At 43.8% G+C, this 69,374-nt stretch overlaps 3 protein-coding genes and 2 long non-coding RNA genes across 8 annotated transcripts in view; 1 reads left to right on the top strand and 4 right to left on the bottom strand.

Annotated features, from left to right (window-relative positions):
• Positions 1 to 2,297, bottom strand: part of LOC126985663 (uncharacterized) — a 9,554-nt gene extending 7,257 nt beyond the window's left edge. Inside the window, exon 1 of the mRNA XM_050840813.1 lies at positions 2,063 to 2,297. Coding sequence (XP_050696770.1) covers positions 2,063 to 2,183 — 121 coding nt within the window. The 5' untranslated portion in view covers positions 2,184 to 2,297. The remainder of the gene's footprint in view (positions 1 to 2,062) is intronic.
• A 6,844-nt stretch (positions 2,298 to 9,141) lies between these two features.
• Positions 9,142 to 42,424, bottom strand: LOC126985659 (brefeldin A-inhibited guanine nucleotide-exchange protein 3-like). Of its 3 annotated transcripts, none has more exons than XM_050840808.1 (35): positions 42,286 to 42,424; positions 39,475 to 39,651; positions 38,940 to 39,076; positions 38,273 to 38,404; positions 36,561 to 36,726; positions 35,722 to 35,923; positions 33,212 to 33,357; positions 32,663 to 32,867; positions 32,104 to 32,236; positions 28,705 to 28,802; positions 28,202 to 28,386; positions 27,645 to 27,836; positions 27,268 to 27,515; positions 26,972 to 27,119; positions 26,530 to 26,687; positions 26,182 to 26,344; positions 25,475 to 25,510; positions 24,844 to 24,951; positions 24,047 to 24,268; positions 20,712 to 20,979; positions 20,144 to 20,305; positions 19,575 to 19,748; positions 19,076 to 19,220; positions 18,795 to 18,977; positions 18,451 to 18,630; positions 18,217 to 18,349; positions 17,929 to 18,075; positions 17,287 to 17,476; positions 16,826 to 16,934; positions 16,271 to 16,475; positions 15,379 to 15,761; positions 14,643 to 15,085; positions 12,789 to 14,266; positions 11,952 to 12,163; positions 9,142 to 11,202 (listed from the first exon to the last, which is right to left on the bottom strand). In XM_050840808.1, the coding sequence occupies exons 2-35, from the start codon at positions 39,557 to 39,559 to the stop codon at positions 10,984 to 10,986; spliced, it is 7,395 nt and encodes a 2,464-aa protein (XP_050696765.1). In that variant the 5' UTR covers positions 39,560 to 39,651; positions 42,286 to 42,424; the 3' UTR covers positions 9,142 to 10,983. The 3 variants fall into 3 exon arrangements, with proteins under 3 accessions (XP_050696765.1, XP_050696764.1, XP_050696767.1); XM_050840807.1 differs by lacking the exon at positions 42,286 to 42,424 and adding an exon at positions 40,470 to 40,602; XM_050840810.1 differs by lacking the exons at positions 25,475 to 25,510; positions 42,286 to 42,424 and adding an exon at positions 40,470 to 40,602.
• On the bottom strand, positions 20,992 to 24,042 carry LOC126985661 (uncharacterized). Of its 2 annotated transcripts, XR_007738842.1 has the most exons (7): positions 23,918 to 24,042; positions 23,716 to 23,813; positions 23,527 to 23,600; positions 23,102 to 23,321; positions 22,962 to 22,991; positions 22,321 to 22,751; positions 20,992 to 21,113 (listed from the first exon to the last, which is right to left on the bottom strand). It is a non-coding gene; the product is annotated as an uncharacterized LOC126985661 (long non-coding RNA). The 2 variants fall into 2 exon arrangements; XR_007738841.1 differs by lacking the exon at positions 23,527 to 23,600 and having other exon boundaries at positions 22,321 to 22,646; positions 22,962 to 23,076; positions 23,302 to 23,321; positions 23,642 to 23,813.
• Positions 41,764 to 47,805, bottom strand: LOC126985660 (uncharacterized). The gene is made up of 7 exons (XM_050840811.1): positions 47,663 to 47,805; positions 45,393 to 47,029; positions 44,273 to 44,409; positions 43,685 to 43,787; positions 43,344 to 43,514; positions 42,793 to 42,943; positions 41,764 to 42,550 (listed from the first exon to the last, which is right to left on the bottom strand). The coding sequence occupies exons 1-7, from the start codon at positions 47,715 to 47,717 to the stop codon at positions 42,282 to 42,284; spliced, it is 2,523 nt and encodes an 840-aa protein (XP_050696768.1). The 5' UTR covers positions 47,718 to 47,805; the 3' UTR covers positions 41,764 to 42,281.
• An 18,510-nt stretch (positions 47,806 to 66,315) lies between these two features.
• LOC126985639 (uncharacterized) overlaps positions 66,316 to 69,374 on the top strand; it is a 7,600-nt gene continuing 4,541 nt past the window's right edge. Inside the window, exons 1-2 of the long non-coding RNA XR_007738829.1 lie at positions 66,316 to 66,517; positions 69,054 to 69,320. This is a non-coding gene — a long non-coding RNA (uncharacterized LOC126985639). The remainder of the gene's footprint in view (positions 66,518 to 69,053; positions 69,321 to 69,374) is intronic.

Genomic DNA, 69,374 nt, shown 5'->3' with positions numbered 1-69,374 from the left:
CTTTCTTTCTATCTTATTCTTTTCTTTCTTTCTTTCTGTCATTTATTCATTCATTATTTCTTGTTTTCCTTCCTTCCTTCCTTTCTCTCTTTTCGTTCTTTCTCTCCTTCTTTCTTTCTGTCATTCATTCATTCATTCATTATTTCTTGTTTTCCTTCCTTCCTTCCTTTCTCTTTTCGTTCTTTCTCTCCTTCTTTCTTTCTGTCATTCATTCATTCATTATTTCTTGTTTTCCTTCCTTTCTTCCTTCATTTCTCTCTTGCTATTTCTCGTTCTGGATATAGCTAGTAGTACACCATTATTATCATTTTTTCTCCCTTCTATCTTTCTTCCAGCTATTATTATTATTTTCACTCTCCCTTATGTCGATCTATTCTTAGCTCCACCTTCTCTCCTGTTGCCGTTCACGATAACTTGACGGAGGAGAATTAAGAAAAACCAGTTGTAGACGTGATTAGAACCATATACAAGAAGCCAACGCGAACTTTGATCTTTTGTGTGTGTGTGTGTGTGTGTGTGTGTGTGTGTGTGTGTGTGTGTGTTATTAGTATCGATCCATGTGTGTGTATGTGTGTGTTTTGTTGTTCTTGTTGCTGTGTGTGTGTGTGTGTGTGTGTGTGTGTGTGTGTGTGTGTGTGTGTGTGTGTGTGTGTGTGTGTGTGTGTTCGTCTAAAAAAAGAAGGACAAAGGTACCTACGCAATAGCTAGCACCCTTCTCTCTCTCTCTCTCTCTCTCTCTCTCTCTCTCTCTCTCTCTCTCTCTCTCTCTCTCTCTCACACAAAAAAAAAGGTAAATAGCCACACGGATACACAGGTGGACACACACACACACACACACACACACACACACACACACACACACGTAACATACATACATACATACATAAGCATAATAATAATAATAATAATAATAATAATAATAATAATAATAATAATAATAAAATAATAATAATAATAATAATAATAATAATAATAATAATAATAATAATAATAATAATAATAATAATAATAAAATCAGTAACATAACTTCTGTTATCTTAATCTAACTCCCATCTCTCTCTCTCTCTCTCTCTCTTTATTTTTGGGCTATTGTCCCAGATTTCTGACACTGAGTCTTGGTCTCTCTCTCTCTCTCTCTCTCTCTCTCTCTCTCTCTCTCTCTCTCTCACGGAAGGACGTACAAGCTTATTGGATTATAGATATGAGCTATTTTTAGTTCTTCCGCTCGCCTGAGAGAGAGAGAGAGAGAGAGAGAGAGAGAGAGAGAGAGAGAGAGAGAGAGAGAGAATCAATACTCAAGTCCAGTCCACCAGCCTCCGTCACGTACACTCTCGCTCTCTCTCTCTCTCTCTCTTTGAATGTGTGTGTGTGTGTGTGTGTGTGTGTGTGTGTGTGTGTGTGCGCGCGTCACCTTGGTATGTGCACGTAGGTTGGAATGTACACACACACACACACACACACACACACACATATAACTCGTTTACCTCTATATCTTTCTCCCCCCAATCAGGTTCCTCCTCCTCCTCCTCCTCCTCCTCCTCCTCCTCTTCTCCCTCCTCCTCCTCCTCCTCGCTGACGCAACACTGATTACAATGAGGGTTAGACGAAGGTGAGGGAGGATAACAACTGTATACGCAAACAACAACAACAACAATAATAATAATAATAATAATAATAACAAGAATTACTACTACTATTACTACTATAAAATTCTTGTAGGGAGCGACGCCCACTCTCTCTCTCATCATTTATTCAGGTTATCTTTCAGGAGAGAGAGAGAGAGAGAGAGAGAGAGAGAGAGAGAGAGAGAGAGAGAGAGAGAGAGAGAGAGAGAGAGAGAGAATAATAACATGAGAATATGAGAAAGAGGAAGAAGAGAAAGAGTAAGAGGAAGAAGAAGGAGGAGGAGGAGGAGGAAGTAAAGGGTTATGGAGAAGAATTATCTAAACACACCCACACACACACACGCACACACACACATGATTAATTTCAACGCAGATGTTTAAAACGAAAAAAAAGAAAATTATATAAAGGCTATTACCTCTCTCTCTCTCTCTCTTACCTTGCATGAAGAACGAATTGCATTTTCTTAGAAGGTGCATCAGTGGTGAACAGCCAGACATGCCGTTCATCTCCTCTCCTCGGCCGTTCTCTATCGTCTCCTCGTCACTCTTCACGATCATTATAACACTAGGTCAATAAAATACTAAATAAAACGTTCCCAGTCACGCTGAACGGGTATACAAACGTCCAACCTCCTTCTCTGAGAGCTCGCTTCCGACTGGGGCCCCGCGCGCGCATGAGCCAGAATTTATAGATGGGTTGGCACCGTTTCCCGCTATCAATATTTTATCCATTTTTATCACCTTTATCAGTTTTCTAGCGTGTTCATAGTTTGTAGGTATAAGGTTTAGGGTCTTATGCTTCGTTCTGGTTATTAGGTGTAAGGGGATAATGTGTGTGGTGGGAGATATGAGGGAAAATATAAGGGTATGTGTGACGTTGGATGTTGGAACGACTCGCATACGCTATCAATATTTATCCATTTTTATCACCTTTAACAGTTATCCACCGTATTCGTAGTTAGTGGGTACGTGGATTAGGGTCTTAGGTTTCGTTCTGATTATTAGGTGTAAGGGGATAAGGCGTGTAGCGTAAAATATACAGAATAATGCAAGCGTATGTGTAAATGTGTGAAGATGACGGTTGTTGGAACGACTCGCATACGCTATCAATATTTAATCCATTTTATCACCTTTATAAGTTCCCTGGCGTGTTCATATGTGGTGGTTATGTGGATTAGGGTCTTAGGCTTCGTTGTGGTTATTTGGTACAGTTAGATAACATGTGTGGCGTAAGATATTAAGGAAAAAGTAAGAATGAGTGAGTGTGTCTATATATACGTCCTATATGACATATGCATGATTCCGCGCTGTTCCTATGCTGTCAATATTTAATCCGTCTTTTTATCCTTTTTATCACTTCCCTGGCGTGGCTAAGGGTGACTAGGGTGAGGATTAGGGTGTCAGGCTTCCTTGTGGTTATTAGGGGAAGGAGGATAAAGTGTGTAGCGTTAGATATGAAGGAAAAAGTAGAACGAGTGAGTGTGTTACCGTCCAACTGTCATGCAAGGTTACGGCACTGTCACTACGCTAAAATTATCAAATTACTCTTTTTTTATCATTTTTATCACTTCCCCGGCGGTTCTAAAGGTGACAGGTGAAGGAAAGATAGTGTCAGGCTCCATTTTGACTATCGTGGAACGGGTGGCAATGTCTGAAGGGCGGAATATGAAGGAAAATGTGAATGCCTGTGTGTATGTTCGCTGTCAAGATGGAGTGGCTTCCCAGCGCTGTCAATATTTACTAATCCGTTTTTTACCGTCTTTATCATTTCCCCAGCGGTCCTACGCGTGATAGCAAGAGGGAAAGAGGTTTAAAGTTCCATTCTGACTATCGGGGAGTGAGTAACAAAGTGTGAAGGGAGAAATATGAAGGAGAATGTGAATGCCTGTGTGTATGTTTGCTGTCAAGATGGAGTGGCTTCCCAGCGCTGTCAATATTTACTAATCCGTTTTTTACCGTCTTTATCATTTCCCCAGCGGTCCTACGCGTGATAGCAAGAGGGAAAGAGGTTTAAAGTTCCATTCTGAGTATCGGGGAGCGAGTAAAAAAGTGTGAAGGGAGAAATATGAAGGAGAATGTGAATGCCTGTGTGTATGTTTGCTGTCAAGATGGAGTGACTTCCCAGCGCAATCAATATTTACTAATCCGTTTTTTACCGTCTTTATAATTTCCCCAGCGGTCCTACGCGGGATAGCAAGAGGGAAAGAGGTTTAAAGTTCCATTCTGACTATCGGGGAGCGAGTAAAAAAGTGTGAAGGGAGAAATATGAAGGAGAATGTGAACGTGATAGATAAATAGATAGAGGTATAAAATTCCATTCTGACTATCGGAGAGCGAGTAACAAAGTCTGAAGGGAGAAATATGAAGGAGAATGTAAATGCGTGTGGAGTGACTTCCCCGCGCAATCAATATTTACTAATCCGTTTTTTACCGTCTTCATCATTTCCCCAGCGGTCCTACACGTGATAGATGAATAGAAAGAAGTATAAAGTTCCATTCTGACTATCGGAGAGCGAGTAACAAAATCTGAAGGTTAATACGAAGGAAAATGTGAATGCGTGTGTGTGTGTTTGTTGTCAAGAAGGAGTGACTTCCCCGCGCAATCAATACTTACTTATCCGTTTTTTACCGTCTTTATCATTTCCCCAGCGGTCCTACACGTGATAAATGAATAGAAAGAGGTATAAAGTTCCATTCTGAGTATCGTGGAACGAGTAACAAAGTCTGAAGAGCGAAATACGAAGGAAAATGTGTAAGCGTGTGTGTGTGTGTGTGTGTGTGGTCAGCTGCCAGGGTTCATGGATCGAGTAACTTGTACGCTATCAGTATATTGCCTAATCGGTCTATTTTATCGCCTTTTATCACTTCCATGGGGGTCTTCAAGTGACATAAGAAGGGAAAATAGCGCTAGGCTCCATAATGACTAATAGCTAATGACTGGTAATGGGCGTAGTGAGAAATAATGGGAAAAAATTAAGAAATGATGGAATGCTTGTAGTACGCTGAGCTGCCCTCCCGTCTCAAAGCTATCGATATTTAGTCGTTTTTATTGCATTTATCACTTCCCTGGTGGTTCTACAAGTGACAGATAAAGGAAAGAGAGTGTTACGCTCCATTCTGACTCATAGATATAGACTGGTATAGGGAGAAGTGCAAAATATGAAGGAAACAGTAGAAGCGTGTGTGTGTGTGTGTGTGTGTGTATGTCAGCTGTCAGGGCGGAGTGAATTCGTAAGCTCCCAGTATTAATAATTAAGCACTGATAAACACGTACCCTATGGCCTATTTGATCCTCGCCCTGAGTGTATGGATGGTGTATTTCGCTTTTGAATATACTAGAATCATTGGCTTCGTCCCTTCTTGCCTCTCGCTATATGTCTTTACGTGAAATTCCTGTTAGTTAAGCATTACTATACGCGCTATGTCCCAGCTAAGCCTCGTCCAGAGTGTATAGGTGTATCAACGCGTATTTCGCCTTTAAATACACTAAGACCACCGCCTTCTCATTGCTTTCGTAACAGGGAAACGCATATCTATACACGCTATGTCCCAGCTAAGCCTCGTTCAGAGTGTATAGAAGGTGTGTTAACGAGTATTTCGCCTTTAAATACACTAAGACCACTGCCTTCTCATTACTTTCGTAACAGGGAAACGCATATCTATACACACTATGTCCCAGCTAAGCCTCGTTCAGAGTGTATAGAAGGTGTGTTAACGCGTATTTCGCCTTTAAATACACTAAAATCGCCGCCTTCTCATTGCTTTCGTAACAGGGAAACGCATATCTATACACGCTACGTCCCAGCTAATCCTCGTTCAGAGTGTATAGAAGGTGTATTAACTCGTATTTCGCCTTCAAATACACTAAAATCGCCGCCTTCTCATTGCTTTCGTCACAGGGAAACGCATATGGCTACCCCTCTGCCCATGACTAGTAAATGAAAGTCTCGTTATTCAAGCATTTCAATACACGCTATGCCCCAGCTAAGCCTCGTTCAGAATGTATAGAAGGTGTATTCATGTGTATTGAGCCTTTAAATACACTAAAACCACTGACTGTAGTAAAGGGAATAGGTCTCGTTATTTATGCATTTCTATACACGCTATGCCCCAGCTACAGGCCTCGTTCAGAGTGTATAGAAGGTGTATTAACGTGTATTTCGCCTTTAAATACACTAAAATCGCCGCCTTATCATTGCTTTCGTCACAGAGAAACGCATATATATGGCGACCTCTTTACCCGTGACTCTATATAGTACAATCTAAAATTCAAAAGTTTCGTTATCTACGCATTTCTCTAGCCTCTATGACCCCGCTAATCCCCGGTCTGGGTGTATGGGAGGTGTAGGGGTAAGCCAGTGGCCCCAAAACCCGCCAAGGCCCCCCCCGGCGCTGGAACAAACTGGAAATAACAGGCCGCGAGGAGACTATTGAACGCAGCCCCGCAGACCGCCTCACCCCGCACCCCTGTTTCCCGGGAGTTCCTACGCCCACCTCCTTTTCACTTTTTTCCTGTTATCTCGCACTACGCTTATTGCCACTCGTTCCCCGTAAGTCAGAATGAAGCATAGCATTATTTCCCTTCATCTTACACTAGTAGAACCGCCGGGGAAGTGATAAGGATGATAAAAACGTTAATAAATATGGATAGCGTAGGGAAGTCACGTACTCCACCATAACACCCAGCACACACACACACACACACACATTCACTTTTTCCTTCATATTTCGCGCAACGCCTTTTGCCAGTCTTTTCCAGGTAGTCAGAATGGAGCCTGACACTATTTTCCCTTCATCTGTCATTGGTAGAACCGCCGGGGAAGTGATAAAGATGATAAAAACGTTAATAAATATGGATATAGCGTAGGGAAGTCACTCCACCATAGCACCCAGCACACACACACACACACACACACACACACACATTCACTTTTTCCTTCATATTTCGCACAACGCCTTTTGCCAGTCTTTTCCAGGTAGTCAGAATGGAGCCTGACACTATTTTCCCTTCATCTGTCACTTGTAGAACCGCCGGGGATCTGATAAAGGCGACAAAAAGGGTGAAGTTGTTATGTTATGGGTAGCATGATATAGGGCACACACCACCATGACAGTCAACATATATACAAACGCTTCTACATTTTCCTAATTTTTCCTTCATATTTCACACTGCACCCTCTGTCATTCGTTCCCAGATGGCCAGAATGGAGCCTTACACTATTTCCCTTCATTTGTCACCTGTAGAACCCCCGGGAGGTGATAAAGTCGATAAAAAGGCGAATTAAATAACAGGGATTTCATTTGCATAAGGCCATTGGTAAGGGTGACCACAATAGGCCTAAGGATATGTCGAAATACTTATAAATAGGCCTTTCTTAACATTTACAGTAATTGTTCCTGCGACTCTGTGTAAAGAAAGAAAGAAAGAAACAAGTAAAGAAGGAAATAAATAGAGAGAATGAAAAAATAAACGTTTGACCACATTTTGGACAGATCGAACGTTGATTTAGGACAGCGAATGGGAAAGAAACTAAGCCTAAATAACTTGCTGGATATCGACATGAGGGGAAAAATAGTTAAGTAATGGTTGAAATATAGGAAAATACAAGTTGATTTCACATATATATTTTCCCATTGAAGAAAAGAGAAAGTGTTCCGTCTCTCTCTCTCTCTCTCTCTCTCTCTCTCTTAACAACAATCTCTCAACCCCTTGCTAATATGTATGCGTGCGTGTGTGTGTGATGTTACCCATGTATGTGTGTGTGTGTGTGTGTGTGTGTGTGTGTTGCTAGGAGCCAAGCACTCAATTAAGTATTCTATTGACGTATTGATTGTGTTGCTATTTTTGTGTTGCCTGCAAGGTAGTATTTCTGGAGTCATTGTTCATGTATATATGTGTGGTCTCTCTCTCTCTCTCTCTCTCTCTCTCTGTGTGTGTGTGTGTGTGTGTGTGTGTGTGTGTGTGTGTGTGTGTTATTCATAGTCTGGGTGCGCAAGTGTGTGTGTGTGTGTGTGTGTGTGTGTGTGTTATTCATAGTCTGGGTGCGCAAGTGTGTGTGTGTAATAAATATAATTGGTCTTTTTAAGGAATTATTTTTTTTCATAATTTATCTAAGACTTCAAATACTACTACTACTACTACTACTACTACTACTACGCCCTTTGATAACATTAATACCCTGACAAAGATAAATATAATGATAGTAGTAGTAGTAGTAGTAGTAGTAGTAGTAGTAGTAGTAATAGTAGTAGTAGTAGTAGTAGTAGTAGTAGTAGTAGTAGTAGTAGTAGTAGTAATAGATAGTATACAGTATCTCTTCCTTATCTTCCTTGTTTATCTATGCAACAATAGAACTAATAATAAGAATTCCAATAATATTTTCCTTCAGAGATAAGAAACAAAGCCTTATCTTTCTCTGTTTATTGCCCTCCCTCCTGATAAACCCAACTATAAAAAAAGGTCACCCTACACACAACAGACTGGGGGCCATATTTCCAAACAAACAGATGGAATATAGAGGTGTGTGTGTGCATGTCTGTGTCTGTGTGTGTGTGTGTGTGTGTGTGTGTGTGTGTGTGTGTGTGTGTGTTATAGAAGGTTAACATGCAAGCAATCAAACCCAAGACCGATATAATCACTCATTTATTTAACCTTTTTCTTAATATATAGATCGTCCAAGGGAACCATGAATGACTAGATGATAATAATAATGAGATAATATAATATAGATGGACACAGAGACACACATACGCGGATACTGGCGATGGCATTCATAGTAAGTTCCTGAGACTCTGTGCAAGTAAACAACTAAATAACTATGGGTAAATAAATGAATAAACAAATAAATATTGAGATTGTTATGATCCTTAAGCAACATGAAGAGCTCCCTGATCATGTAGTTACTTAAATCTTTACTATTATAATCATTTTTACTTCTATACTTTACTCTTCATATGGATAAATAAATGAATAAACAAATAAATATTGAGATTATGATCCTTAAGCAACATAAAGAACTCTCTGATCATGTAGTTACTTAAATCTACTATTATAAGAGATTGTTATGATCCTTAAGAAACAAACAACTCTCTGATCATGTAGTTACTTAAATCTTTACTATTACATTCATTTTTATTTCTATCCTTTACTGTTCATAATTCTGCCCATAAGCAAAACACAAAAGCACTGTTCAGTAAAGGCAGAGTCGCAAGAACACACTATAGGCCTACATAGGATATATATTTTCAAGGCATATTAATCAGACATTCAATGATATAAATAAGATTCTTGCAGTGGCGAATTCGAGATTCAGAAGCGAAGATAGACAAAGGGAGATTAATAGACACACAGAGAGATAGATTAAAAGATAGATTAATAGATGGATTGATATTGAAAGATAAGTAAATTAGAAGGTTAAAAAGTTATGTTAAAAGAATATTAACCTAGTGATTTTAAAAGTAGTAGTACCAATAGTAGTAGTAGTAGTAGTAGTACCTGTAGTAGTAGTAGTAGTAAATTTATACATTATACACTAAATAAGATGAATTTGATAATACTCTCTCTCTCTCTCTCTCTCTCTCATGCTTTCAAAGAGAAGTAAAAGAATAGAATAATACTGAATCTCTCTCTCTCTCTCTCTCTCATCCTTTCAAAGAGAAGAAAAAGAATATAATAATACTGAATCTCTCTCTCTCTCTCTCTCTCTCTCTCTCTCTCTCTCTCTCTCTCTCTCTCTCTCTCTCTCTCTCTCTCTCTCCTGAGTAACTGACTAGCTATTGTAAGACATATATTAACATTTGTTTGCGTAATAAATTTAACTTAGCAAATATATAGGCTATGTATGCGCACACACACACACACACACACACACACACACACACACAATCTTAAATTATTACATGTTTTTTAATTTATTTTTTTATCAACATTATCTGGATTTTTTTCTCTCTCTAATGTTGTTTTTCTTTTGTTTTTGTTTTTATAAGTGAAATAATTTTGTCAGTGGATTTATTTATCTATTTATTTATTTATTTTTATGATTCAGTCACTTATGAATTTATGGAGGGTTAGATTAAGTGCCGATTCTTCCATCTATACTTTTTTTATTACATAATATTAACTTTTTCTTTCATTCTTTTCTATAAGCAAAATAATTTAGTTCTAGCATTTATTTCTTTATGATTCAGTCTCTTGTGAATTTATAGAGGGATAGATTAAGCGACGATTCTTTCATCTATATTTTTTTTTCATGACATAATATTAACTTTTTTCTTTTATTCTTTTTAACAAGCAAAATAATTTTTGTCCAAGGATTTTTTTTGCTTAAGATTCAGTCACTTATGAATTTATAGAGGGATAGATTTAGCGACGTTTCTTCCATCTATATATTTTCTTTTTTCTTTCATTCTTTTTTATAAACGAAATAATTTTGCTTGAGGATTTTTTTTGCTTAAGATTCAGTCACTTACGAATTTATAAGGGGATAGATTTAGCGATGTTTCTTCCATCTATATATATATTTTTCTGATCATTATCATTATCATTATTATTATTATTATTATTATTATTATACACATGAACACACACACACACACATACACACTCATATGTATTTTTTTTCTTCCTCTTAATATTGTAATTTCAAACATTTTCTTAATATATCTTTTTTTGTGCAGTAACATCCACTCTCTTCCAGTGCCACCTTGCAATGAAAACTATAATAATAATGATAGTAATAATAATAATAATAATAATAATAATAATAATAATAATAATAATAATAATAATAATAATAATAATAATAATAATAATAATGAACAGAATGGTTAATTTAAGAAGGGATGCAATGAGGGAAGGAAGGAAGGAAGGAAGGAAGGAAGGAAGGAAGGAAGGGAATGGAGGGAAAGAAAGAAGAGAAAGAAAGAAAGGAAAAGAATGAAAGAAAAGATAGAAAGAAAAAAAGGGAGGGAAAGAGAAGGAAAAAAAGGGAGAATGAAGAGAGGAAGAAAGAAATGAGAGAGAAGGAAGAAGAGGAGAATGAAAGAAAGAGAAAAAAGGAGAAAGGGATGAAGGGAAAGAAAGAAAAGAGAAGAGAGGAAAGAGAGAAGGAAGGAAAAAAAGATGGAACAAGGAATGGAACAGAAGAAGGAAGGAAGGACAGAAGAGAGGGAGAAAGGAAGAAAGGAGGGAGGGAGAGAGAGGAAGAAGGATGAGAAAAGGAAGAAGAAATAAAATAAAAACAAATAAATGAGAAAAATAAAATAACTAACTACATAAATAAATACGGAAAAAGTTAGTAGTAGTAGTAGTAGCAGTAGTAGTAGTAGTAGTAGTAGTAGTAGTCCACACCCTTACCCCTCATTCCGCCGGACTAAAGCCGTACAGGGTCGCAACACGGGTCAGCAGCTCCGCCACCACTTGCCTGAGGTGCGGGTCATGCGCATGGGCCGTCAGGGAACGCATGGTGGGGAACAGGAGGGGGAGGAGGGGCCGCAGCTCTCCGTCGCTCAGCTGGCTTATGAGGTCGAACACGGTCACCACCATCTCCGTCCAGACCTTGAGATGCGCCTCGCTGTCCTGGGGGTGAGAAGGGCTGAGGGTGAGGTGAGGTGGGGTGTAGGGATGGAAAGGAAGAGGAGGAGAAGAGAAGGCTAAGGAGGAGGAGGAGGGAGAGAAAATGAGAGATAGGGAAGAGGAAGAAAAAGAAAAGAGAGAAAAAGAAAGAAAGGGAAGGAGAGAGAAGGCAGAAAAGAGGTGGAAAGGAAGAGGAGGAGGAGGAGAGAAGATTGAGGAGGAGGAGGAGGGAGAGAAAATGAGAGAGATAGGGAAGGGATGAGAGATAGAAGAGGAAGAAAAAGAAAAGAAAGAGAAAAAGAAAGAAAGGGAAAGAGAGAGAAGGCTGAAAAGGGGTGGAAAGGAAGAGGAGGAAAAGAGAAGATTGAGGAGGAGGAGGAGGAGGGAGAGAGAATGAGAGATAGGGAAGGGATGAGGGAGAGAAGAGGAAGAAAAGAATGAGAAAAGAAAGAAAGAAAAAGAAAGGAAGGAGAGGAGAGAAAAGAAAGAAAAAAAGAAAGGAAGGAAAGGAAGAGAATGAAAGACAGAGAGAAAGGAAAGAAGGAAAGAAAAGAAAGGAGAAAGGGAAGGAAACAGAAGGAAAAAATTAAGGGAAAGAAAGAGAAGAGAAAAGAGGAAAGAGAGAAGGAAGTAAAAATGATGTAGCAAGGAGGAGGGGAGTAAAGAAAATGGAAAACAGAGAAAAATTATGAAAAACAAGAAAACAAGTACAAAACCTGCCCTAAAACTCAACTTCTCTTCCGCTCTCTCACCTTCATCAGACTAGTGGACCGCTGCTCTTCAATCTCGGGAGGCACAGGGTCAGCGGGGCGAGGGGGGCGACGCTCCAGGAAGGGGTTGGCACGCTGGTGGCCCCCCCGGTATAGAGATGGGAGGGAGTGCTGGTTTTTGCGCCTCCGATAGTCCGTGACCAGAGTGGCGATATCCCTCTCTGTGGCGACCTTGTATACGCTCTGCTGGGTGCCTGGGGGTGGGGGAGAGGTTAGTGGTTAGTGGTTAGGTTAGTGGTGAGTGGTTAGTGTTAGCAGTTAGTGGTTAGCAGTAGGGAAGTTGTTGGTTTGGTTTGGTTAGGTTAGGTTAGGTTAGGTTAGTGAGTAGTGTTAGTAGTTAGTGGTTGTGGTTAGTGGTAGGAAAGTTGTTGCTTAGGTTAGGTTAGGTTAGTGGTTAGTGAGAAGTGTTAGTAGTGTTAGTAGTTAGTGGTAGGGAAGTTGTAAGTTAGGTTAGGTTTCATTTGGTTTAGTTAAAGAGGGAAATTGGTAGGTTAAGTTAGTGTTAGTGTTAGTGGTGGTTAGGTTATGTTAGTGGTGAGTGGTTAGTGAGTAGTGTTAGTAGTTAGAGGTAGTGGTTAGTGGTAGGGAAGTTGTTAGTTAGGTTATTGGTAGGGAAGTTGTTAGTTAGGTTATTGGTAGGGAAGTTAGTGGTAATGTTAGTGGTGGTGCTATGGATGTAAGGTTAGTGTTAGTATTTGGTTAGTCATTCAGTCAGTCAATCAATTAGTCACTCAGTCAGACATTCAGGGCAAACTACAGCTATTACTACTACTACCACTACTACTACTACTACTACTACAACAACACACACATAAATACCTGCCAAGCTAGCCACCCCAGAGTCATTGCCGTCCGCATATTCCGGCACCTCAGAATCATCAGAATCAGAACTGTACTCTCTCGCCAGGTCGGAAAAGGAAAACGGCTTAACACCTCTCTCATCAACCTCCACCTCCTCCTCTTCCTCCTCCTGCTCATCCATGTGTCTGTCATCCACTTCCAAGGCTTCACTAGGGCGGATATGCGTGGATGAGTCTTTGCATCCATCGACTCCTCTTCTTCTGCTTCCTTCGTTCTCTGTGATCTCGTTTTCATCCTCCTCGTCATCCCTCATCCGCCGGCCTTTTGCAAGATGAGCGGTTGACTCCTCGAGCGTCCGGGCCCACTCATCCAAGGCCTGGCGGTGAGCGGTTGGGAACTCATCCGGCTGTACAGTTAGGAAGAATATCGGTTTGTCATCCATGCGGTCCATCGCTGAATAGTGGCCGTCCCGATCGATCACAAGGTCCAAATAGACATCGCATAGCTGGGTGAATGATGCTCGTAATTGCTGGATATACTGGGTGGTGTTTTTTGCTAGTAGGGACGTCGGACGCGGCACTTGGTTCTGGCCCTCCGTGGCAGTATGACCCTCCGTCTGACCCTCTCGGCAGTCCGTATTTCGCTTCGTTTCGGTTGCTGTCGAGTTTCGGTTCTGGTTGTGATATGCGTTGGCACTCTTCTGGTCCTCTACAGTGGTGCCATTCTTGCCCTGGGTCTTGTGGCACTCCGTAGTTTTCGTGGTTTTGGTTGCAGTGGAGTTTCGATTCTGGTTGTTCTTGAGTGCCTGGTTGTCTGTCTGGTTGCCTTGGCGTTCTCTCTCCCTCTTGGATTCGGTTGCTTTGGGGTTTTCTGGTTGACTGTGGTTGACTAAGTGGTTGTCTGGTCTGGTATGGGACTCAATATGGCCCTGGTTGGCACTCAAGTTACTATGGCACTGTGCAGTTGTTGTGTTTTGTGCCTGTCCAAGTTTCTGCAGTTCCTCTTCCTTCTTCTTCTTTGCCTCCTCCTCCTCCTCTTCCTCCTCCTCTTCCTCACCATGCAACACAGTGTTCTTGACCCTCACATCCCTCTCCAATACCTCCTTCACCTCCGTCAGGCCCAACCCGTTCTTAACCTGCGAGAGGGTCAGGTCAAATAGGGTCACCATACGTAGGGTCCAGCTCGCACCGGCCTGCCTGTACAGGTTGGCGGCCCGCTCAGCCTGCGCGACCTTCTGTATGAGGAATTTCAACCCTGGTCTTCTGTCAAACTCGATGGCGGCTGTGTAGGAGAGGTGGAGAGCCGCCAGTAAGATGTGGATGTGTTCTGGATCCATGTGGCGGAGCATACCAGGTACCTGCCCCTCGCTCTCCGCCACACGTCCGTCCCCGCTGTCACCGAAGCCGCCACTGGTGTTGTTGGTGTTGTTGGTGGTGTTGTTTGAGCTGCTCCGCCGAGATGAGAAGTCGCCGCCCTGGAGTAAGACATTGGCCAGGCTGTGTGGGGGACGGAGATGGATGAGCGAAGAAGAAGAAGAAGAAGAAGAAGATAAGAAATGGAAGAAGGAGATAAGAGGGAAGATGAAGAAGAAACAATAGAAAAAGAATAATGAGAAGAAGGAGAAGAAAAAGAGGTAGAAAATGGAGAAGAAAAAGGAAACAGAAAAAGAAGAAGAGGAGGAATACAAAGGAGAAGAAGATGAAGAGGAAAATAAGAAAGAAGAAAAAGAAAAACAACAAGAAGACCAATAACAGGAAGAAGAAAAAAAAGATGATTAAGAAGAAGAAGGAGAAGAAGGTGAGAAGAGGAGGAGAGAAAAGGTGGAAGGAAGGGAGAGGGAAACACAACATACACTCTCTCTCTCTCTCTCACCTGGGTATGATATGTGGCGAGCCTCTGACCAGCAAAGTTCCGAGGGTCTGCAGGAGGATCTGATGTGACAGGAGGCCGACAACTAACGTCCGAAATGGCACTCTAAGCGGCTCCCCCTCGCCCCCCATCTCCCCAGGGGCTCCACCGATCCTCTGGGGGGGCGGCGGGTGACTCTGGGGACTGTGGTAGTGATGGCGGTCCTCAGGGTAGAGCAGAAAGATGAACGAGCGGTCTTCAGCATCCGGGTTGCTTTCGGTTGCGTTCGAGATGGTGCGCTGTGTGTCGAGGAGGAAAACTTGGTGGGAGAGTTGGCGGAGTCGGTCGCTGTCCTTCCCGGTGCAGTCGCGGCGGGCGGCGACCTTGACCTGACCTATGTCCCCGTAGAAGTTGGGTGAGTCAGGTTGGAAGAGGGTCATCAGCTGGTATAGAGGGTAGAGTGCGACCTGGTGGAGAGGGAGAGAGGGTTAGGTTAGGTTAGGTCAATGTGTGTGTGTGTGTGTGTGTGTGTTTTTCTCTCTTACATACACACACACACACACACCTATTTACCTCTGTCTCTCTCACACACACACACACACACACACCTATTTCCCTCTGTCTCTCTCTCTCTCTCTCACACACACACACACACACACTAATGCCCACCTCCCAATCTCTTCTCTCTCTTTCTTCCTCCTCTTCCACACACACACACACACACTCTTCTCTACACCCCCACACACCCTTACACACCCACCTGGGATGCGCGATGTAGGGCACACACCACCACATCCCAGTATCTTGGAGGCAGCCTGTCCCCGCAGCTCGTGACAACATGACGCAGACACGCACACCCCAGCCTCGACGTCGCCTCGCTGGGATGCGCGACACACTCCACCAGGACCAATAGGCACTCCTGGAGCATGAGGAGTGCCCCGCGGCTCTCCCCCAGCATCCCCTTGTCTGCCAGTTTGGTTATGTAGTCAACCACGAGGTCAGAGGTCAGCCCTGTGTACTGCTTGAAGGATGCGCTGAACTCCCACTGGCTTGAGGAGGACAGTTGAGTGGTGGAACGCCTCAACCAACTTTGCATTAGCGGTAGAAGAAGGTGGTTGACACAGTACATGCCGAACGTGGGACCTGAGGTGGATGAAAGGTGGGTGAGCGATGACTTTCCTAACACCCTATTCTTTCCCTTCTCCTTCTCCCTTTTCCCTCCCTTCCCTTCTCTCCGTCTCTCCGAAGAACATACACACAAACTCACACACACCAGCACCTCTCCCTTTGTTCCTTCTCTCTCTCTCCCACCCACATACACACACACACACATACACACAGTCTCTCTCTTCCTTCCCATCCCTTCCCTTCCCCTTCCTTCCCTTTACCTAACCCTCCCTTCCTTCCTCTCTCCTTCCCTTCCCTTCTAACCCTTCTTTCCTTTCTTAATTCCTCCCTTTCCTTCCCTTCCCTTCCCTCCCTCTCTCCTTCCCTTCCCTTTACCTAACCCTTCCTTTGTTCCTCCCTCTCTCCTTCCCTTCTCTTCCTTTCTCACTCACCAGGGCAGTCCTAACCTAACCTTACCTAACCCTCTCCAACTCTCCCCCTTCCCCCCTCTCTCCTCCCCTTCCCTTCCCTTCTTCCCCACCAACCAGGGCAGTCCGGCAGGCTTCTGAAGAGGGAGAAGAGGGTGTCGAGGGCCTGGGGTTGGTAACGATGAGGGCAGGTCATGGTGGCACCCGCGAGACCCTCCAGCAGGAGATACCAGACCTGCAGGATGCCGCTAGTGTGGTCCAGGGCGGCCAAAGACACCCCCGACACATAGTCCAGTGAAGGCCACAGCGCCTTGTAGGATACCTGAAGGAGGGGGTGAAGGAGGAGCTGAAGGATGTGGGTGTGAAAAAAAAAAATAATAATAATAATAACCAAATCAAATGAAAATGATAATGGGTGCATGGACGGACCGCCGGATGACATAATAAACAGATAAAACAATGAAAATCGATGAACAAGTGAATGACGGATGAACAAACGGATGTCTGTGAAAAAAAATAATAAAACCAAACCAAAATGGACGAACCGGCGGATGACATAATAAACAAATAAAACAATGAATATGGATAAACAAGTGGGTGACGGATGAACGAATTGATGATTGAATGGATGACGGATGAACCAACAGATAACTCCCTCCCTCCCTCACCCACCTTCTCCGTCTCCGTTCCAGCGATCTCATCCACCAGTGACCAGAGGAGCGTCTCATCCACGCCGGGGAGGTGTGGGTCAACCAGCTGGGGGGGGGTGTTGACCGTGATCCTGGTGGGGAGAGAGAGAGAGAGGGGTAAACACACACACACACACACACACACACACACACTCTTCTCTCCATATCCGTTCCTGTAAATCACAACTATGTAAATACACACACACACACACACACACACACACACACACACACTCCTCTCCATTTCCGTTCCTGTAAATCACAACTATGTAAATACACACACACACACACACGCACACACTCCTCTCCATTTCCGTTCCTGTAAATCACAACTAGATAAATATATATACACACACACACACACACACACACACCTTTAATCAGCCCGCTATACCCCTCATAACCCTCCCCTCCCTCCCCCCGTACCCCCATACCAAGCCTCACCTATGGGCCGCGTGGAAGACAGGGCAGGCGGGCATCTCGTACATGGAGGCGAGGATGGCGGCGCAGCGGTGGAGGTAGCGGAGGGCGTCCAGGCAGAGGTCCTCCCCGCCCCCCACCAGCTCCTCCCAGCCCACCACCTTCTCCCCGCGCCCCCCATCCTCCGTGTCGTCCTCCTCCTCTCGGTCGCTGTCTGTGGGTGAGGGTGTGTGTTTGGGGTGCGCTCATGACAGGTTTTATTATCATTTTTTTTTTTACATGAAAGGCAGTGACTCAAGGGGAACAAAAAGAGAAGATGGCGCCACTATAAACACTTGCCTGCGCCATGACGGGCTGGGGCCAACTACCATCTAGGCCCCTCAAGAAAAGCATACCAGTCCTACAGGCGTACACGTAAAAAAAAAAAAAAATAAATAAATAAATAAATAAATAAATAAAATAAAATATATATAAAAAAAAGCCCGCTACTCACCACTCCCACAAAAGTAGATTAGCCAAAAGTGAGGTCAATTTCGGGTGGAGAGGCGTCCTGATAGTTTGGTAGGATATGTGCGAGTGTAATAATAACAATAATAATCACCCAAAATAAAACGTACAGAAACAAGCGGATGACGGATGAATGCATGGATGGGCCGGCACGCTCACCTGTCCCTCGGAGGTGTTTGAGCAGGCACAGGATGCAGTCCAGCGCCGCGTTGGCAAACACCAAAACGTTGTCGGTGGTGAGGAAGGCTTCAAAGACGTCCCGGACCACGCGGAGGTGCCCCAACCCCTCCCTGGCACTCGCTGGCACTGAGGGCGGAAGAGGCGGAGTGAGAGAACAAACACCAGTTCATTCACACTGATCTTGTTTTGTTTATTCCACTTTTCTTTCCTTTCATTCCACTCTTCCTTCCACCTCCCACAGGCCCTCCCACACCTCCCCCCCTTTACCTGGTCCAGAGGGGTGTCGGGCCTTGAGGGGGGAGGGAGCCCGCACGCAGCGCAGGGCCCCAAAGAGTGGTCGCCAGCCTGACCTGATCTCTGGTGTGCAGCTCTCCACAAACTCACAGATGCTGCTGATGATCTGCGAGAGAGAGAGGGAGACGTTAAGGAAGGGAGGAAGAGAGGTGCATGGGGAAGGGAGAAGAAGAGAGTATAAGTAAGAGAGAAAGATGCAAGCAGTACCTGTTCCTGCACATCTGTGTCGCACAGCTCCAGGCACAGAAGGTTCTCAAAGGGCTTGAAGAGTGCCTCGTTGAAGTGGAAGTGTGGCAGCTCACTCTGGGTGTTGAGCAGCGCGTTGACGATGTCGTGGATGGAGCTGACGGCCTTCTTGCTGACCGAGGCGTCCTTGTGGCAGGCGGCCTGGAGGGAAGGGGGGAGAAGGTTAGTATGAGAGACATTGCTACAATAGCTCAGTGGTAAAGCTTTGCCATGCAGGTTCTGCAGCCTGGCAGGCTGCCTGACACACACACACACACACACACACACACACACACACACACACACACACACACACACACACTCACCTCCATGAAGTGTGGCCCTGCCACGGCCCAGGCCCTCATGACATGAAGGAGTGGCCGCCCTGACCCCACGGCCCTTAGCATCACCTCCGCCAGCCGGTGCAGCAGCAGGACGTCCCAGCCGCCACGCCCGCCACCAACACCACCACCGCCACCACCACCACTGCTGCCAACGCCACGAACACCCTGAGGAGTGGAGAAGGTGGGAGATTTATTTATTGTTATTTCTATTTATTATTATTTTTATTTTATATTTGACAATCATTATACACACACACACACACCTTCCTGGCCCAGTTGATTAGACTGCGCTGGGGTGTCTGAGGTGCCATGCGCATGAAGAGCTGAGCCTGGGATGCCGCACAGAGCTCAGTCAGGAAACTCACCAGCGAGGACATGTTGAGCTTGGTGGAGGCATCATCGAAGAGCCTGGTGGTGAGGGGGAGGATGAACTTACCTAACCTTTTTTAAACTTACCTAACCTTTTTTAAACTTACCTAACCTTTTTTAAACTTACCTAACCTTTTTTTAAACTTATCTAACCTCTAACCTTTCTTTAAACTTACCTAACCTTTTTTTAAACTTATCTAACCTCTAACCTTTCTTTAAACTTACCTAACCTTTTTTTAAACTTACCTAACCTTTTTTTAATATATCTATCATATTGGCACTTACAACATGACTTAGAGGAAGATGGTGAGAATCTCTTTATCTCTCCCTCTCCTATTCCCTTTCTTTCTCTCCCTCCCTACCCCCATCAAACCCACACTCCCATCCACCCACCTGTCCACCAGCTGGGTCAGGGCACAGATGGCCTTCCCCGTGTCCTGGGTGGAGAGGAAGCCGCAGGAGTTGGATGATGTGTCACGCTGGCTCTCCCGTATCAGCTCCTCCACACTGGTGCTGGGAGGAGGCGACAGGGGGCAGGCCGACACCATGTAGCGGCTGTAGTCATCGCTGGAAGGGAGAGAAGAGAAGGTTAGCTGGGAGAAGGGAAGGGAGGGAGAGAGGCAATGAAAGAGAGAGGGAGAGGGAGAAAAAAAAATGAGGAAATGAAAAAAATATTGAGGGAAAGACATTGAAAGAAAAGAGGGATGGAGAGAGAGGAAAAAAATAATACAGCCTTAGAGAGACAGAAGAAAGAATGAAAACAATAACAGAAAACACCAATAGAAACAGAAAAATAAGGAATAATTTGAGAGAAAACAAGAAACAAAAACAGAAAGAAGAAATGAAAAGATGAAATGAAAATATGTATGTAAAAAGAACTAGCAGGCTTTTAATGTTTTCCCTTAATTCTCCCTTGAGTTACCTGTCTCTGTAAACAACAACAACAACAACAGTGAACCAACCTGAACATGTCATCGGTGGAGTCAACCTTCGCCCCGAGCTGCAAGGAGGAGGATGGCGACGAGGAGGTGTGGGGCGGCGGGGCAAGGCGCGTTGGGAAGGACTGGTACCCGCTGTTATGGGTGAAGAAGGTGTGCTCCAGCTCTGCCAGGTACACACAACACCTGGGGGATGCCTCATTAGTGGGGAGACAGGTGTGAGGGGGTAGAGAGAGGGAGGAGAGAGAGAAGGAAAGGAGGAAGAAAGGATATATAGAAGAAGGGAAAGGAGAGAAAAGAAAGAGAACAAGAAAGGGAGATAAGCGAGAGAGAGAGAGAGAGAGAGAGGAAGAGAAAGAGAGAGGGAAGAAGAGGGAATAAGGAAATGAGAGAAAAGAAAGAGAGAGAGGAAATGGGAAGGGGAGAGAGAATGGGAAGGGAAGTAAAGGAGGAAGAGGAGATAAAAGGTAGGAAAGAAGAGAGAATGAGAGAAAGGGACACACACACACACACACACACACATATATCACATTCCTACACACACACACACACACACATACCCCCCCACACGCACATACGCACACAAGCCTACCTAAATATGTGCGTCCAGCAGTCAGGCGAATGAGACCCCAATTCCAGACCCGACGACATCATTACATGGAGCGACAGAAGATGGGCTGTGTGGAGGCGCTGGGTCTTCCTGGAGGAGGAGGAGGAAGAGGAGGAGGAGGAGGAGGAAGAGGGGGAGCGGAGGCGGTGGCGGGGGGTGCCTCGGAGGGGGGTGGAGGGGTTTCGCTCCTCGTCGGGAAGGCATGCAGAGGAGAGGAGGGAGAAGACGACCCCGCAGCGATTTTGTAGGCCTAGGAGGAGGAGGAGGAGAAGATAGACAAAAAAACATTAAAACAAGAAAATATCATAAAAAATATATATGTAATAGTTACCCCAATCTAACCTAACCTACCCTAGCCTAACCAAAACCTTACCTACCCAGAACCTAACCTAACCATCACCCTACCCCTGAACCTTCCCTAACCTAACCTAACCACCACCCTAACCTAACCTAACCACCACCCTACCCTGAACCTTCCCTAACCTAACCTAACCACCACTCTACCCCTGAACCTTCCCTAACCTTTCCTAACCTAACCTAACCACCACTCTACCCCTGAACCTTACCGAACCTTTCCTAACCTAACCTAACCACCACTCTACCCCTGAACCTTACCGAACCTTTCCTAACCTAGCCTAACCACCACCCTACCCTGAACCTTCCCTAACCTAACCTAACCACCACCCTACCCCTGAATCTTACCTAACCTAACCTAACCACCACCCTACCCTGAACCTTACCTAACCTAACCTAACCACCACCCTACCCTGAACCTTACCTAACCTAACCTAACCACCACTCTACCCTGAACCTTCCCTAACCTAACCTAACCACCACCCTCCCCTGAACCTTCCCTAACCTAACCACCACCCTACCCTGAACCTTCCCTAACCTAACCAAACCACCACTATACCCCTGAACCTTACCTAACCTAACCTAACCACCATCCTACCCTGAACCTTCCCTAACCTAACCTAACCACCACCCTACCCTGAACCTTCCCTAACCTAACCTAACCACCACCCTACCCTGAACCTTCCCTAACCTAACCTAACCACCACCCTACCCCTGAACCTTCCCTAACCTAACCTAACCACCACCCTACCTCTGAATCTTACCTAACCTAACCTAACCACCACCCTACCCCTGAAGCTTACCGAACCTTTCCTAACCACCACCCTACCTCTGAATCTTACCTAACCTAACCTAACCACCACCCTACCTCTGAATCTTACCTAACCTAACCTAACCACCACCCTACCTCTGAATCTTACCTAACCTAACCTAACCACCACCCTACTTCTGAATCTTACCTAACCTAACCTAACCACCACCCTACCTCTGAATCTTACCTAACCTAACCTAACCACCACCCTACCTCTGAATCTTACCTAACCTAACCTAACCACCACCCTACCTCTGAATCTTACCTAACCTAACCTAACCACCACCCTACCTCTGAATCTTACCTAACCTAACCTAACCACCACCCTACCCCTGAATCTTACCTAACCTAACCTAACCACCACCCTACCCCTGAAGCTTACCGAACCTTTCCTAACCACCACCCTACCTCTGAATCTTACCTAACCTAGCCTAACCACCACCCTACCTCTGAATCTTACCTAACCTAACCTAACCACCACCCTACCCTGAACCTTCCCTAACCTAACCTAACCACCACTCTACCCCTGAAGCTTACCTAACCTTTCCTAACCTAACCTAACCTACCCAAAACAATATCTAACCTTACCAGCACCATACCTGTACCTACCTCTGACCTTACAAAACTTATCATGAACCTAACCTAACCTTACCTAACCTACCCTAACCTATCCAAAACATTACCTAACCTTACCAGCACCATACCTGTACCTACCTCTGACCTTACAAAACTTATCATGAACCTAACCTAACCTTACCTAACCTACCCTAACCTATCCAAAACAATACCTAACCTTACCAGCACCATACCTGTACCTACCTCTGACCTTACAAAACTTATCATGAACCTAACCTAACCTTACTTAACCTACCCTAACCTATCCAAAACAATACCTAACCTTACCAGCACCATACCTGTACCTACCTCTGACCTTACAAAACTTATCATGAACCTAACCTAACCTTACTTAACCTACCCTAACCTATCCAAAACAATACCTAACCTTACCAGCACCATACCTGTACCTACCTCTGACCTTACAAAACTTATCATGAACCTAACCTAACTTAACCTAACCTTACCTAACCTACCCTAACCTATCCAAAACATTACCTAACCTTACCAGCACCATACCTGTACCTACCTCTGACCTTACAAAACTTATCATGAACCTAACCTAACCTTACCTAACCTAACCTAACCTAACCTAACCTATCCAAAACAATACCTAACCTTACCAGCACCATACCTGTACCTACCTCTGACCTTACAAAACTTATCATGAACCTAACCTTACCTAACCTACCCTAACCTAACCTAACCTATCCAAAACAATACCTAACCTTACCAGCACCATACCTGTACCTACCTCTGACCTTACAAAACTTATCATGAACCTAACCTAACTTAACCTAACCTTACCTAACCTATCCAAAACAATACCTAACCTTACCAGCACCATGCCTGTACCTACCTCTGACCTTACAAAACTTATCATGAACCTAACCTAACCTTACCTAACCTAACCTAACCTAACCTAACCTATCCAAAACAATACCTAACCTTACCAGCACCATACCTGTACCTACCTCTGACCTTACAAAACTTATCATGAACCTAACCTTACCTAACCTACCCTAACCTAACCTAACCTATCCAAAACAATACCTAACCTTACCAGCACCATACCTGTACCTACCTCTGACCTTACAAAACTAATCATGAACCTAACCTAACTTAACCTAACCTACCCTAACCTAACCTAACCTATCCAAAACAATACCTAACCTTACCAGCACCATGCCTGTACCTACCTCTGACCTTACAAAACTTATCATGAACCTAACCTAACTTAACCTAACCTACCCTAACCTAACCTAACCTATCCAAAACATTACCTAACCTTACCAGCACCATACCTGTACCTACCTCTGACCTTACAAAACTAATCATGAACCTAACCTAACCTTACCTAACCTAACATAACCTATCCAAAACAATACTAACCTTACCAGCACCATACCCGGTCATACCTCTAACGTTACAAAACTTATCATGAACATAACCTAACCTTACCTAACCCTAACCTAACGTAACCTAACTTAACCCTAACCTTAACTAACCTAGCCTACCCTCCCCTCCCCTGACCTACCCAGCACATTTGCCAGCCGCGCCGCAGACTGCAGGGCGTTGAGGCACTGTGCCAGCGTCTCCTGTGCCTTCCGGGCCTCCTCCCTGGCACCCTCCGCCCCCAGCAGCAGCCTGAAGGGACCCCGCAGTGACAGGCCACCCCCGGCACCACCCAGGACAGCCCCCAGCACCCCGATCACAGTCTCCCAGCAACAGGTGACGATGCGACGACACAGCTTCAGCCCTGGGGGAGGAGAGAGGGTGAGAAGGGGAGAGAAGAGGGACAGGGAAGAAGGAAAAAAAGGGGGAGAGATGAAAGGTGTGAGAGGGGAGAGAGACAAGAGAAGGGAGAGGAAAGAGAGACGAAGGACTAAATGAAAGAAAAGAGGAAAGAGGAAGAAAGAGAAAGAATAAAAGGAGAGAAGAGAAGGAAAGGAGAAAGGCTATAAAAAAGAAGAAGAGGAAAGAGAGGAAGAGAAAGCATAAAACAGGAAAAGGAAAGAAAGGAAAGGAGAAAGACAATATGAAAGAAGAAAAAGAGGAAGAAAGAAAAAGAATAAAAGGAGAGAAGGAAAGGAGACAAAGGCTAGGTATAAAAAGATGAAGAGCAAAGAGAGAAAGAGAAAGCACAAAACAGGAAAAGGAAAGAAAGGAGGAAGAAAGACAATAAAAAAGAAGAAAAAGAAGAAGAAAGCCGAGAAAATAAAGAATAACAAAAAACACATATATAAACACAACATTACTACTACTACTACTACTACTAATAATAATAATATCATTCCCCCTCCTCCTCCTCCTCCTCCTCCACCACCTACGTACCAGCCAGCACCTCCGGCGTGGGCGTGACATTGGCAGCCGCCCTCTCCAGCCTCCTGTGGTCTGATAGCAGCTGACTCCTCTGCTCGGTGCTGCCCAGGCCATCCAAGTCTATGGGAGGAGGGGGGATTAATTGAAAGCAAGAAAACATTTATATAAGAAAGAAAACTTATAGAATTCCCTCACAAAACCAAATTAAAATCAACGGAAATTTTTTTGAAAGAAGAAAAAATCGTCACTCTACATACACACAAAAATATATAAAAAGAATGGAGATTTCCAAACACAGATAGATAGGTAGACAGATAGCCAGATAAATAGATAGATAGATAGATAAATAGATATATAATTTATTGACTCCCACAAATACACAACCAAACACACACACACACACACAAGAGCTTGATTTGACGCTCTGAGAAAAAAAAAAAAAAAAAAAAAAAAAAAAATTAGGAAAGAAGAACAAGAAGAAGGACCTTACGAACACACACACACACACACACACACACACACACACACACACACACACACACACACACACACACACACACACACACACACCACCACCACCACCACCACAACCCAACCCAAGCACAAAAGACAAACATAAAAACACAGTATACATATTTTTTACCCCTGTCAAACGCTTGTCTCCGTCCAAACTCCAACTCTGAATAAAAGAGAAAAAAAGAAAAAGAAAAACCCATCTTGTCACCACTGTAAGCTCAGAATATTAATAAATTATTAGTACCATGCAAAAATAAGTAAATATCTGTTAGTTAATGCTAGGTTAGTGAGCAGAGCCTTATGCAACGTGGGTAAGTATGCCCAGAAATGTTTGAGATTATAAGCTTGAGAAACACTTGGCTCCCTTGCACACAGCCTGGGCAAGGCACACATCCACCTCCACATTTCTCTTCAGACAGCACAGGTGAAAGCTGCCAGCCACCCATGTGAAGGTGTCAGGAGGCATGAGGAGGACAGGAACTTAGGAAGGTGGAATGAGAGTGAGGGAAAACCTCAAACATCACGTTGAAATCAACCACAATACTGCTCGGGCCACGCCTCCTATACACAGAAGCAGGCTTGCAGGTGACCCAAGGGGAGTCCGCACTGGATTTTGCTCAAGAGCGGGCAACTGCACACTCATGGCGATGTCCACACCTTGTGAAAGATTACACAGAAACTATCAGTCATAGGTTTGCCTGTGTTCACACTTATGCATGGATGTGGGCCTTGCCCACACTGTGTGAAAGGGGTCTTGCGAATAGGGGCCTTACAAATACTGTAGTATTTTAGACTAGTGACAGATTAATGAGTTAGTATTATGCATGTTAGTACCTGTGAGTAGGTTGATGAGGGCACAGTTGTGGGGTGAGTGAGGTGAGTATCCAGCCCTCTGGAGGAAGCTGTCCTTCACCACCTGTTTGTGCACCTCACCCAGCCAGGCGGCAGAAAGGTACACCAGCACACCACTGCCATGCACCAACTCCACAAACTGATCCTAAGGGTGTTAGTAGTTTAGTAAGAGGTGTCAGAAGTGTTATAGTGGTGTTAGTAAGGGTCTTCCTCCTCCTCCTCCTCCTCCTCCTCCTCCTCCTCCATAACTAGACAAAGAAAGAGAATGAAAGAAAAGAAAGACAACTTATTACCTCCTCCTCCTCTTCACCTGTCCCCTCATTACCTTACCTGTGTGAGAGGGAGCGGCAGGGCAGGGTCACAGTACTGGCCTCCTTTGATCAGCTGTAGGTTCAGGGACAGGGCAGTGTAGGTCGTCAGGTAGATTCCATCGGCGTTAATAATCACCTGTGGCTGACACCCCTCCTGAGTGGTGGCCGTGAACACCCCTGCGGAGGAGGAGGGAATGGATAAGAGGTTAGGAGGAAAGGGAGTGAGGGAAAGAAGGAAGGAGGAAGGGAAAGGAAAGGGAGAGAGAAAGAGGAAGATGCAAGGGGAAGGAAAGGAAGGAATGGGAGGAGAGAAGGAAGGGATAGAGAGAAGAAAAGAAAGAAAAGGCAAAAAAATATGAAAAACAAAGGAAGGAAGAAAGGAAAGGAAAAAAGCAAAGAGAAACAAAGAATGAAAAAAAAGAAATACAGAAACACACACACACACACACACACACACACACCTTCGCAGTACTTTGACGAGAACTCCAGGATGGCTTGGTCGACCTCCACTGTGCTGCGTATCGCCAGCAGGGACGGCAGGAGGGCGCAGAGGGTGGAGGTGAAGTGGCGGGCGTTCTCGCACTCCCGCGCTGCCTCCTCATCCACTATCTGATGGGTGAGGAAGGGGTGAGGATGGGTGAGTGAGTGAGTGAGTATTTAGTTAAACATGTTGAGTAAAAGTAGATACATATATAGAGACAGAACACTACAAAACTTGGATTATTCATACAACACACACACACACACACACACACACCAGGCGCAGGTTGGAGGTGGACTGCAGTGTTTCGTTCAGCCTGTGCAGCCTCAATGCCTCTCTCTCCTCCCTCTGCTGCTCGGCCTCCTCGCTGGCGGACTCAAACTGTTCCTCCTCAGATTCTCCATCCTCAGGCCCCTCCGTGTCCCCTGAGGCATCTGTGTCTTCCTCCTCCTCTTCTTCCCTCTTCTTCCTCCTCCTCCTCTTCTTCCTTCTCTGCTTGCTCTTCATCTGCTCGGTATTTCCATCTTGAAGTTTAGAGAAAATTATATTATTATTATTATTATTATTATTATTATTATTATTATTATTATTATTATTCCTCTTCTTCCTTCTTCTTTTTTCTTACTCTTCCTCCTCCTCCTCCTTAAACTTACCTTCTTCACTATCTCCAATTCCTCCATCTTCCTCCTCCTCCTCCTCCTTCTCCTCCTCCTCCTCCTCCTCCTCCTCCTCTTCCTTCTGCGAGAGGTCATCCAGGGAGGGGGAGGGGGGGTCATGGGGGGTCCGGGGTCCCTCCTGCGCCTCGTACTTCGGCAGTTTCGTCTTGTTCTCGTAAGTAAGTGGACCTGCGAAAGTAGTAGCAGTGGTAGTAGTAGTAGTAGTAGTAGTAGTAGTAGTAGTAGTAGTATTTTTTTGCGATCAGATAAAACGAGTCATTTCATTATGAGTCATGGGATTGGCTCTGTTTTATATCATCATAGTAGTAGTAGTAGTAGTAGTAGTAGTAGCAGAAAAGTTAAAAATATTTTCATAATCAAGAACAACACAAGCTCGGGCAGGTCATATAACGTCATCAACAACAGAAGTAAGGAGTGGCCAAACGAGACATCAATTTAAAGCCTTCAGGTGGAGAGGTGTCTTGATACAGTATTTTTTTCCTTAGCCATATAAAAAGTATAAAAAAGGACTAATATATCCCCCTTATCCTCACCAGAGTAGTCGCCATCCTCCAGCCTGGCGTATAGGGCATTGGTGAGGCCCACATGATGTTTTGAGAGGGAGCCGCCCAAGGTGAGCTGCTCCAGGGACGCGAGGAGGGCCGAGACAGCCCCCACCAGCACCCTCTGTACACCTGGCTCACTGCACCGCGCACATTCCCCCAGGCTGTCCATTACACTGTAGGGGGATGGGTAGGGTGATATGGGGTGCTGGGGGGTGTAGGAAGGGTGTGTGTGTGTGTGTGTGTGTGTGTGTGTGTGAGAAATAAAGTGTGTTTGTGTGTTTGTAGGTGAGAAAAAGTGTTTGTGTTTGTGTGTGTGTGTGTGTGCAGCAGAAGAAAGGTATATATGAAAAAAATAGTAAACACACACACACACACACACACACACACAGACACATCATTTTCATCTTTTTTATACACACACACAACCACATACATACATACAAACACACACACACACACACACACACACACACACACACACACACACTCACAGCCTGAAGAGGGCCATGTCGTTCTGGTGTGGGTTCCGTGGGTCTGGGTACAAGATGGGGCCCGCCAGCTGCACTAACTTCATCGGATTGCCAAGGAGCTGTAAGGGAAGATAAGAGAGGATTTTTTTTTTTTTTTTTAACAACAAAGGAACAAAGGAGTGATCTCTCTTTTTGTATATAAGATTAATAGGAAGGTGTTCATACCATAAGGTGCTGGCTATCATGTGTTTGTAGATACCCTAAACTTAACCTAACATAACCTAACAAAACCAAAACATTTGCTATAGGTCTTGACTCAGAAAATTCATATACGCTGCCTTACTAATGAGACTTTCTATGCTACAAAGTGAGGTAGTTCTTTGTTGATTTATACCATGAGGTGCTGGCTATCATGTGTTTGAAGATACCCTAAACTTAACCTAACATAACCAAAACAGTTACTATAGGTCTTGACTCAGAAAATTCATGTATGCTTCTTTACTAATGAGACTTTCTATACAACAAAGTGAGGTCATTCTTTGTTGATTGATACCATGAGGTGCTGGCTATCATGTGTTTGAGGATACCCTAAACTTCACCTAACATAACCTAATGAAACACGTTACTATAGATCTTGACTAAGAAAATTCATGTATGCTTCTTTACTAATAAGACTTTCTATACAACAAAGTGAGGTCATTCTTTGTTGATTTATACCATAAGGTGCTGGCTATCATGTTTTTGTAGATACCCTAAACTTAACCTAACATAACCTATCAAAACCAAAACAGTTACTACGGGTCATGACTAAGAAAATTCATGTATGCTTCCTTACCATGGCGCCCATAGAAGGGCAAGCATTGCCCCCCTGGAAAATAAAAAAATTGAAAAAATTACATGGAAAATACAAAATGAATAAAAGAACATAAACATTTCTCACCAGTTCATTCAGTTAGAGTAGATTACTACTCTCGGAACACAAACTGAGCTACTCTGTCAGATGAAAAAGTGCCACCATTTTGCATCTAAGCTCTTTCCTGGGAGCAAAATTTTTTCCAACGGGGAGGGGGACACCCCCTCCCCTCAGACCCCTCCCCCAGGACAGCAATCTCAGGAGTCAGGACAACATTGCCCCCCCCTGCATTTTTTTCTGCGGACGCCCATGTTCCTTACTAATGAGACTTTCTATACAACAAAGTGAGGTCATTCCTTGTTGATTTATACCATGAGGTGCTGGCTATCATGTGTTTGTAGATACCCTAAACTTAACCTAACAAAACCAAAACAGATAGAATAGGTCTTGACTCAGAAAATACATATATGCTTCCTTACTAATGAGACTTTCTATACAACAAAGTGAGGTCATTCCTTGTTGATTTATGCCATGAGGTGCTGGCTATCATGTGTTTGTAGATACCCTAAATTTAACCTAACAAAACCAAAACAGTTACTAAAGGTCTTGACTCAGAAAATTCATATATGCTTCGTTACTAATGAAACTTTCTATGCAATAAAGTGACGTCATTCTTTGTTGATTTAGACCATAAGGTGCTGGCTATCATGTGTTTGAAGATACCCTAAACTTAACCTAACCTAACCTAACAAAACCAAAACAGATACAATAGGTCTTGACTCAGAAAATTCATATATGCTTCCTTACTAATGAAACTTTCTATACAACAAAGTGAGGTCATTCTTTGTTGATTTATACCATGAAGTGCTGGCTATCATGTGTTTGTAGATACCCTAAACTTAACCTAACATAACCTAACAAAACCAAAACAGTTACTATAGGTCTTGACTCAGAAAATTCATATATGCTTCCTTACTAATGAGACTTTCTATGCTACAAAGTGAGGTCATTCTTTGTTGATTTATACCATGAGGTGCTGGCTATCATGTGTTTGGAGATACAATAAACTTAACCTAACAAAACCCCAAACAGTTACTATAGGTCTTGATTCAGAAAATTCATATATGCTTCCTTACTAATGAGACTTTCTATACAACAAAGTGAGGTAATTCTTTGTTGATTTATACCACAAGGTGCTGGCTATCATGTGTTTGAGGATACTCTTAACTTAACCTAACCTAACCTAACAAAACCCCAAACAGTTACTATAGGTCTTGACTCAGAAAATTCATATATGCTTCCTTACTAATGAGACTCAGTCTGTGTATAGAGGCGGTTGGAAAACAATAACAATGGACTTAGAAAATCCAAGCCACCTAACTCTATAATTAAAGAGGCTTGCCCCCCTGGCCTCTCCCCAAGGTAAAACGTACACGAAAATGCATTATAATGATAATTCTTTCACGTGCTAAATTACTAAGAATATTGGTTTGGAGTGGTTATTCTTAAGTTTTGCCATGCTTCCTTACTAATGAGACTTTCTATGCAACAAAGTGAGGTCATTCTGTGTTGATTTATACTATGAGGTGCTGGCTATCAATATGCTTCCTTACTAATGAGACTTTCTATAAAACAAAGTGAGGCCATTCTTTGTTGATTTATACCATGAGGTGCTGGCTATCATGTGTTTGAAGATACCCTAAACTTAACCTACCATAACCTATCCAAACCAAAACAGTTACTAGGTATAGGTCTTGACTCAGAAAATTCATATATGCTTCCTTACTAATGAGACTTAATATACAACAAAGTGAGGTCATTCTTTGTTGATTTATACCATGAGGTGCTGGCTATCATGTGTTTGAAGATACCCTAAACTTAACCTGACAAAACCCCAAAAAGTTACTATAGGTCTTGACTCAGAAAATTCATATATGCTTCCTTACTAATGAGACTTTCTATACAACAAAGTGAGGTCATTCTTTGTTGATTTATACCATGAGGTGCTGGCTATCATGTGTCTGAAGATACCCTAAACTTAACCTAACATAACCTATTGAAACCCCAAACAGTTACTATAGGTCTTGACTCAGAAAATTCATATATGCTTCCTTACTAATGAGACTTTCTATACAACAAAGTGAGGCCATTCTTTGTTAATTTATACCATGAGGTACTGGCTATCATGTGTTTGAAGATACCCTAAACTTAACCTAACATAACCTATCCAAACCAAAACGGTTACTATAGGTCTTGACTCGGAAAATTCATATATGCTTCCTTACTAATGAGACTTAATATACAACAAAGTGAGGCCATTCTTTGTTAATTTACACCATGAGGTGCTGGCTATCATGTGTTTGAAGATACCCTAAACTTAACCTAACAAAACCCCAAACAGTTACTATAGGTCTTGACTCAGAAAATTCATATATGCTTCCTTACTAATGAGACTTAATATACAACAAAGTGAGGTCATTCTTTATTGATTTATACCATGAGGTGCTGGCTATCATGTGTCTGAAGATACCCTAAACTTAACCTAACAAAACACTATAGGAACTTACCTCAGTGATGGCCTTGAGGGCGTCCTGTCGGCACTGCGGTGGAGGGTAGAGCAGCATGCGGTGTAGAAGGCTCTCCAACACAGGACGCATCTCCCCGACACCTCCCATCGTCACCACCAGCCCACACACCACGCTGGGGGGTAAGATGATGGTGGTGGTGATACTGTTTGTCTTGGTGGTTATGGTGGTGGTGATAGTGGTGGTGGTGATGGTAGTGGTAGAATTATAACATGAACATACATACATACATACACATACATACTTATATCAGTGGTTATGTAGGTGGCTTTTTTTTAATATGCATACATACATACATACACAGTTAGTTGTTTTTATGTACGTTGATACACTACGCCCCTGTCCACCCAGCAGTGAATGGGTACCAGGTATTAATCAGGGGTTGTGTCCCATCTCCTGGGATCTGTTCCCTTCTCCTATGATTCCTTCCCTTTCCGTCTCTCTCCGGCATATGACCACAGATGTTGCGCCGCCTAAACGAAACTTTCCAACTTTCTACACACACACACACACACACACACACACACACTCTCTCACACACCTATAAATGGCCCTGGCTTGCTGGTTATTAAAGAGAGGGCCGGGGTGAGCCATGCACCCTGACCCACGCCCCATCTGGCCCTCCGCGCGGCCGGATGCCCTGGCCAGCCGCTGGGAGACGGGAGTGCCCAGCAGTGCCACCAGGGCCGGACACAGCCTCTGCCACAGCGCCCCGGTGAGAAGGGTGCTGCAGTAACCCGGAGGACCTGGGGAAGAGGACACAGATGTTAAGGTGTACAAGACAGATGCAGGAGAGAGAATAAACAGAGGAATGAAAGATGAGAAGATGAAGCAAAGGAAGGAGAAGGAAATATGGAAAATGAAAGTGAAAGGAAGTGTAGGAAGAGAACGCAAACGAGAGTGAAGAGGAATTAAGGATGAAAAATAAAGGTGAAATGAAGTGTAGGAAGATGAAACAAAGGAGAGAAACAAAGGAAAGGAATGCAAAACTGTGCACAACTTAAGGTGGACAAATACAGATATGGAGACGGGACCACACGAGCGTAAGCCCAGGCCCTGTAAAACTCCAACTAGGTTAATACACACTCACCTGCAGAGGAGGCTAAGGAGGTGGCTTCCGATGGCTTATGCAGGTGTATGAGGGTCTGGGGCTGGGAGAGGCAGGTCAGCAGGGTCTTGGTGCACTCCAGCAGGTAAAGAGCAGGGATCTCAGGGCCCTTCTTGTCATCCTCATGCCTGGCGGAAGGGGAAAGTAAAGGGCTGAGGAGGGAAAAGGGGAAGGAAGGAGGGGTGAGAGGAGGAAGAGGGAGGAAGGAGGAGGAGGAAAAGGAAGGGGGAGGTGAGGGAGGAGGAAGAGAAGAGGAAGATAAAATAAAAGGAAGAATGAGGAGGAGGAGGAAGGGAAGGGAAAATAAACAGAAAAGAAATGGGAGGAGGAGGAGGAGGAGGTTAGGGAGGAGGGAGAAAAGAGGAAGATAAAACAAAAGGAAGGAGGAGGGAGGAGGAAGGGAAGGGAAAATAAACAGAAAAGAAAAAGGAGGAGGAGGAGGAGGAGGTGAAGGAGAAAAGGAAGAAAAAGGAGGAGAAAAGGTAGAAGAAGGAGGAGGAGGAGGAAGAAGGGAAGGGAAAATAAAAACAGAAAAGAAAAGGAAGGAGGAGGAGGAGAAAAGGAAGAAAAAGGAGGAGAAAAGGTAGAAGGAGGAGGTGAAGGAGGAGAAAAGGAAGAAGAAGAAGGAGGAGGAGGAGGAGGAAACATGGAAACGCAGGCAACAGAAAGCCTATTGGCTCATTACGAGGTTGCCCGCTTTGGTGATTTAATCTGCTCGACAGCCTGGGGCCTGGGGAGCAGATGAAAGCACCTCGACATTGAGGAGTAGATGAAAGCACCTCGATATTGAGGAGCAGATGAAAGCAACTCAATATTCAGTTTACTCCCGACGCAGCGAAGTGACGGTTGATTCTATATTTGAAGGAGTTGATAGTATTCGCATTTACTACTTCTGAAGGAAGATTGTTCCAGTGACGGATGACTCGGTTTGAAAAGAAACTCCTTCTGATGTCTGTGTTACATCGACTAGACTGAATGGGTAAACCGTTATTTCTAGTTCTTAGGTTGGTTTGCAATTCAAAGAAATTGGAGTAATCGACGTTATTGAATTTTTTCAGATACTTGAAGACTTGAATCATATCCCCTCGTAGGCGTCTTTTCTCTAATGTAAAGAGATTGAGTCGCTTGAGTCGTTCCTCGTACGGTTGAGCCCTTAAGGTTGGTATCATTTTCGTGGCGCGTCGCTGAATCCTTTCCAGTAAATCAATGTCCTTTCTGTAATTAGGAGACCAGAACTGTACTGCATACTCGAGGTGCGGTCTTACCATGGAATTATACAAGGATAGCATCACGTCTGGCGTTTTACACTCGAAGTTCCTCGCTATGAACCCGAGCATAGTGTTGGCTTTGTTGTAGGCTTTTTTACAGTGATTCGCGTGTTTCAGGTCACTGCTGATAGTGACTCCAAGATCCTTTTCCTCCTGCATCGCTTGCAGAGGTTTTCCATTCATGATGTATGTGTGGTTATTATTTCTGGACCCAATGTGCATGACTTTGCATTTGTCAACATTAAAGGACATTTGCCATTTTTCCGACCATTCGATAATGTGATTGAGGTCTTTCTGAATGATTTCACAGTCGGTCTTTGTGAGGGCCTTTCCCCCCACCTTAGTGTCATCAGCAAATTTCGATATTGTGGATTTCAGTCCTGATTCGAGGTCGTTGATATATATGATGAAGAGAATGGGTCCCAGCACTGACCCTTGAGGCACTCCACTAGTGACTGGAAGCCAATCGGAAGGCTGTCCGTTGAGTAGTACTCGTTGTTTTCTGTCGGTGAGCCAATCTCTTATCCACGCGATCAGATTGGCTCCAATGCCCGCCGAGTGCAGTTTCTTAAGGAGTCGCTCGTGCGGTACCTTGTCGAAAGCTTTCTGAAAGTCCAGGTATATAACATCACTGGGGATGTGGGCATCCCAGTTCTTATATATACCTTGGAAGAAGTCTAGTAAATTTATTAGGCAGGAGCGCTTGTTTCTGAAGCCATGCTGGGTGTCGGAGATTACATTATTGTCTTCTAGAAACTTAACAAGATTGTCTCTAATAATCTTTTCGAGTATTTTTCCTGCCACTGATGTCAAACTTATGGGCCTGTAGTTTAATGCAACGCTTTTGTCTCCTTTTTTGAAAATTGGTGTTACGTTCGCCATCTTCCAGTCTTCCGGGACCTTTTTCAATTGAACAGACTGGTTGAATATGTTAGTGAGTGGCTGAAGTATTTGTTGTTTAAGCTCTTTTAATAACCGCGGGGACAAACCGTCAGGTCCTGTTGACTTGTTCGTGTCGAGTTTATCCAAATACTCTTTCACTTCTTGGTCGCATATTGAGAAGGAAGGGAAAAACAAAACCAGAAAATAATAGCAAAAATAAAATACCATAAATAAAGAGGAAAAATTAAAGTCTGATGGTTGGGAGAAAAAATATATGAAAGCAAGAAGAGAATGGGAAGACTGAATTCTCTCTCTCTCTCTCTCTCTCTCTCTCTCTCTCACCTTTTTGCCTCCATCAACTTGTCAGCGATGAAATTAATGACAGGAACAGACTCATCAAATGCCGGGGCTATAAATTCACACTCCTCCTCTTCCTCTTCCTCCTCCTCCTCCTTCTTCCTCTTCTCCTCCTCCTCCTCCTCTTCCTTCTTCTTAACTGGCGATCTGTTGTGGTATAGCTTCTCCTGCTCTTCACTCTCCTCCTCTGTAATAATAGTAGTAACAGTAGTAGTAGTAGTAGTAATAGTAGTAGTAGTAGTAGTAGTAGTAGTAGTAGTAGTAGTAGAAGTAGTTTTTTTTATCAGATTTAACAGGTTATTTCATTATGAGTCATGGGATTGGCTCTGTTTTTTATCATCACTGTAGTAGTAGTAGTAGTAGTAGTAGGGGTGAAAGAATGAGGTTACTGGTCAACTCTTGCATAGGGAAGTTGGACAGCATGAGGGAGATAGGAAACACAAACACACACATAAACACAGCCTAACCCAATAGATAATACATAACAGATAACAACAGGTAAAAGAAAGACAGAGAGACAGAAATAGATGAAATAAAAGAGAGAGAAACAGAAACACACACAAAAAAAGACATACAAAAATAAATAAATAAATAGACAGAGGAAAACACGGAAAGAAATAGAAAAACAGACGGCCAGGAACAAACACAAACACAACTTAAAAATCAACACAGAGATATACAAAAAAATAGGGAGACAAACACACACACACAACACAAACTTACCTTACCCCATACAACACACACACACACACACACACACACACACACACACACACAACACTATCCCCCCTACCCCCACCCCCCCATCCCCCCTTAACACTCACTCAGCTGCCGGACGAGCCTAGCGATGGCCTGGGACGCTGCGGCCTGGGCTGCTGTACGGAGGGCCGCGCCGCCCCTCCCGTAGGCCAGGCCGCACACGCCCACCACCTGCGTCACCAGCTGCCCCGAGAGGCTCACCCCGGCCACGCAGCTCATGTTCAGGACCACCTATGGGGTTGGGCGGGGCAGGGGCAAAGGGGAAGGGTTAGTGATGATGATGATGTTTTTCTTATTGTTTGTGTTTTCTTATGTTTTTTTTTTTTTTATTTCCTCCTTCTCCCCCTCCTCCTTATATCTTTATTCCTCTAGGTAATTTCTATCCTCCTCCTCCTCCTCCTTCTTCTCTTCCTCTCTCTCTCTCTCTCTCTCTCTCTCTCTCTCTCTCTCTCTCTCTCTCTCTCTCTCTCTCTGTCACCAATTTTAAAAGATTTTGTACTTCATGATAAAGATTTATCTCCTCATAATTTACTTACAACAATATCGACTTCTTTTCCACACTACCTAAGAGGTAGAAGTCAGCGTGGTGGATGGAAGTGGAATGGCTGGGCCGAGGAACAGGGAGGGCCAGAGGAGGAGTCAGTGAGGTCGTGACCCGACAACACTGTTGAACACTGTTGTCACGTTTTCTCCACCGTTTTATAATAACCTAAATATATAAGTAACAGTACACTGTGTAGCTCATTGCAGTTTGAATTAAAATAATATTAGTGTGTGTTTATATCTTTTGAAAAGTTTTTTTTTTTAAATGACGCACATTAATTAAAGCCAAATACGTTCACTTGACATATGAGCATTTTTCACGGCCCTCCCTCTCACGGGCCAAATTAGCTGGCGCGCACTATAATATCTGTTTTTCTCTACCTCCTCTCTCCTCCTCCTCCTCCTTCTTCTCTTTCTCTTCCTCCTCCTCTAAAGTCTTACTAATATCTGTTTTTCTCTACCTCTCTCCTCCTCCTCCTCCTCCTTCTTCTCTTTCTCTTCCTCCTCCTCTAAAGTCTTACTAATATCTGTTTTTCTCTACCTCTCTCCTCCTCCTCCTCCTCCTTCTTCTCTTTCTCTTCCTCCTCCTCTAAAGTCTTACTAATATCTGTTTTTCTCTACCTCTCTCCTCCTCCTCCTCCTTCTAATCTTTCTCTTCCTCCTCCTCTAAAGTCTTACTAATATCTGTTTTTCTCTACCTCTCTCCTCCTCCTCCTCCTCCTTCTTCTCTTTCTCTTCCTCCTCCTCTAAAGTCTTACTAATATACGTTTTTCTCTACCTCTCTCCTCCTCCTCCTCCTCCTTCTCTTTCTCTCCTCCTCTCAAGTCTTACTAATATCTGTTTTTCTCTACCTCCTCTCTCCTCCTCCTCCTCCTTCTTCTCTTTCTCTTCCTCCTCCTCTAAAGTCTTACTAATATCTGTTTTTCTCTACCTCCTCTCTCCTCCTCCTCCTCCTTCTTCTCTTTCTCTTCCTCCTCCTCTAAAGTCTTACTAATATACGTTTTTCTCTACCTCTCTCCTCCTCCTCCTCCTCCTTCTTCTCTTTCTCTTCCTCCTCCTCTAAAGTCTTACTAATATACGTTTTTCTCTACCTCCTTTCTAACCTCTTCCTCCTCCTCCTCCTCCTCCTTCTTCTCTTTCTCTTCCTCTTTTCCAATTTCTCTTCCTCCTCCCCTAGTCTTAATAATATCTGTTTTTCTCTACCCCTTTTCTAACCTCTTCCTCCTCCACACACCTTGAGTAAGTCCACCTGCGTGTCCTCAGGCTGCAGGTGGAGGGAGTGGAGCGTTGCCAACACCTGAGCGGCCAACCAGGTGCTCTCGTCATCCTCCTCATACCCGCTGTGGAACTGGGTGTCGCGGAGCATCTGGGGGAGGCAGGGGTAGCGGTAGTAGTAGTAGTAGTAGTAGTAATAGTAGTAGTAGTAGTAGCGGGTACTCTTCAGTCAGATAAAACAGGTTATTTCATTATAAGTCATGGGATTGGCTCTGTTTTATATCATCATGGTAGTAGTCATAGTAGTAGTAGTAGTAGTGGTAGTAGTAGTGGTAGTAGTAGTTGTAGTAGTAGTAGTAGTAGTAGTAGGAGGAGGAGGAGGAGGAGGAGGAGGAGTAAAGATGAAAGAATGAAGTTACTTGTCAATTCTTGCATTGGGAAGTTGGACAGTATAAAGGAGAGAGAAATAAGGAAGGAATAGTCAAAGAAGAAGAAGAAGAAGAAAAAAAAGAAGAAGAAATATACACTAAACAGAATTCAAAGTATGAGGTAAAAAAAAAAAAAAAAGGTAATGCTGAATAAATATAGGAATAGGGAACAGAAGAATCACAGGCCACAAGAAGAAGCAGAGGAAGCACACACATACACACACACACACACACACACACACACACACACACACACACCTTAAAGTACCCCGAGACAGCAAGGGACACCAGCTTGGACTGCCGACTTTCGAGTGCTCCCTGCAGTGCCGAGAGACAGAGAGCACGGAGCTGGTAAGGGGGGGACCGCAGCAAGCCAGCCTGGGACTCCAACACATCTGGGTAGTAGTAGTAGTAGTAGTGGTAGTAGTAGTAGTGGTGGTAGTAGTAGTAATGGTAGTAGTTTTTTTTCTTTGATCAGATTAAACGAGTTATTTCATTATAAGTCATGGGATTGGCTCTGTTTTAAATCATCATGGTAGTAGTAGTAGTTGGAGGAGGAGGAGAAAGATAGAGGAAAGGAGGAGGAGGAGCACTGTAATAGTTGCAGTAGCAGTAGTAAGGTATGAAAGAAGGGAAATAAAAGAAAACAGGAAGGAGAAAAAAAAAAGGAGAAAGAAAACAAGAAATAGTAGTAGTAATAGTAGTATATACCACAAGAAAAAAAAAATAAGGGAGCACTACTCTAAAATCCACACAATCTTCACCTGCATAGAAAACGTAACATCGACCGCACCTTTTGCCTGCGTACAAGCGACCCTAAGGTGCTGGTGCTTGCTGGGCGATGCCTCTCGGAACAGTGCCTCCAGAACCTCCTCCATGGTGCCGCAAGGGTGCCAGGACAGTGCCGTCAACACCTCACACCACCACCACCACCACCCTCACTGCCTCACCATCCTGGCCCTTCACTATCCTGGAAGAGAGAGAAAATGGTGTGTTTGTAGGGTTGACTAGAGTATTTTTTTTTATTTATTTAGTTAATTAGTTTCCTTATTCCTCTTTTTATTTAATTTTTTTCCTTTCTTTTATTCTTTTTTTTGTATCTTTAATTTTCATTTTTAATTTTTATGTGTGTGTGTGTGTGTGTGTGTGTGTGTGTGTGTAGTAGTAGAAGTAGTAGTAGTAGTAGTAGTAGTCATAGTAGTAGTAGTCATAGTAGTAGTAGTAGTAGTAGTAGTAGTAGGAGTAGTAGTAGCAGCAGTAGAAAGAGGAGGAGTAATGGTAGTAGTAGTAGTAGTAGTAGTAGTAGTAGTAGTAGTAGTAGTAGTAGTAGGAGTAGTAGTAGCAGCAGTAGAAAGAGGAGGAGTAATGGTGGTGGTGGTAGTAGTAGTAGTAGTAGTAGTAGTAGTAGTAGTAGTAGTAGTAGTAGTAGTAGTAGTAGTAGTAGGAGTAGTAGTAGCAGCAGTAGAAAGAGGAGGAGTAATGGTGGTAGTAGTAGTAGTAGTAGTAGATGATGTTATCTGGTCCACATATATTAATATACCAACACATATACGAACACACAACACACCACAAGCCCCTAAACCCCCAAAATACCCCAAAATACGCAAAATAATCCCCTACCACCATATTGCACGAGGAAACACTACACCGTAACCTTGTATCACAGCAGCCACACCTCTTAAGTAGTCACCCTATCTACTAACATACTCCTAATGTCCCCGATTCTTACTATATATGCATCAGCGGGGTTAAAATAAGGGAGTAATGGGTGAAAATAGTGCTTCTGACCTCGCTACGGCAGGGAGGTAACAGCTGGCGGTAAGTCACGTCAATGTTGATCTGAGTGAATTTGGTCTCGGTCTGGGCTGTCAGGATGGGCCTTGGGATGGGCTCTCTTCTTTTTTGACCTGTAGCGCTTTGATTGATTGATTGATAGTTTATTGTTGCAGGTAAACAACAAGGGAGAAGGGAGGAACATGCCATCCCAACCCCCAGGCAGGACAGAGTGTGATTATACAACTATTAGTACACGTGTAGGGAGCACCATGAAACTAAAATGATACAATGGTAGGAAGGAAAGCACAACAAGGGAGGGGGCGGTAACTCCCCCTGGACAATAAGACACTAAAACGTGGGGACAGAGAACATTGCCCAAGCACTAGATGGGAATGAATACAGAGATAGAGTACACACTGCAACTATAGGTCGGTATTACAAGACATTTCGCCGCCCAAGAACACATATTTGACAAGGCTTTCGTAGGAGTTGTGGGCATTTCCAGGAGTAGTTTTATGACCCTGGTGGTAGACTGACCCTCCTCCTGTACCGTGAACCTGAAGAAACACTCATAAGAATCTGACTGACCCCTTCTTTGACCTCTAGAAATTGATGATGTGAGAGGCGAATTTGTCTTGTAATACCGACCTATGTCACGGAATGCCCTCTCATTCCTAAGTTTAAACCACGGGACTGCCTTGACCTGAATCCAAATACGAGTGCTTTTGTAATGTACTCGAATACACAAGTACAAATACACGGACGAGAATGACAGGTGTAGGTGTAGGCTAGATAGGCCTCTTGCAGTCTCCCTGTGTTCTTATGTACTTCTTGCTGATATGACCATTCTGATTTTTCTTGATTGATTGATTGATAGTTTATTGTTGCCTTGTCATCTCACACCAAACACTCGGTTGTACTCGAATGTACTCGTAACAGTATCGTGTACTTGGAGTTAATTACACTCACCGAGGACCTTTTAACCCTAGTACAAGAACAAGTATACAAATATTTTATAGTATATGAATTTGTGTACTTAGGTGCGAGTATAAATAGGAGTACATGTGCGTACTTAGACCCAAACCTGTAATTTCTCTTCCTCCTCCTCCTACTATATATATTTTTTTTATACTACTTCTTGACATTGAGAAGAAAAGTGTGAATAAGCATGAGAGAGGATCAAGAGGAGGAGGAGAAGAAGGTTAAAAGAGAATTAATAAGAACAAGAACAGCAAGATGAAGAAGAAAAGAACAAGAGAAAGAAGAACAAGAAGATTAAGAAGAGGAATAAATAACAAGCAAAAAATGACCACACAAATATTTTATTTATTCTAGAAAAATAAATAAATGTTAAGATCCACTAACAAGACAGCATTATTAGTCATTATTATTATTATTCAAGGCAACCTGACCTTTGTAACGTAGTTTGACAAGATTGAGGTATCATTATCATCATCATTTATTTTCTTTTATATTTTTCTCTTTTTTTTGTTGAAACATTCAAAGGGAGAGGAAGGAAGGAAGGAAGGAAGGGAGGATGGAAGGAAAGAAAAAAGACAGAAAAGAAAGAATAATAAAGGAAGAAAGGAAGGAAGGAAAAGAGAAAAGAAAAAAAACAGGATGAAAAAAGCAGAAACATGGAGAAGGAAAGAATGAAGGAAAATAAAGAAATAGAGAAAGAAAAAAAGGAAGGAATGGGAAATAGAAGAAAAAACAAAAACAAAACAATGAAAAAACAAAGTACAAACACAAGGAAACAGAATAACACACACACACACACACACACACACACATACCCTCCCCACCCCACCCCCACACACACACTCACTGGTTTCCTCTCAGTCTGGCCAGAGCAAATCCCAACATGAGTGCGGCTGCCATCAGTGTAGCCACCCCAGCGACAGGCATCATCCACCTTGCACCAGGCCTTCCCTCCTCCTCCTCCTCCTCCTCCTCTGCAGTGGTGTGTGGCTGTGTGGTGTTGGCGATGGTGGTGGTGGTGGAGTATGATCGGTGGTGTTGTGTGAGGGGTAGGGTTGGCCGTCGAGGGAAGCAACAGCCGGAGTGGTCCTTGTCCTCATCGAAATTGACATCTGTGAGGGAGAAGAAGGGAGTGAGTTATGAATGAGTGTGTATTTACCTAGTTGTGTGTGGGTGGGGTTAAGTAGTGTTCTTTGAGCTGAGAATTTATCTAATCTATTTAAATAACAATGATGAAGATGATGAAGCCACAGATAAGGATGATGAAGAAGCACTGCAGCCTCCTTCATTGTAAATATAAAAATAAAATAAAAATAAATATCAGTGACTCACAACTGACTCTCCACTGACTCACCAAAGAGGACCTCCTTATCGCTGTGGTAGTACCGTGACTCATCCTTGACCTTATTCATGGACAGCAGCTGCAGGCCGGCTACCGTCTGTGTGCCAAAGTGCAGGTCCTGGTGGTGACTGTAACAGGCCGGGTCGATCTTCTTAGGACCAGGCTGGTGTAGGGGAGAGGAGGGAAGGCTGGTGTTACTGTCCTGGTGGTGGTGGTGGTGGTGGTGATGATGATATAGAAAGATAGAGGATGGGAAAGGAAGAAGAGAAGGAGAAGGAGGAGGAGCTGGGAGGAAGGAAGGAAGGGAAATAGAAAGAAGGAAAGGAGACAAAGAAAGAGAAAGAAAGAAGGGAAGAAAGGAAAGAGGAGGAGGAGAAGAAGAAGTAGAAAAAAAGAAGAATGAGGAGGAGGAAATGACAACAACAATAATATTAATGACAAAAAAGAAGAACAAAAAAACACAAACACAAGAAAACAAACTATAAAAAAATCTTACCCCCAAACAACCTCCGTTCCCCACCCACCCAAACACACCCCAACCCCCCTCTTGCACCCCTACATACCTTCCCCTTGCTCCGTGGCGCCTTGGAGAGCTTGGCGATGGTGAGGTGCGGGTGCAGATCTCTTGTGTCAGGCATGCACACTCCCCTCTCCTCGAACACCCTTCGCACACACTCTGCCATGTCTAGGAGACGCTCGTGCTGGTCGTCCTCTTCAACGCAGGCGAACACGACCTGGCGGGAGTTTTGTTTATCATTACTGTTATTATTATCATTATTATTATGGTATTTCTTTTCTATATCTCATTTTTCTTTCATTATTTTTTTCTCTCCAGTCTCCACACACATGACAACAACAACTACTACTACTACTACTACTACTAATACCTCCTGCTGATCCTGACCTGGTTGGAGAAGCTTTTGACCCCCGAGAAGGTCAGCTGCAGGGGCCAGGCACTGATGCCGTCCCCTAACCGCTTGGCACTCTCCTCAAGGGCGGCGCTGGCACTGTGGGGCAAAGGGGGGCATTAAGGTCGGCTCGGCAGTTCATATTAATTAATCTATGGACATTTTTTTTATTTTAATGATAAGAGAATTGGCTTGAAGAAGAAGAAGAAGAAGATATAGAATGGAAGCAGCCCTAAGAAGAAGAAGAAGAAGAAGAGGAAGAAAAAGATCAGTCACATATGAGGAGGAGGAGGAGCAAGGAAGAGAAGGAGGAGGAGGCAGAGGAAGAGGAGGAGGAAAACAGAGAGGAGTAAGGAGTAAGAGGAGAAAAAGGAGGAAAACAAAGAAGAAAGAGAAAGAAAGAAAAAACAAAACAAAAATAAAAAAAACAAGAGGAAATCAAGAGAAAAGAGGAAATCAAAAGGAAGAGCGAGAGAAAAAAAGGACGTCAAGAGGAAGTCAAGAGGAAAACAGAAAAATAAAGAGGAAACCAACAAAAACAAGAGGAAATCAAGAGGAATCAACACCAACAACCCCAGACTCACATTGCCAGGGCCTCATCGCCATCCAGGTGCGCCACAAGGAGGGTAATGTGTGACGTGGCGACATCGACAAGTGTCCTGAACATTGCCTCGTCCCACACCACCAAGTCCTCCTGCACCCTCAGTAGCCCTCGGTGGATCTGCGGAAGGGGGCGGAGGAGGGGTCAGTGAGCCTCTCTAGGGTAGAATGTTATGTTGAGTGTCATGTTATGTGATGTTATGTGTGATGTGATGTAGTTCTTTGGGGGTATGTAGGTATGTTATGTTGAGTGTCATGTTATGTTATGTGTGATGTGATGTAGTTCTTTGGGGGTATATATGTACGTTATGTTGAGTGTCATGTTGAGTTATGTGATGTAGTTCTTTGAGGGTATATATGTATGTTATGTTGAGTGTCATGTTGAGTTATGTGATGTTATGTTATGTGTGATGTGATGTAGTTCTTTGGGGGTATGTATGTTATGTTGAGTGTCATGTTATGTGATGTTATGTTTTGTGTGATGTGATGTAGTTCTTTGGGGGTATATATGTATGTTATGTTGAGTGTCATGTTATGTGATGTTATGTTATGTGTGATGTGATGTAGTTCTTTGGGGTATATATGTATGTTATGTTGAGTGTCATGTTATGTGATGTTATGTTTTGTGTGATGTGATGTAGTTCTTTGGGGTATATATGTATGTTATGTTGAGTGTCATGTTGAGTTATGTGACGTTATGTTATGTGTGATGTGATGTAGTTCTTTGGGGTATATATGTATGCTTGGACTTGAATGCACTTGAAGAATATATGTGAAGTAGCAGAAGGAGGAGGAGGAGGAGGAGGATGAGGAGGAACAAGAATAGGAATAATAAGAAAAACAGGAAGAACACGAAATAGGAGAAAAAAAGGAAGATACAAGAAGCAGAATTAATAGAAAAAGAACAGGAAACAAAATAACAAGAAAAAGAAGAAAATGATAATATAAAACAAGTAACAAATATAACATAAATAACAACAATAATAATAATAACAATAAGAGAAACAAATATAAACATGTGAAATAAGCAAATAAAAAATAATAATAACAATACAATTACTACTATCAACAATAACACACACACACACACACACACACACTCACTGTCGGGTTCGAGATCTGAATTCCCACAAAATAATTCGGTCGAACATTCCTCTTCTCACTTGAGTGCTTCCTCTTCCTCTTCTGACTCGACCTCTTCTTCTCCTTCTGGCTCCTCCTCTCCTCCTCCTCCTCCTTCCCCCCCTGAACACCCCCTAACCCCCCTGTGGCAAAGTCCGTACTACCGAGAGGTGAAAATGAGCCTATGGGGTGTTTGTGGTCTAGTCTCGGTGTGTTGTGAGTTCGGACTGATTGAAGGGTGTTAGAATACATTGGTAGGGTGGTGGAAGATGTATGTGGGTTTTGATCCCCTTCTGGACTGGTGTGGACTGGTTTGGCTGGTGTCGAATCCATTAGTGGTTGTGGGTTTTGATTCCCTTGTAGACTGCTTTTTGTGTCAGTGGTTCTGTCTTTTATAGGTGGGAGTGTGTTATGTGTTTTTGTTTCACTCGTAGTTTCTTGTTTTATGGGCGAAAATCCCGTGTCTGTTCTTTCGTTTATAGTTTCTTCCTGTTTAAGTGGGTATGTGTTGTCAGTACTCATTTCATCTATAGTTTCCTCCTGTTTAAGTGTAAATCTTTTGTCTCTTCTTTCGCTCGTAGTTTCTTCTTCCTTCTCCGAAACTGCTTGGTCTGTTCTCATTTCGTTTATACTTTCCTCTTCCTTTACAGACAAATATGGTTCATCTGTTCTTTCATTCATAGTTTCATCTTCCTTACGTGGAAATCCTCTGTCTGTTCTTTCGCTCATAGTTTCTTCCTTTATGGGTGAAAATGCTTTGTTAGTGCTTCCAGTTTCTTCCTGCTCCGCTTGAAAGTCGCTCATGACCCCTTCCTCTTTATCAGCCTGGGTCTTCTTATAGCCCTGGGTCTTCTTCGCTGGGGGGCTCACTGTGGCATCCTGTTCCCTGGGTCTCTTGGGGTTCCGATCTTCTGCTTGGGTGTTCATTCTCAGAGCAAACTGCCCTGAGGGTGAGTCTTCTTGAGGTTGAGGTCTTGGAGTGTGAGGGAAAGATGAGGAAGGGATGGTTTGAGGTTGAGATACGAGGGAGGTTGAGAAAAGGAGTGTGTGAGGTTTAGAGAGGTTGAATTGGAGTTGGGAAGTATAAGGGAAGGATGAGGAAGGGATGGTTCGAGGTTGAGATATGAGGGAGGTTGAGAAAAGGAGTGTGTGAGGTTTAGAGAGGTTGAGTTGGAGTCGGGAAGTATAAGGGAAGGATGAGGAAGGGATGGTTTGAGGTTGAGATACGAGGGAGGTTGAGAAAAGGAGTGTGTGAGGTTTAGAGAGGTTGAATTGGAGTTGGGAAGTATAAGGGAAGGATGAGGAAGGGATGGTTTGAGGTTCAGATACGAGGGAGGTTGAGAAAAGGAGTGTGTGAGGTTTAGAGAGGTTGAGTGGGAGTCGGGAAGTATAGGGGAGGGATGAGGGAGAAGAGGAAGGAGACGTATGAGTTTGAGATATGAGGGAGGATGAAAATATGAGCGTGTGGGTTGTATATTGTGTGGTAGAGACAGTGTGAGGTAGAGAGAGCTTGGTTTGACGTCTAGAAATGTGAGACAAGGCTGAGGGCAAAGATCGGGCGCCTCTGTGTCTCTGGCTCGTCAATACCCTGATGCGTGTGTCTGCCCGTGCTGCTATATCTGGAACAAAGAAAAAAAGATATATTACTACTACCACCAATAATAATAATAATAACAGTAGTAGTAGTAGTTGTGTTTTATTTTGAGGTATATTAAACATTGATATATAGAAGATACATCACAGCCAAGTTTTTTATTTTGACAGCAGGAATACTCACTCAGATAGGCCTATGTCAAATCCCCCCCCCACACCTAGGCTGCGTTACAAGATTCTCATACATAACAGCAGAGAAAGCATGAAAATAGAAGGGGAAAAGGGAGAAAGAAATGTCGAGGTGCCGGATGTACGATAAATGACTGTTAAGTACGATCATCGGTTCAGGGAGTCGGGTGTCATTCTAGAGTTTCCATAACATTGAAAGAACACCGAGTCAGCACACACCACAACCCTTTGAACACACTTAAAAGGCAACTAAATAAGCCCAACACGCCATTAACGCCATGAAATAGTTAAAGGAGGAGAGGAATAGAACCGGGAGCTTGGTCTATATAGGGACGGCAAGAACCCTTCCCCGGGAACCCACACAACTGCACCTCTTTTCCGCCATAATGGAGGCTTGATTTAACATTATTACCACCTCAGCATAAAGGTATTGGTCTCATAAAGAACAGGTAAGCCGGGCATCACCTCACCTTTAATTAGGGGCACGTGGAGGATGTATTTATACCGCGGACTCAACCCAAGCATCCCCCCCGGCTGGTCCCCGGGGTGCCGGATGTACGCGGGAAAAAGAAAATATAAAATGAGAAATAATGTAAAGATCAAGTGTATTAGTAGAAAATAAAGTTGATGATTGATTGATTGATAGTTTATTGTTGCAAATAAAACAACAAAGGAAGAGATAAAGTGTAAAAGGACCAAAACAGACAAAGACTGAATTAACGACCATTGGGTACAACAATAGAGAAGATTTACATAGATTTACATAGAAAATCAGACCACACAGACCCCATGGTCCAGACTAGGTGGTCTGTCCCCTAAGTGATTTTACATTAATCAGATGGCTCCAAAACGTTGCTTTTCTACTCTAGTTAATATTAAGTTCAAGGAAGTGACGGTCGATCTTGTTTTTAAAGGAGTCAGTCGTGTTACACTGGACCACTGATGGTGGGAGCTTATTCCATTCTCGCACTACAACGTTGGTGAAGAAAAATTTGGTGCAGTCTGAATTTACTTGTCTACATTTGAGTTTTGTGCCATTGTTCCTCGTTCGCAAAGTGTCATCGATCATAAACAATTTTGTTCTGTCTACATTCGTGAAACCATTAAGTATTTTAAAACATTCGATCAGTTTTCCTCAGAGTCGACGTACGTTTCTCAAGAGAGAACATGTTAAGGGTGGAAAGCCTTTCTTCGTAGGATTTGTTGCGCAAGGAAGGGATCATTTTTGTTGCTCGACGATGAACACCTTCTAGTTTAGCAATGTCCTTTGCATGGTGGGGAGACCAAAACTGTACCGCATATTCCAAGTGGGGTCTGACTAAACTATTGTAGAGCGGAAGTATTACATCTTTATTCTTGAATAAAAAGTTTATTTTAATGAAGCCCAACATTCTGTTCGCTTTATTTGCTGCATCGATGCATTGATGTGAGAATTTGAGGTTTGATGCGATTTTAGTCCTTAACGCATTGAACACTTGTGAGTTTAACGCCGCCCATTTCGTAATCGAACTTCTTATTTTTTTTTCCAACTTGAAGGACCTGGCACTTGTCTACGTTAAAGGGCATCTCCCATTTATCCGACCAAGCTGAAATTTTGTGCAAATCCTCTTGGAGGCTTTGCCTGTCTTCGTCAGTGAGAACCGAGTTACCAATCTTTGTGTCGTCTGCAAATTTACTAATGCAAAATAACACCACGCAACGGGAGGATGCTAGTGGCACCGCCCATGATGGCTTCACCGTCGTGAATGGAGGAGCCAAACCAGCCAGACAAGCGATTTATCCTGTTCATTGCTTAAACAGGTTTGCCATTCTGGAGGAGGAGGACGAGCAGGAGAGCACCTTCCTGGTGGGTGACTCCATGATTCGCCAGCAAGTCGTTGAGTTCTGCGGCAGAGTTCCTCGTCGAAGACGGAACTATATGCTATCCTGGTGCTGGGATCGACGATATAACTGCTGCTCTTAAGGAGATCTCCCCCCAGGCTACTAATGATTCACTGTTTGTTATTCACACAGGTACGAACGACGTCACCACGACCCGGTCTGAGGAACTCCTGGACAAGTACCGTAGGCTCATCCAGCAGTATAAGTCTAAATCCCCTAACATTTTGATTTCAGGAGTTCTACCACGGACTTGGGCGGAGAGCGACTTTTTCAGTAAGGCCTTCAGCCAAAACAACCGCTTACAGACTCTTTGTAGGGAGCTTGACGTGGAGTTCTTCAACGCATGGGACAACTTCTATGGACAAAGTGAGCTCTTCCACGGGGACAGATTGCACCTGTCTCCCATCGGGGCATCCAGATTCGGATGGCTCCTCAACGACGCAGTACGTGTCATCCGAACAAAAAACGAGTCACAGCCACGTCCCTCCACCCCGCCCGTGTAAATAGACGCCGTGCATCGCAACAAACCCGTAACCGTGATCCCGCAAGTACCACCACCTCTATTACCAAGCCTCTAGATAACTTAAAAATCCTTAGTTTCAATGCGCGTAGCCTAAGAAACAAATTTGATGAACTGAGATGTCTTGCTCTGACAGAAAATTTTAACATAATTGCTATAACCGAAACATTTATCGGCACCACAAATATTGATTTAAGTTCCGAATACAACATAGATGGCTACAGACTCTTCAACAAAGATCGTGTAAACCGTAGAGGCGGAGGCGTCGCCCTTTATGTCAAAAGCTATTTGCAACCCACTGACAAAACACCGGGAAGCAGTAACGTTGAACATTTGTGCGTGCGAGTAAACATTACAAAAGTCAATTTAAATATATCTGTCACCTACAGACCTCCCGGGCAATCACTCGATGACGACCTTGAAATGTACAGCGTCTTAAGGCAGTCACTTAATAACAACGACTCACTGATATTAGGAGACTTTAACCTCCCCCATATCGACTGGGCGACACTGTCAGGTAAAGAAGGCGATTCACATAGAATGATCGAATTTCTAGAAGAAAATTATCTAAGCCAAAGGGTTTCTGAGCCAACTCGACAAAATAATATACTCGACCTTGTTATAACGACCCAAGATAACCTAGTCAGTAATGTCACGGTAGGAGAACACCTCGGTTCTTGCGATCATAAATTAGTGCGCGTCGACATTAGAGCTCAATCATCAGTGACTGAAAATAAAGTAAAGGTGTCCAATTTCAAAAGAGCTAACTTCGTAGAAATCCGACAAAAACTAACAGAAATACAACTATCAGATGACGGCAACGTAGAGGAAGCCTGGCTAAGCTTTAAAAATCACTTACTCAGCAGAACACATTCGTCCCCTTGTGCGAGAAGCGAATTAACACTAATAAAAGCCCACCGTGGTTTAATAGCGAAATCAAGCAATCAGTCAATGAGAGAAAATTGTTTTACAGGTTAAAAAAAGAACAAAGCACGCCCGAAAACATTAGACTTTATAACGATGCCAGACGACGAGTAAAAAGATTAATATGTCAGGCAAAGTGTAGATACGAAGAAAATATTGCAGCCAACTGTAAAAATAATCCGAAATCTTCCTTCAGTTACATAAACAACAGAAAGGCGATCAAAAGTGGTATTGGACCTTTAACAAACAGCGACGGTGCACTAGTGACTGACAGCCAACACATTGCAAACCTCTTAAACAATTACTTTTCCTTGGTGTTTAATACTAACAGTCTTCCTCTCCCTACCAACAACACCAGTACTATTGTAAATCTCGAGCATGCATTGCCTAATTTTGAAATAACAGCCGATGAAGTCCTTAAAGCTCTCCATTCACTTAAAACAAATAAAAGTCCCGGACCCGACAAAGTATATCCTATACTGCTTAAAGAAACAAAGAGCGAAATACTCTCCTCCCTTACTATCGTATTCAATATGTCCTTGCGACAAGGCATCGTCCCTTCGGATTGGAAAAAGGCTAACGTGACACCGATTTTTAAGAAAGGAGACAAAAAAATACCAGGTAACTACCGACCCATTAGTCTAACTTCCATACCTGGGCACTTCCGCACCTCGGTCCGGACCTCCGCTCCTCCGCACCTGCGGACCGCCAAACGAGGTGCGGAAGCCCGGAAGTGCGGAACGTTTTCAAAAGTGCGGAAGTAACAGGTGCGGACAGGCGAAATTTTGGGTCCAGACTTCCGCACCTGAGATTTTCAAAAATAAAAAAACGAAGACGACAAACAGTCCGCGGCATTACTTTCGCGCGTTTTGGCGGGCTATGTGCTACCAGCTGATCACTGTGTCAATTTTCTTTTTCTTTTCAGAATCTTTTGACATTTAGTGATTCACTGCGATTGTTTAGTGTTTAGTGTTTACAAATAAACATGGACAGATACGTGAAAAGAGGTGATAGCGACAGGAGCAGGAGTGTGTCAGGGGATAGTAGCGTCAATAGCGTGAGCTACAGAACCAGCTCACGCCTCCAGAACCCCTACGCCGCTGGCGACGTCAGACATTTCCTTGTCTGACGTGGAGCTGGACCCCTTCCAGTGTAATGCCAGAATTTAATTAAGAATGGGAAAATGTAAATTAGGGAGGAATAAGCCGTTACCGCATAGAACATTCCAGACTCGCGCTTGAGAGGCCCACCCCATTTGAAGGTAAATATATATTTCTCTCTCTCTCTCTCTCTCTCTCTCTCTCTCTCTCTCTCTCTCTCTATATATATATATATATATATATATATATATATATATATATATATATATATATATATATATATATATATATATATATATATATATGAAGCTTGATGTATTATTGCCTTGTACTATTTTGTTTTATTTTTGAGGTGCGGACTAGTTTTTTCAGGCGCGCTTTAATAGTTTTGCGTACAGTAGCGGAGGTGCGGAGGTCCGGTAGCGGACCGAGCGAAATTTTTTTAGGCGCGGAAGTACAGGTGCGGACTACCTGCGTCCGAAGTGCGGAGGAGCGGTAGCGGACTACCCCAAATCCAGTAACGCGCCCAGCTCTGCTAACTTCAATTGTAGGTAAGCTACTCGAGAGCATAATTAGAGACAAATTTGTGAGTTACCTCGAAAGCCACTCAATAATTGGGGATTCACAACATGGCTTCCGTAACAAAAGATGCTGCCTGTCAAACCTACTGACCTTTTATAACGATCTCTTCTCAGTTTATGACGTAACCAAATCAGTGGACGTAGTCTATCTTGATTTCCAGAAAGCGTTTGATAAAGTCCCACATCATAAATTACTTTATAAATTAAAGCAAATAGGCATTGACGGTCAAGTAAACCAATGGATCGCGAATTGGTTGAGCAACAGACAACAAAGAGTTGTAATTGACGGATTTAACTCAGAGTGGGCGCCGGTCACTAGTGGCGTCCCTCAGGGCTCGGTTCTTGGCCCAGTGCTCTTCATTATTTACATCAACGACGTGGATGTTGGACTCAATAATCGCATTAGTAAATTTGCAGACGTCACAAAGATTGGTAACTCGGTTCTCACTGACGAAGACAGGCAAAGCCTCCAAGAGGATTTGCACAAAATTTCAGCTTGGTCGGATAAATGGGGGATGCCCTTTAACGTAGACAAGAGCCAGGTCCTTCAAGTTGGAACAAAAAATAAGTAGTTCGATTACGAAATGCGCGGCGTTAAACTCACAAGCATTCAATGCGTTAAGGATCTGGGGATTAAAATCGCGTCAAACCTCAAATTCTCACATTAATGCATCGATGCAGCAAATAAAGCGAACAGAATGTTGGGCTTCATTAAAATAATCTTTTTATTCAAGAATAAAGATGTAAAACTGTAGCAGTCACCGCTCAAATTCCGTGTTCCTTCCCCTCAGTGACAAGAAAATGGGGTGCTGCAAAGAGAGACTAAGATTCTCAGTGTTTTCATGTAATGTCCATCGTCACTGTGTCTGCCAGTCTGTCTTGTCGCGTCTTCATCGTTAACTTTCCTTGTATTCGTTTACCTTTGACTGTCCGTCCACGTTCTCTTGTTGTCCACCGTTACACATTGTTCCACACATACACCAACACTTAAATGTTAACCTACACAAACAACATTCACACAAACGCATACACAAACAAACACCTATCCTATGTGTTGTCCTTGTCGTGATGAGCTGTGTAAGTTTTGTCTAATAAAGTAACCCTGGCGGATATGATTTTCTCTATCCGTGAACCGATTAGCACTTAGAACACTCGCTACCACCAACAATTGGTGACCCTGGAGTGTTGCTATGGTTCAAGGTGGCTTATAGCCGGTGCCGTTTTAAGGGCACTCTCTCCTAGAGTGGAGGACCTGGGCAGGGTAACTTGTCCATTCGTCCGCCCTCTCCTGGGGCAAAAATCCTCACCTCCATTCGGGGTTCGTGGGGCTGAGCACTCAGGTCGGGAGAAACATTACGCCATAGGCGTAGTTGCCACCTTCAGGGTTTTCCCCCGCCCTTCCCCAGGCACCCTCTGTGCCTTCCCCAGGCACCCTCTGTGCGCCTCTTCCAGGCACCCTCTGTGCGCCTCTTCCAGGCACCCTCTGTGCGCCTCTTCCAGGCACCCTCTGTGCGCCTCTTCCAGGCTCAGTGTTGCAAGTAATGGTACAATTGTACCAAAATGATACATTTTGACAATGCTCGTACATTCTTACGCCGCTCAGCAAAATTGGTACAAAATAGAATTGTCAGACAAAATTTGATACTTTTTACCGTTTTGGGAACAAATTTGATACTTTTTGGCTGTCCTAGGACAGCATTTTTTTTTTACAAGCTTACAGCTAAAATATATATATATATATATATATATATATATATATATATATATATATATATATATATATATATATATATATATATATATATATATGTATATATAGTGATTAACTTGCAGGCTGTGATGTTGTATATTTCATAGCAGTGATATTATGATATGTCTACATAGATGTACTGCATCATACTGTGTCATACATAGTCAAAGAGCAGGTGTTCCTACAAATGTTCCTAATTTAAACTTAAGAGTTACAGGGAAGAAACCTCACTGGTATCTCTTTGTTTTAAGTCTATATTCACTAATGTCACAATCACACACCCATTAGCGGGTAAATAGATAGTAACGAAGATAATAGCAGTGTCCATCAACCTATATGAGAGTCATAGTGTGTGTGTGAGAGAGAGAGAGAGAGAGAGAGAGAATTTTTTTTTTCTCTCTCTCTCTCTCTCTCTCTCTCTCTCTCTCTCTCTCTCTCTCAGACACAACTGCCAGACGGCTATGATGATTCCATACGTCGCTTTCAGCCGCAATTAAAGAAAATAATTCATACAGTGACGTAACGCAATAAGTAATTTGATTTAATAGATAGATGATAAATTTGATACATTTTGGTTCCAAATGGTACATTTTGAAGATCACGTGGATACATTTTGATTTTTCCTACTTGCAACACTGGGCTCCCTCTGTGCGCCTCTTCTAGGCTCCCTGTGTGCGCCTCCTCCAGGCATCTTCAGCGCCCTTCAGGCATCTTTTGTGCCCCATGGTGCTTCTCCCGGCGCTCACCCACCCACCCCCACCCCTCCTCCTCCCTGCTTTTCTGCTGGTCCGGCGACTGAGACACGCACACCGTGTGACACACTACACAGACTCAGTGAACACTCAAACACAGTGCGACACATTACTGAGACACAGTGCCACACACTCAGTGTACACGCCACACACAGACTCGGTGTACACGCCATACAGACTCAGTGTATACGCCGCCACACACCATACAGACTCAGAGAGACACGCAAACACAGTGTGACACCCCATTGGGATTACTAGCTGCCCCCTGGATTAACCACCGCCTCCAGGATCTACCACCGCCGTCTTGGATTATCCTACACTTGTGGATCCTTGTGTATAATGCAGTGTGTCCAGCAACATTTCAGTGCTGCACGTCCCCAGCAACAGTTAGTGTCACAGTGTTACCCACTAAGCGTACAGTGTTGTGTTACAGTGCCTTTTTGAACACTGGTTCACTCCCCGATCCACAGAGGCCCCTGGCACGTGCCAGCGCCTAAAGTACACGCAGTTCGTTTTACTCTCACGGACTGCCGCGGCTCCTGGCACATGCTAGCGCCCCTAACTTCTCAACTCCTCGCTGCTCAACCCCTCGCTGCTCAACACTCCAGCTCGACTCACCGTAGCTGTTGTCACTGCAATACTCGCCCCAGCTCGACTCACCGTAGCTGAACTACTCAACGCAACTCTACTCAGCGCAACTTACCGCGCACCTCAACGCAACTACTCAGCGCAACTTACCGCGCATCTCGACACAACTCTACACAACGCTACTCATCGCAACGCATCACCGTCTGCCACAGCGCCCCAGCACCAGGGAAGATTTCGTTCCTCCTTCCTCGTCACTGGGGGGGAGTAATCTGTAGCAGTCACCGCTCAAATTCCGTGTTCCTTCCCCTCAGTGACAAGAAAATGGGGTGCTGCAAAGAGAGACTAAGATTCTCAGTGTTTTCATGTAATGTCCATCGTCACTGTGTCTGCCAGTCTGTCTTGTCGCGTCTTCATCGTTAACTTTCCTTGTATTCGTTTACCTTTGACTGTCCGTCCACGTTCTCTTGTTGTCCACCGTTACACATTGTTCCACACATACACCAACACTTAAATGTTAACCTACACAAACAACATTCACACAAACGCATACACAAACAAACACCTATCCTATGTGTTGTCCTTGTCGTGATGAGCTGTGTAAGTTTTGTCTAATAAAGTAACCCTGGCGGATATGACTTTATCTATCCGTGAACCGATTAGCACTTAGAACACTCGCTACCACCAACAAAACTTCCGCTCTACAATAGTTTAGTCAGACCCCACTTGGAATATGCGGTACAGTTTTGGTCTCCCCACCATGCAAAGGACATTGCTAAATTAGATGTTCAGCGTCGAGCAACAAAAATGATACCTTCTTTGCGCAACAAATCTTAACATGTTCTCTCTTGAGAAACGTCGCCTCCGAGGAAAACTGATCGAATGTTTTAAAATACTTAATGGTTTCACGAATGTAGACAGATCAACATTGTTTATGATCGATGACACTTTGCGTACGAGGAACAATGACGTAAAACTCAAATGTAGACAAGTAAATTCAGACTGTACCAAATTTTTCTTCACCAACATTGTAGTGCGAGAATGGAATAAGCTCCCACCGTCAGTTGTCCAGTGTAACACGATTGACTCCTTTAAAAACAAGCTCGACCGTCACTTCCTTGAACTTAATATTAACTAGAGTTGAAAAGCAATGTTTTTGAGCCTTCTGATTAATGTAAAATCACTTAGGTTTAAGGACAGACCACCTAGTCTGGACCATGGGGTCTGTGTGGTCTGATTTTCTATGTATCTCTCTCTCTCTCTCTCTCTCTATTATTATACTTTTTTTCTTTCCTTCTTTCTTTCTTCCTAAATACTGATACATTCATTGACTGACCTCTTTTTTTCTTTCCTTCTCTCTCCCTTTCTTAATTCCTAAATACTGATTGATGCACTGACTGACTTTCTTTCTCTCTATATATATTTATTTCTTCTTTTTCTTGTGTCCCCAGGAAGGTCATGGCAGATGGGAGTCATGAGGGGTCAGGTCAGGGCACGACCGCCACTCTACCCTTCAATTGTGGGACATGCGGGAAGCCCTTCAGGTCATCGGGTCAGCTCCGGAAGCACCAGCACACACACGGCGGGCGGCGCTACGAATGTGGTGTGTGTGCCAAGCCCTTCACCGAGAAGTACAACCTCAAGACGCACATGTTGACGCACACACAGGAACACCCACATGTGTGTACCCTGTGCCTCAAGGCCTTCAGGTGTGTGTGTGTGTGTGTGTGTGTGTGTGTGTGTGTGTTTACCTAGTCATGATATACAGGGTGTGTGTATTTACCTAGTTGTGATTTACAGGAACGGAGCTATGCTCGTGCTGTCCTGTCTTTCCAACTACACTCGGCCCTCGATTTAATGGATTAAAAGGGGGGATGGGTGGTTCTTTGCTTGAAAAAGTCCGTTGCTTGAAAATACGGTTTTGACATTTCTAAAGCCGGTGTCACACCAGACAAATCTACCCAGTCTCCCTTCTAGCTCGGAACAATTTTTTTTTTATGATCTGGGCGGCCAGGCTCATGTATGCGAGCGGCCCTGGCCGCGCACCGGGCTTGAGCAGCTGACGGGCAGCTGATGATGGTGGTGGTAATGATGAGTGTCGGCGGCGTGACCCCCGCATCGGCGCCGCCCGGGTGGTGCTTTCGTTGGGGCCCGTGTGTGTGTGGCTGTGGCTGAGAAGCCCAAACCCATAATAAACACAGCCACACACGCGCGGGCCCCGATGGGGATGCCGTTTGGGTTCCGCCGATGTGGGGGGCCTCACCGCCGATGCTCATCATCGCCATCAGCAGCCCGTCAGCTGTTCGGGGCCGGGCCTGGCACACGGCCGGGCTGTCTGCATGCGTGCGCTTGGCCACCCGGATAGATGACCAAGCGCAAGATGTCGATGGTTTTCAATTTTCCCCATAAAGGCGGACACACACTATACGATGCGTCCTGTCCGGCGGCCGAAAAGTGGGCGGAGCTAGAGGCCATGAGGCAGTGTGTGTGGGTGTAATTTGTGCGGCGCGGCCTCACGACATGGCCCGATGGCCTTCTCTTTAAGGTTTTGACGTTTCTTAAGCTGGTGTCACACCGGACAAATCTATGTCCGTTGAGATTTTGTGGTCTGTTAAAACCGAAATCCGTTAAATCGGGGTCCGATAAATCGAGGGTCGAGTGTGCTTCCGTCTAATTTGGCCTTAAATGCACTTATTGACTTACCCTGCACCACTTCCCTCTCCAGCCCATTCCAGACCCCCACACATCTCTGCGGGAAGCTGTTCTTCCTGATGTCTCTTCTGCGAAGTTCTTTTCTCAACAGTTTTCCATTTCCTCTCAAGTTTCTCTCTTCTCTTATCAAAAGGTCATCTCTATCTAATAGGCGGCGCACCTAACATCACCAAATGTGGGGTACAAACTTGGCGGAGGGACTGTTTTTTGGGCGCCATTAACCCATTCGTGGTTACCTATGTTACAATGTGTGTACTCCCCCTGATCACGAAAAATGGAAAACAAAATTTTTGGCCTAATGAACCCAAAAATATCTCCACATAAAGAAAATAACATGTAAATTTCCTCCTTACCTTTTTAAATGCCCCGCCGGCATTTAACTGGCACCTGTGGCGCAGCGCTGCCAGACGTAATCTCACCACTGAGATATTATTTTCAACTCTTCCTCTAACAATTGTTTTTCTTTTGCACAACACTACATTCTTATGATATTGTATCACTTTAAGAACGCAACTAGTTTCAAAATAGTAATTATGAACGGGAAACATAAAAAGGAAATGTGGCATAAAAATTGTTTCCTTTTGTACAACACTACATTCTTATGATAGTGTATGACTAGGCTATAAGAACACAATTTGTCTCAACATAGGCTAGTAATTCTGAATAGGAAACATAACAAGGAAATGTGGCATAACACGTTACCAACAGGCCCACCCGGTAAATCGGCATTCATCACTTACCGGAGCTGTTTTTACCTCGTGAAATTTTATGCTAGTGTGATGCAGAATTTGGTTTGGGATGAAAAACACTGCAGAGGGAATAATGCCGTCTCAAATCTCCAATATTCTTGCTGTGAGTTTAATGTCGTCAGCCACAACTTCCCACGCCCATTGCTTAAAATGTTCAGAATATAACTAGGCTACATAATCGAGTATATTTTATTTCAAGAATAAATATACAAGTAACGCATTCATTCGTAAAAAAACGCATCTAATTGAGGGATCACCACGCTAATTATTTGTTTTAAGGCTAGTAAACAAACGACACGTGAAAGCTGAAATACAGCATCAAAGGTCGCACGTGATTGGCTATCCAGCCCAACCAATCGTTGCTAGGGTGCGAGTTATACCGTTGATGAATCCATTGATGAATCCGGGCAGCAGGATCGGCGGGAAGGCGTCTGTCTGGCTGGAGTGAGACCACGGGCGGGTGGGGGAGTCACTCTTGGACGAGACGCATTGCTTTCATCTTCGCTTGATGAACTCCGAAGTCATGCCACCTTCGTTTTGCCACCACGTGATGGGTATAAACAACTATAGGTGGAAGGAGGTGGAGAAGATAGTTGAGTAGGTGATGGTCCAGAGCATATGTCTGAGGAGTAGTCAGCTGCTGCTGTGTCTGCTGGATAATATTCAGATCCACTTGCTGATTGGCTTTCTTCACTTTCTTGAAAAATATAATCTTCATCTTCATCACTATCATCTATTGTAGATTCACTGTCAGTATCACCCTCCTCTTCATTGAAATGAAGCTGAATTTGCTCATCAGTGAAAGCGCCTAGTCGATATCTACGTGCCATACTGTATAAGCATGCTCTGAACCAATAAAACTGCCGCGCATAAAGTCATCACTTGAGAAAAGATGCCTGACACTTCAATAAACGTAATTATAAACCGCTAGAGGCATTTCATTCACGTGGAAAAAAATAATAGTAAAACGTCATATGACGTGGTTGACCAGAGGGAGTAACAACATTAACACGTCAGGTGACGTGGTTGACCACGAACGGGTTAAAGGTAATGGGCTAAAGAGTAGCTTAGACGGATATTTTGTTTTTATTTATTAATGATCCACGAGACATCCTAGAGTTAAATCAAAGTATGTGCTTATCTTTGTATTCATTCATACACACACTGGTAACATTTCTGTGGTGTCTGATTCACTTATTAGAGTGAAATTCTATTGTGATAAACAGTCACAAATTCGTGTCACTAGTAAAAATGAAACTAGTAATTTAAGTTTTGCCACCATGAAATATACACAAATAGATAAATATGAAAGCTCACGAAGCCACAATAAGTGACATCACCTGCTTTGTGCAGTAAAATTATGCTATTTTAGGTGTCTGATACCCGCAATATGGCAGGCTGCTGCTGCCTCGGCCACAGATTATTGCCAGATTGTCGTACACAGTCGCTTATATTTCCCGACTTCCTGCCCAAAAACTGTCTTCTGGGCTCCAAAAATGAAACTAATTTATAGTTATCATTTAAAGAGTTAGATCCTGATGTTTCTTGGCAATAGTTAGGCGTCAGAAACCGGTAAATACTATGCTCTGAATACGACAATCTGGCAACGGTGGCTATACATATTTTCATATTATTGTTCTGTTGTTTATTCAATGTTGTGTTCAAGAAAAAGAATACTCATAATTTTAGTTAGTTTTTGGTTAAAAGGATTCTTTACGAAATACAAGTATAACATTACCTTCTTTTACTTAGGAAACGTCCTGAATCCTGGATCGGCTATGGTATTGTTAGGTGCGCCTATTTCTCTAGACCATTCATCACCCTATACACCGCTATTAAATCTCCTCTTTCTCTTCTACTTTCCAGTGTAGGGAGGTTCAGCCTCAGCAATCTTTCTTCATAAGGCAGGTCGCTCAGACTAGGTGCCATTTTTGTTGCCGCTCTCTGTATCCTCTCCAGTTTTCTAACGTGTTTCTTAAGTGATGGCGACCAAGCCACTGATGCATATTCTAGTCTAGGGCGTATCAAGGTCAATTAATTTCCTTACCATGTCCTCATCAAGGTATGTGAACGCTGCTCTGATGTTCCTCAGCAGGTTGTATTGTCTCAGTTGATATTTTATTCACATGTCTTTCTGGAGACAAATTTTCTGTGATCATCGCTCCAAGGTCTTTTTCTTCTTGTCTAACTTATCCTTACCCAACTTATAATGTCCCTCTACTCTCATTCCACTCTTTCCAAATTCAATAACACTGCACTTTTTGGTATTAAATTCCATTTCCCACTTCCTGCTCCACTCCCACAGTGTCCAGGTCTCTCTGGAGCAGCAAGCAGTCCTCCTCTTTTTCCACTCTTCTCATTATCTTAGCATCATCGGCAAACAGACTCATATAGCTATCCACTCCTATCATATCATTAACATATACTGCAAACATAATTGGGGTCAACATAGAGCCTTGCAGACATTTTTCCAACTTGATTTCCTGTCTCTAATAGTTATTCTCATCATCCTGTTCTTCAGAAAATCTTCCATCCACTTTAGAAGTCCTCCTCCTAATTTACCCACTGTGTGTGCCTGACTCGGTACATAAGGGAAGCTGTAGGCACACTGCAATGAGAACTAGGAAGATTAAATTGTTGAAGGAGAGGCTGCAGTAGGCTTTACAATGGGAGTTACAATCTATCACTATAAACTTACTGACTAACAAAAGGACTGAGTTGGTATATAAGAAAAGTTATTAAGGCACACTGAAATGAGTGCAAGGAAGATTGAATTGTTGAAGGAGAGGCTGCATCAGGCTTCACATTGGCAATCTTTCACTACAAACTTATTGACTGACCAAAGGATTGACTCGGTACAAAAGGAAAGCTGTTAAGGCACACTCCAATTAGTACAAGATAGATTAACCCAGTAGCAGCAGGGATCGTGTTTCTTAACCCTTTCCTTGCTAAGCGCTCGCAACGAGACTATCCCCCCCAGGTGCGCTCGGGCACCCCAGCGGGGGAAGGGGATCTCTTTTAACCGCTGTATCTCAAAAACTATTCATCACAGCTACAAAACAAAAACACCATTGGAAAGAGGAAGCCAAGATCTATAAGATTCGGTTATGTAAGCCTCTCCTGCAAATGTACAGGCACGTTCAGGGGGTGTTTTTTGCTGCAAGTGCGACTGGTGCTCGCAGCGAGCTTTTAGCACCACCAGCAAGTGACGCTAGTGCTCGCTCTTTTAACCTCTGTATCTCAAAAACTATTCATCACAGTTAAAAAACAAAAACACCATTGGAAAGAGGAGGCCAAGATCTATAAGATTTGGTAATGTAATCCTCTCCTGCGAATGTACAGGCACATTCAGGGGGTGTTGCCTGTGAAGACGTACATTTATACATGCGCGACGGTCAGCTGTAAGGCAACTACTGAGTAGATCTCTTGATGATGGGGTTCTGGCAGGGCAGTATTGCCAACTGCAAAATTTACAACTATTTGGTCAAAATATCAGTCATGTGATAGGTGAAGCTATGCAAAAATGCCGCTATATTGGACAAGAACATCCACCAGTTGCTCGTCCGTAGATTTTCCGCGCTAGGCTGATATGATTTTCCACCAAATTTACTGGAAAACCCACTGAATTGGCAATGCTGTGGGGTGAGAAATAGTGTTGGAACACTCTCATACGCGGCAAATTTGAGTGCGACTGGAGCTCACAGCGAGCGTTTAGCACCACCGGCAAGTTACGCTAGTGCTCGCTGCGAGCGTTTAGCAACGAAAGGGTTAATGGTCCCTCTAAGCGAGAAAAATGAGAAAAAATCATCACTCACACAAACCATTTCATAATATATATCAAAGCATTTGTGATCAGTTTATGTATCATCTATTTTTTGGGGTTTATATCATGGCACAAATTTGGCCCGTCGCTGCTACACGGTAACGCCACGAATTGGCCCGTCGCTGCTACACGGTAAAGCCACAAAATTGGCCCGTCGCTGCTACACGGTAAAGCCACAAATTTGGCCCGTCGCTGCTACCGGGTTAAGTTTCGTATACAAAGAGAACTGTTAAGACACTACAATGGGTGCAAGGTAGATTAAATTATAAGGAAGGTGAGGATATATGGGAAGCGAGGAGGGTGCTGAAGCCCTTCAAAGACCCTTCCCATGTCCTCACTAACCGTTTCCCTTTTGTCTCATCAACACCGGAGAGCAGTTCAGCATGCTCTCTAAAGACAGTTCCTCTCTCTTTTTACACCACACTACATTCACACGACACACACACCTTTTCCCAAAATTCAAACTTCAAAATGGCGAAAAATTACAGAGCCTCGGAGTCCCCGCCTGGGGGGGGACCATAAATTCCTCGAACCTCCTCCTTATCAATTTCTGCAACATTCGCGGTCTTCGTTCTAATTTTCATTCTGTGGAACACCATCTCTCCTCCTCTAAACCTCACCTTCTCTTCCTCACCGAAACACAGGTTTCTGAGGCTACTGACAGCAAGCTCTACTCTGTTCCCTCCTACTATCTCTATCCTAAATTTCAATCCAAAGCTGGATGTTGCGCCTACGTGCGCAACGACATTACTTGCTCTCGTGCCCACGACCTTGACTCTTCAGAATTTTCTACCATCTGGCTAAGACTTCACTGTCATTCTATTACTAAATACATCTGTGCTGTTTATCTCTCACTTAACTCTACTAACTATGTAAAATTCTTTGACTACTTGAACTCTAAAGTGGAGCACATCTTGACTCACTCTCCCTTCGCTGAAATCTCCATCCTAGGAGATTTCAATGTTCACCACCAGCTTTGGCTTTCATCCTCTTTCACTGACCATCCTGGTGAACAAGCCTACAACTTTGCTCTCCTCAACGACCTAGAGCAGTTGGTTTAGCACCCTACTCGTATTCCCGACCGTCTTGGAGACAGGCCCAACATTCTAGACCTCTTCCTTACCTCTAATCCTTCTGCTTACTCTGTCAAACTGTTCTCTCCGTTGGGCTCCTCCGACCATAACCTTATTTCTGTATCCTGTCCTATCGCTCCTGTACATCCTCTGAACCCACCGAAGAGGCGTTGCTTCTGGCATTTTGCTTCAGCTCGGTGGGACGACCTGAGGATGTACTTTTCCAATTTCCCGTGGAATGATTACTGCTTCCAGGAGAGAGATCCCTCTGTGTGTGCCCAGCGCATCACAGAGGTGATTGTCTCTGGAATGGAGGCATACATTCCACGTTCTTTCTCTACTCCTCACGCTAAAAAGCCTTGGTTTAATCATGCTTGTTCTCGTGCTATTAAAGATAGAGAGGCAGCTCATAAAAGATTCCAGAGCCTTCGAACACCCGCTAACTTTGACCTTTACATTTCAGCCCGGAATCGTGTCAAATCTATTCTCCGACTTACCAAAACTTCTTTTATCAATAGAAAATGTCAACATCTTGCTTCTTCTAATTCTTCCCGTGACTTCTGGCATCTGGCCAAAAATATCTCCTCCAATTTCACTTCTTCCTCTTTCCCTCCTCTCATTAACCCTGATGGCAGCACTGCCGTCTCATCTGTATCTAAGGCTGAACTCTTCGCTCAAACTTTCTGTAAGAACTCCACCCTGGACGATTCTGGGCATATTCCTCCTACTCATCCCCCCTCTGACTCCTTTATGCCTGTTATTAAAATTCTTCTAAATGATGTTTTCTATGCCCTCTCTGGCCTCAACTCTCAGAACCTGATGGTGTGCCTCCTATTGTCCTTAAAAACTGTGCTTCCGGGCTGACACCCTGCCTGGTCAAATTCTTTCGTCTCTGCCTATCAACATCTATCTTTCCTTCCTGCTGGAAGTATGCCTTTGTACAGCCTGTGCCTAAGAAGGGTGACCATTCCAATCCCTCAAACTACCTCCCTATAGCTTTACTTTCCTGTCTATCTAAAGCTTTTGAATCAATCCTCAACCGGAAGATTCAAAAGCACCTCTCCACTTCTGACCTTCTATCTGATCGCCAGTATGGGTTCTGCACGGGGCGTTCTACTAGTGATCTCCTTGCCTTCCTAACTGACTCTTGGTCATCCTCTCTTAGCCGTTTCGGTGAAACCTTTGCTATTGCGCTGGACATATCAAAAGCTTTTGATAGGGTCTGGCACAAATCTTTGCTTTCCAAACTACCCTCCTACGGTTTCTATCCTTCTCTCTGTACCTTTATCTCCAGTTTCCTTTCTGACTTCTATTTCTGCTGTGGTGGACGGTCACTGTTCTTCCCCTAAACCTATTAACAGTGGTGTCCCACAGGGTTCTGTCCTATCTCCCACTCTCTTTCTGTTTTTCATTGATGATCTTCTTTCCAAAACGAACTGTCCTATCCATTCTTACGCCGATGACTCCACTCTGCATTACTCAACTTCTTTTAATAGAAGACCCACTTCACAGGAACTTAAAGATTCAAGTCTGGAGGCAACAGAACGCTTAACCTCAGACCTTACTATTATTTCCGATTGGGGCAAGAGGAACCTGGTGTCCTTCAACGCCTCAAAAACACAGTTTCTCCACCTATCCACTTTACACAATCTTCCAAACAACTATCCCCTATTCTTCGACAACACTCAACTATCACCTTCTTCAACACTAAACACTCTCGGTCTATCCTTAACTCAAAATCTCAACTGGAAACTTCATATCTCATCTCTTACTAAATCATCTTCCTCTAGGCTGGGCGTTCTGTACCGTCTCCGCCAGTTCTTCTCCCCTGCACGGTTGCTATCCATTTACAGGAGCCTTGTCCGCCCTCGTATGGAGTATGCATCTCATGTGTGGGGGGGGTCCACTCACATAGCTCTCCTTGACAGAGTGAAGTCAAAGGCTCTTCGTCTCATCAACTCTCCTCCTCATACTGATAGTCTTCTACCTCTCAAATTCCGCCGCCATGTTGCCTCTCTTTCTATCTTCTATCGATATTTTCAAGCTGACTGCTCTTCTGAACTTGCTAACTGCATGCCTCCCCCCCCTCCCGCGGCCCCACTGCACACGTCTTTCTACTCATGCTCATCCCTATACTGTCCAAACCCCTTATGCAAGAGTCAACCAGCATCTTCACTCTTTCATCCCTCACGCTGGTAAACTCTGGAACAATCTTCCTTCATCTGTATTTCCTCCTGCCTACGACTTGAACTCTTTCAAGAGGAGCGTATCAGGACACTTCTCCTCCCGAAATTGATCTCTCTTTTTGGACACTTCTTTGATATCTATTCAGGAGCAGTGAGTAGCGGGATTTTTTTTTATATTTTTCTTTACGCCCTTGAACTGTCTCCTTAGCTGTAAAAAAATAAAAATAAAAATAAATTAAAAATATCTATGTTGATTATTATGTAAAGGATGTACTAATGTAATGTGAGGTCTTCCATCAATAGACTTTTACTCTAAACAGGAATAGGAGTGCCAGGGTGGGGTGGAGTGTTGCTATACCCTGCACCTTGTGTTTCAATGGGAAGAGGGACAGGAGTGCCAGGGTAGGGTGGAGTGTTGCTATACCCAGCACCTTGTGTTTCAATGGGAAGAGGGACAGGAGTGCCAGGGTGGGGTGGAGTGTTGCTATACCCAGCACCTTGTGTTTCAATGGGAAGAGGGACAGGAGTGCCAGGGTAGGGTGGAGTGTTGCTATACCCAGCACCTTGTGTTTCCGCAGGAGCAGCACAGTGCCACCAGACACCAGTGCCGCATTTGTGGAGCCTCCTTCAAGCGCCGCATCTACCTGGAGAATGTACACATGCGCACACACCACCCACAGGCACAGCAGGTGAGGCGCACACACCCACACCCACACCCACCCACCCACACACACACACACACCTAAATTATTTTATAGACATGTGAACGGCAAATCAAAGAATAGAGAAACAATCGATAAACTGAAAATGGATGGAGCTACATATGAAGACCCAGCAGAGATGGCAGAAGTGATGAACAATAGCTTTCATAGAGTTTTCACAAAGGAAGACGAATTCGTACAACCACCGGGCCAGGAGAGAGGAAGGGTTATGCAGGAGATACAGTTAACGGTGCAGGAGGTCAAAGAAAGCTTGAACAAGCTGGATGTAAGGAAGGCGACAGGGCCGGATGAAGTATCAGGGTGGATCCTGAAAGAATGTAGTGAGTAACTTGCAGAGAAACTGCACTCCATAATGAGCGCCTGAAGGAAGGGTACCACAAGATTGGAAGAGAGCAAACATAGTACCAATTTATAAAGGATGAAAGAGAGAGGACCCATTAAATTACAGACCGGTATCACTCACTAGTGTGGTTGTGAAGATATGTGAGAGGCTAGTTAAAAACAGGTGGTCGGATTTTTTAGAAAGGGAGAGAATTATCTCGGATTACCAGTTTGGATTCAGGAGAGGGAGATCTTGTGTCACCAACTTGTTATGTTATTACTCAAGGGTGACAAATTCAATACAGGAGAGAGAAGGCTGGGGGGATGGAGTGTACCTGGATTTGAAAAAGGCATTCGACAAAGTACCGCACAGAAGACTAATTTGGAAAATTAAAAATAAGGGTGGAGTGGGTGATGGACTTATTAAGTGGCTGGAGGACTTCCTAACCAACAGGGAAATGAGGACAATAATCAGGGACAGGGTTTCCAACTGGTGCCCAGTGAGGAGTGGGGTCCCGCAAGGTTCGGTGCTGGCGCCAATAATGTTTGCTGTTTATATAAATGATATGGTGGACGGAGTGACCAGCTATGTGAGTTTGTTTGCAGATGATGCAAAGCTATTGAGACGAGTCAATGATGTGAAAGACTGTGAGGCATTGCAGAGGGACCTGGACAAAATATGTGAGTGGAGTGGTACATGGCAGATGGAATTCAACCTTGGGAAATGTAAAAAAATAGAGTTTGGTAGGAGTGGAAGAAGATGTGAATATGATTATAAGATGGGAAGTGAGATAATATGCAGATGAATGGAAGAAAAAGATTTGGGAGTGACTATCTCAGAGAACATGTCACCGGACAAACAGATCAACAGGATAACGGGACAAACTATGAATTTGCTGAGGAACATAAGGACGGCATTCGTGTATTTGGATGAGGAGATGATGAAGAAAATAATAGTTACAATGATAAGGCCAAGGTTGGAATATGCAGCAGTGGTCTGGTCTCCTCACGAAAAGAAGAATATTAGAAAGCTGGAAAGAGTGCAGAGAGTGGCAACTAAGATGGTACCGGAACTTAGGAATCGGACTTACGAGGAGAGACTCAATAGCATGGGGCTCACAACCCTGGAGAGAAGAAGAGAAAGAGGAGACCTGATAGCGGTGTACAGGGTGGTGAGCGGGGTGGAGAATCTGGACAGAGAGGACCTGTGTGTGTGGAGCGAGAGGGAAACAAGAGGACATGGAAAGAAGTTGAGGGCGACCACGTGTAGGCGAGATGTGAAAATGTTTAGCTTCCCAAACAGAAGTATTGAGCTGTGGAATGGACTGGAGGAGGAGGTGGTTTGTGCACGAAACATTCATGATTTTAAGGAAAAGTTGGATAAGAGAGGATATGGAGACGGGACAGCGCGAGCGTAGCTCTTTTCCCGTATGTCACAACTAGGTAAACACAACTAGGTAAATACACACACACACACACACACACACACACACACACTTCAACTGGTAGGGCTATAGTGGGATTTTTTTCCTTTTATGCCCCGAGCTGAAGTGATGGGCAGCTGTGAGAATGGTGGAGACAAGATGGGCGTGGTACTGTGCCCCTGTTTTTGCTGATAGTTCAATACCCATTAAAGATAGAGACAAAAAGATAGTACGGTTGGACAGAAAAAGTATCTGACTATTATTGTTGTTCCTATGAAATATTCTCTGCTATGATTAACAAACGAATAAAATGCAAAAATACGTATACAAAAACGATACCCAACTATTTTGATTGGGTAATTGATGGAGTAACTGGATTTAGTTAACATGAGAGAAGGGTATCAAGACACCTCTCCACCTTGAACTGACCTCTCTTCTGGGCTCTCATTCCATTTTCTGTTGTCGTAGCAACGTATAGCAGACTTTATTTTGTTTTTGTTTTTTCCCTCGAGCTGCTGCCTCCTTCGCTGTAGAAAGAACAAAAATAGACCCAAGTGAAAGAATCAGCAGCCCCAAAGTAGCTTGGTAGCCTAACTTAGATTAATAGTAGCAGTAGATTTAGTAGATTTAGATTTAGTAACAAAAGTAGCCCAATTTACTACTTGTAGCCGAATTAAGTAGGAGTAGTAGACTAAGTAGATTTATATTTAACAAGATAAGTAGCCCAATTTTCTATTGGTAGCCCAATTGCCTTCCAGAGCACCATTTAGGAAGGGAAACAGAAGGAAGGGGAGGAGCAGCAGCAGCAGTCACAGCCACGGGCACCGGCGCGGGCACAGTCCCAGGGTGTTCCGGGCAGCCCCAGGGCCAAGGAGGGCGAGGGCGGCCATATCTGTCGCATCTGTGGCCGCACCTCTGCCCGCGCCCGCTACCTCACCTCACACCTGCACACACACTCCCGCCGCGCCTCATACGTGTGCTGCCCAAGGTGTCCACGCATGTTTGTGTCACAGCAAACCCTCAAGGTGGGTGCAACAAACCTCTGCTTTCTCAACATCCCTTCCATAACTTTGCTCCCC

Source organism: Eriocheir sinensis, chromosome 60 (assembly GCF_024679095.1).
Source record: "Eriocheir sinensis breed Jianghai 21 chromosome 60, ASM2467909v1, whole genome shotgun sequence".
NCBI classification, from domain to species: domain Eukaryota; kingdom Metazoa; phylum Arthropoda; class Malacostraca; order Decapoda; family Varunidae; genus Eriocheir; species Eriocheir sinensis.
The sequence above is the reverse complement of the archived record's forward strand: the minus strand, read 5'-3'. Positions and strand labels throughout refer to the sequence as shown.

Excerpts from the sequence above, each read along its gene's own strand:
- LOC126985660 (XM_050840811.1), bottom strand. The coding sequence starts at position 47,717 with ATGCTTGGGTTGAGTCCGCGGTATAAATACATCCTCCACGTGCCCCTA. Across the intron at positions 47,030-47,662 it reads CCACGTGCCCCTAATTAAAG|ATATAGCAGCACGGGCAGAC; the intron begins GTGAGGTGATGC and ends TCTTTGTTCCAG. Across the intron at positions 43,515-43,684 it reads TCAAAAGCTTCTCCAACCAG|GTCGTGTTCGCCTGCGTTGA; the intron begins GTCAGGATCAGC and ends AACTCCCGCCAG.
- LOC126985659 (XM_050840808.1), bottom strand. The coding sequence starts at position 39,559 with ATGGAGGAGGTTCTGGAGGCACTGTTCCGAGAGGCATCGCCCAGCAAG. Across the intron at positions 33,358-35,721 it reads AAGTTGATGGAGGCAAAAAG|GCATGAGGATGACAAGAAGG; the intron begins GTGAGAGAGAGA and ends CCCTTCCGCCAG. Across the intron at positions 19,749-20,143 it reads TCCACCGATGACATGTTCAG|CGATGACTACAGCCGCTACA; the intron begins GTTGGTTCACTG and ends TCTCCCTTCCAG.